The sequence below is a fragment of the Dryobates pubescens genome, chromosome 26 (assembly GCF_014839835.1).
Source record: "Dryobates pubescens isolate bDryPub1 chromosome 26, bDryPub1.pri, whole genome shotgun sequence".
Classification (NCBI taxonomy): domain Eukaryota; kingdom Metazoa; phylum Chordata; class Aves; order Piciformes; family Picidae; genus Dryobates; species Dryobates pubescens.
In genome coordinates, this window is record NC_071637.1 from 3515430 (window position 1) to 3576377 (window position 60948).

General features: G+C 52.1%; 2 protein-coding genes across 2 annotated transcripts; one reads left to right on the top strand and one right to left on the bottom strand.

Annotated features, from left to right (window-relative positions):
• Nucleotides 1-10374: 10374 nt before the first annotated feature.
• Nucleotides 10375-17290, top strand: ASIP (agouti signaling protein). Its single transcript, XM_009904545.2, has 3 exons — nucleotides 10375-10568; nucleotides 14808-14869; nucleotides 16989-17290. Exons 1-3 carry the CDS (start codon nucleotides 10388-10390, stop codon nucleotides 17163-17165), a joined length of 420 nt encoding a protein of 139 aa, XP_009902847.2. The 5' UTR covers nucleotides 10375-10387; the 3' UTR covers nucleotides 17166-17290.
• Nucleotides 17291-29630: 12340 nt separating this feature from the next.
• AHCY (adenosylhomocysteinase) lies at nucleotides 29631-53958 on the bottom strand. The gene is made up of 10 exons (XM_054173565.1): nucleotides 53835-53958; nucleotides 51875-52065; nucleotides 48415-48490; nucleotides 45201-45353; nucleotides 42813-42925; nucleotides 39370-39577; nucleotides 37096-37183; nucleotides 35534-35651; nucleotides 32638-32832; nucleotides 29631-30613 (listed from the first exon to the last, which is right to left on the bottom strand). Exons 1-10 carry the CDS (start codon nucleotides 53860-53862, stop codon nucleotides 30482-30484), a joined length of 1302 nt encoding a protein of 433 aa, XP_054029540.1. The 5' UTR covers nucleotides 53863-53958; the 3' UTR covers nucleotides 29631-30481.
• Nucleotides 53959-60948: the final 6990 nt, after the last annotated feature.

The window sequence follows — 60948 nt, forward strand, 5'->3', positions numbered from 1 at the left end:
TGACAACTAAACCAAGGCTCCAAGTGCCACATTCAAGCCTTTCTTGAACACCTCCAGGGATGGGGACTCCACCACCTCCCTGGGCAGCACATCCCAATGGCAAATAACTCTGGGAAGAACTTTCTCCTCACCTCCAGCCTATACCTCCCCTGGCACAGCTTGAGACTGTGTCCTCTTGTTCTGGTGCTGGCTGCCTGGGAGAAGAGACCAACCCCCACCTGGCTACAACTTCCCTTCAGGGAGTTGGAGAGAGCAAGAAGGTCTCCCCTGAGCCTCCTCTTCTCCAGGCTAGGCAACCCCAGCTCCCTCAGCCTCTCCTCCCAGGGTTGTGCTCCAGACTCCTCCCCAGCCTTGTTGCCCTTCTCTGGACACCTTCAAGTCTCTCAATGTCCTTCTTAAATTGAGGGGCCCAGAACTGGACACAGGACTCAAGGTGTGGCCTCAGCAGTGCTGAGCACAGGGCACAATGACTTCCCTGTTCCTGATGCAGGCCAGGATGCCATTGGCCTTCATGGCCACCTGGGCACTCTGCTGGCTCCTGTTCAGCTGCTGTTTGACCAGTACCCCCAGGTCCCTCTCTGCCTGGCTGCTCTCAGCCACTCTGACCCCAGCCTGTAGCTCTGCCTGGGGTTGCTGTGGCCAAAGTGCAGCACCTGGCACTCGGACTTGCTAAATGCCATCCTGTTGGACTCTGCCCAACCCTTGGGTTGGCTGGTTGGTTTTTGTTGTGTTTGTGGATTTGGTTTTTCCCTCTGGGTAGTTTATCAATTCCCAGGCTTCTACCTTGACTCTTATTTCCCACTTATGGGCCACACATGGGTTTCCCTTCTTCCATGAAGAAAGCTGTGCCTCGCAGCCAGCACTTTATAGAGATAGTCCAGACCCTGTCATTGATCTTGTGGAGATACCTAAACTGCTCCAACATCTTCCTTCCACATGAGTCACAATAGCTCAGTCAGTGAAGCCAAGTTTTTAAGCACAATGCAATCCATCTGGCTCTTGTTTTCTAGTTCCTCATTTCTAGCAGCCCGTGGAAAGTGCAACCAAAGTGAGCTGCATCAAGGAACTGCAAATTTGAATGGCTCCAGCTGTTATTACTTGTCCATGCCACAGATAAGGTAACATGACCTTGTCTGAGCATGAAAGGAAAGCCCAGAAACCTCTGTTTCTCCACAGTCATCAGCAACCACGGCAGAAAGGTCTCTCTCTCTTCCCCTCCATTCAGCACTTTCTTGGCTGTGGCAAGCCAACACATGGCACCAATGTGCATGAGGTGCCTTCCACCAGAAGTTATGTTTATTGCCAGACAAAGACTAACACAAGGCAAAACTCCCTAGTTCAGGGTGTGAAGGCTATGGACAAGCAGGAGAGCAGGCTGGATAGAAGTTTCATTACACCTGCAAAAGAGAGCTATGGATGTGTTCCTGTGTAACCTGCCCTTGGTGACCCTGCTTGGGCAGGGAGGTTGCTCTCAGTGATCTCCAGAGGTACCTTCCATCCTCACCATTCTTTGGTTCTGTAGGTTTTTTTTCTTCTTTAATTTAGCCCTTCACTCAGGGCCCCTTTGAGCTCCCTTTGACAGGTCCTTCTGCCATCAATGACGGTGGTAAAACACTGCAACAGGTTGCCCAGGGATGTGGTTGAGGCCCCGTCCCTGAAGACATTCAAGACCAGATTCAGTGCAGCCCTGGGCAGCCTGATCTAGCTGGAGATGTCACTGCTGATTGCAGGGCAGTTGGACCAGATGACCTTTGAAGGTCCCTTCCAACCCAATGCAATCTGTGAATCAGCCAAAAGTGAATTCTTCTTTTTCCATGGCACCCAAGCAAAGCAGGGAGCCCCTGAGGAGGCATCCCCCAACCGTTCCCCTGCAGGTTGATCCCAGGTTGCAGCTGCACCCTGTGAAAGCTGACCTCAAGCACAAGCAGACAAACTGACAGCAAGGGGGAAGAGGCTGCAGACCCGGCTTGAAGCCCTGGCAGCCTCTCAGCCATAACATCCTGGATTGATCACCAGGTCTGATAGCACAGCTGTGCCACATCCTCCAGGCTTGTACTGCACAGCAAGAGCCTCCGCCAGCACCACACCTCTCTTATTACTCACTTTGCTCTCCATCCACTGCAAATAGGTAGCAGGTGGCTTTACTTCCAGTCCTGTTACCTTCACTGTGCAAACTCTCCATCCTTTGATCTTCCACTAAATGGCTAAAATTAAGCAGCAGGAAAAGCCAGAGAGCTCTTTCATTTACCTTCTACCATCCAGTACCATTTGACCCCTGTTCTTATTTATCACTTTGCCATTGCCACCGGGAGGATGTTTTTTGTTTCTTGTTGCCTGGTGGATTTCTGAAGCTGCTGTCTCAGCCCCCACCAGCCACAGATCAAATCCCTTGCAACTCACATCCCATTAAAACCCAAAGCAACTTCGCCCCGCAGCTGTCTCCGTTGTAACATCAAAGCCAAACAGCTCCTGGATGCACAAGCAGAACAAAACCTAAGAGGACTGCTGCTCTCTTCACAGAATCATAGGATCAGAGAATCAATAAGGTTGGAAAAAACCCAGCGAGATCACAGTCTCACAGTCTCACCAAGGTTGGAAGAGACCCCAAGGATCATCAAGTCCAACCTGTCCCAACAGACCTCACGACTAGACCATGGCACCAAGTGCCACATCCAATCTCCTCTTGAACACCTCCAGGGATGGTGACTCCACCACCTCCCTGGGCAGCACATCCCAATGGCCAACCTCTCTTGCTGGGAAGAACTTTCTCCTCACCTCCAGCCTATACCTCCCCTGGCACAGCTTGAGACTGTGTCCTCTTGTTCTGGTGCTGGTTGCCTGAGAGAAGAGACCAACCCCCACCTGTCTACAACCTCCCTTCAGGGAGTTGGAGAGAACAAGAAGGTCTCCCCTGAGCCTCCTCTTCTCCAGGCTAAGCAACCCCAGCTCCCTCAGCCTCTCCTCACAGGGCTGTGCTCCAGACCCCTCCCCAGCCTTGTTGCCCTTCTCTGGACACCTTCAAGTCTCTCAATGTCCTTCTTAAATTGAGGAGCCCAGAACTGGACACAGGACTCAAGGTGTGGCCTCAGCAGTGCTGAGCACAGGGCACAATGACTTCCCTGCTCCTGCTGGCCACACTATTGCTGATGCAGGCCAGGATGCCCTTGGCCTTCTTGGCCCCCTGGGCACACTGCTGGCTCCTGTTCAGCCTGCTGTTTGGCCAAATCACTGACCAACCATGACTGGCCAAACCCAGGAGACCTGGACACAGCAGAGGCTGTCAGTGCCTCATCCCAAAGGCTATCAGCCTTACCTGCTGCAGCCCTGAGAAGCAGAGACCATCTCTGTGAACCCAAAGAGGCAAGCTCATGAAGCCATGTCTGTGAAGCTTGTTTCCAGCCATGCATAGGCAGAGAGCACAAGGACCTATCAAAAAAACCAAAGCAGCAGTGTCTCTTAATCAAAGCAGTGTGGAGGCTGTCACAAGCTGATGTGGTCATAAACATTTCATACAGTGATTTCCCTGGGAAGTGAACATGGAGCAAGAACAGATTCACACCTTCCTAGGCATCAAAGACAGACACTTTGCTGGCTTTCCAGCCTCTGAGAACGTGCAATGGTACTGAGAGAGCTGCTGGAAGTGCTCACCAAGCCACTTCCCATCCTTTACAGGCAGCCCTGGCTAACTGGGGAGGTCCCAGCTGACACCCAAGGGCTGGAAGGAGGACCCAGGGGACTACAGGGCTGTCAGTCTGAGCGCAGTGCCGGGGAAGGTGATGGAGCCGGTGCCGTTACACCACACATGCAGGACAAGCAGGGGATCAGGCCCAGCCAGCATGGGTTCATGAAGGGCAGGTCCTGATTGATGAACCTGATCTTCTACAACAAGGTGACCTGCTTGGTGCATGAGGGAGAGGCTGTGGATGTTGCCTGCCTGGACTTTAGTAAAGCCTTTGATCTCTTACCGCATCCTCTTGTGCTTGTCCCCCTGTACTCAGCTCTGGTGAGGCCACACCTTGGGCTCAGTTTTGTGTCCCTAACTCCAAGAAGGACACTGAGGGGCTGCAGCAGGTCCAGAGAGGGGCCTGGAGAACAGGGATGATGAGGAGCAGCTGAGGGAACCAGGATTGCTCAGTCTGGAGAAGAGGAGGCTGAGGGGAGACCTCATTGCTCTCTGCAGCTCCCTGAGAGGAGGTTGCAGTGAGGTGAGGGTTGGGCTCTGCTCCCTAGGATCAGGTGAGAGGAGGAGAGGAAATGGCCTGAAACTGTGCCAGGGGAGGGTTAGGTTGGAGATGAGGAAAAACTTCTTTGCTGCAAGAGTGGTCAGGAATTGGAAGAGGCTGCCCAGGGAGGTGGTGGAGTCCCCATCCCTGGAGGTGTTTAAGAAATGTGTGGCCATGGCCCTTGGGGACATGGTTTGATGGCCATGGTGGGCTTGGGTAGAAGGTTGGACTGGATGATCTCAGAGGGATTTCCAGCTCAAACAATTCTGTGGTTTTCTGGTTTCCAAAGAGAAGAGTAAGGCTTGGAAGGATCCAGTTCCTAGAACTTGAAGTAAGACAGATGTAGAGTAGCAAATTACCAGCCACTTTCTCATTTAGTTTAACTAAGAATGAAGCAGTGAAATCCAGGCAAGGTCTGCAGCCTGTTGCAGAAGTCACACTTTGGTCTCAATGGACATGTTTGCTTCTCTAAGCCTGTGGATGCATTACAACTTTGCTCTCTCCTAGACATGGAGCAGCACATTGTCTTTCCAGACCTGTCAGCTACCTTCTCAAGAGCTCTTCTAAATCACTTTAACAGCCACTTCCAAATGGAAGCACAGGGTAAGAAGCACAACAGCTCTGTAAACAGGCACCACCCATGAAACTATATGCAAAAAAGGCAAATCATTCCCCCTGGGCACAAAATGGGCACAATTCCCACAAGCAGGCACAAGGATGGCTGACTCTGTGCCTCTTCTGCTTGGGAACAGCTCCCAGCATTCAGAGCTGCTGCTTTTGGCATTAGTTGTGTCTAGGTACATCCATTATCAGAGTCTGTTCCATGTCACACCATCCTCAGTTATGGCATCTAGAATCATAGAACTGTCAGGGCTGGAAGGGACCTCAAGGATCATCCACTCCCAACCCCCTGCCATGGCCAGGGACACCTCACACTACAGCAGGTTGCTCACAGCCACCTCCAGCCTGGCTGCAAACACCTCCAGGCAGGAGGCTTCCACCACCTCCCTGGGCAACTTGTGCCAGGCTCTCACCACCCTCATGGGGAACAACTTCTTCCTAACATCCAATCTCAATCTCCCCACTTCTACTTTTGCTCCATCCCCCCCAGTCCTATCCCTCCCTGACACCCTCAAAAGTCCCTCCCCAGCTTTCTTGGAGCCCCCTGCAGATCCTGGAAGGCCACAATTAGGTCTCCTCAGAGCCTTCTCCTCTCCAGCCTGCACAACCCCAACTCCCTCAGTCTGTCCTCACAGCAGAGCAGCTCCAGCCCTCTGCTCATCCCCATGGCCCTTCTCTGGACACATTTGTCATCAGCAGGTAGGAGGCACTGCAGGCCTGCACCAGCCTCTGTGCTAAGTCACATCAGGTGGAGTACAAAGAAACAGGGTGTCCAGGGCAGCCTAATTGGAGCTACTCTGGCTGATGGTTGTCCTGGTTTAGAGTATCACAGTCTCACAGTATCACCAAGATTGGAAGAGACCTCAAAGATCACCAAGTACAACCTGTCACCAAGTTCACTCTTTGTGATACTGATGTAACTTCCAGGCACCCAGCACCAGAACAAGAGGACACAGTCTCAAGCTGTGCCAGGGGAAGTTTAGGCTGGAGGTGAGGAGAAAGTTCTTCACAGCAAAGTCATTAGCCATTGGGATGTGCTGCCCAGGGAGGTGGTGGAGTCCCCATCCCTGGAGGTGTTCAAGAGGGGATTGGATGTGGTACTTGGAGCCATGGTTTAGTAGTCATGAGGTCTTGGGTGACAGGTTGGACTTGATGACCTTTGAGGTTGAGGTCTCTTCCAACCTTATTGATTCTCTGATTCTAAGAAACAGCAAGAATCCAAATTCTCTTCCCTTTGGGCAAAATTTTCTGGCCTTTTCCTCTCCAGTTCTGCTTCTCCAAGTGAGACAAAGTCTTCCAATGTCTTCTGCTTTCCTGCAAGATCCCAGGGAAGCACTTGTCTTTCCAGCAGCATAGCCACATTCATGTCATGGAGTAGGTTTTTGTAACCACAGCTCTGCTTTTTTCCCCCTCTTATCCAGTTGAGCTGTTTGATGTTCAGCTCCAAAGCCTATTTCCACTTGGGATCTTGCTGATCAGCATTAGGAATCATCTCTCCCCAACACATCAGCCCTGCAGTTCAAAGCAGCTGAGCTCTGAATCCTGAGCACTGAGAGAGCAAAGCTCTTCAGCACAGGTCACTGCCCCACAAAAGCTTCTCTCTGGTGGTCCTGTAGTAAGCTGAGCTCTCTGGTTCACGTCTCCTCTCTTTTCTTTGGAAGTCTCAAGCTGTGCCAGGGGAAGTTTAGGCTGGTGGTGAGGAGAAAGTTCTTCCCAGAAAGAGGAATTGGCCCTTGGGATGTGCTGCCCAGGGAGGTGGTGGAGTCACCATCTCTGGACATGTTCACAAAAGGCTTGGATGTGGCACTTGGAGCCATGGGTTAGTTGTCAGGAGGTGCTGGGTGACAGGTTGGACTTGATGATCTCTGAGGTCATTTCCAACCTCACTGATTCTGTGATTCTCTCCCCAGCAGTGGCATTGTGTAAACATTTCATTCCATTTTGCTGGCATCCACTCCAGTTTCAATGCATTTTTGCTGCCCATGGGTGACCACAATTGGACAGAATGCTCTAAATGAAGAGCAGAGCCTGCCTGCAGTATGAAATGCTTTCATATTTTCTGTTACCAATATTTCTCTTGATACATCCTAGGCCTGAATTTTGCTTTCTTCACAGCTGCATCACATTGTCACTCTTGGTCATGCTGTCATCAATACAGCCAGGACTTCCCCTCCTATTATTTGAAATTCAGAAGCCATTAACTGCAGAATCTTATTTCTTCTTTTTTTTTGTTTCCTCTCAAGCTCAAGTGTTTGAACTTGGCCTCTCCCCTGCTGCCTCTCCTCCAGTTTCACTGCTTCATTCCTCAGGATTACCCATCTGGAAATGATGAGGACCAGGTAGGGTAGCAATGAAAGAGGGAAAAAGAACTTCCCATGAAAGGGAAGAGAAATGTGTCTGAGGAAGGCTTTGTGTCACAAGGAACAGGGCACAGTGGATCACTGAAACTAAACTAAAGGCAGAACACCTCTCTCTTAGGACCAAGAAAATCTTTGGGGGGTTGGAAGATTTCTATGAAGACAGGTGGAGAGAGTTGGGGGTGGTCAGCCTGGAGAAGAGAAGGCTTCAGGGAGACCTCAGAGCAGGTGGGTTGGACTTGATGATCTCTGGAGGTCCCCTCCAACCCCTAACATTCTGTGATTTTGTGATTCTAAGCCAGTCCCTCCCCAGCCTCCCTGTAGGATCCCTTCAGGTCTTGAAATGCTGCTCTAAGGTCTCCCTGGAGCCTTCTCTTCTCCAGGCTGGACAGACATAATTTTTTCAGCCTGGCTTCACAGCAGAGGTTCTCCAGCTCTCTGATCTTGGTGACCTCCACTACATCAGGTCCAAGTCTTTCTTGTGTTGGGGGTCCCACAGCTGGTCACAGCACTGCAGGTGAGGTCTCCCCAGAGCAGAGCAGAGGGGCAGGATCCCTCTCTCCATCTCTGGCCACACTGCCTTGATGCAGCCCAGGCTGCCCTTGGCCTTTTAGGCTGCCAGTGCCCATTGCTGGCTCATGTGCAGCTTCTCACCCACCAGCACCCCCAAGTCCTTCTCTGCAGGGCTGCTCTCAATCTCATCACCCCTAGCCTGAGTTGCTATTGAGGATTGTCCCAACCTAAATTCAGGACCTTGCACTTTTCCTTGTTGAACCTCATGAGACTCCCCTCAGCCACCTCTCCAGCTTGTCCAGGTCCCTCTGGATGCCAGCCTGTCCTACAGTCTTATCAGCTGCACCACTCAGCTTGGTGTCACCTGAAAACTTGCTGAGGGTGCCTCAGTCTGGCTGTCTATTTCATTGCTGAAGAGATTGAGCAGCGCTGGTCCCAGCAGACCCTTGAGGGACACCACTTGTCACCCATCTCCACCTGGGCATCAGGCCATTGACCCTTTGGATGAGATCATCCAACCAATTCCCTATCCACAGCACAGTCCACCCATCTAATCAGACTCCAAAGCAATCCCAGATGGAATGGTTCCAGGGATGAGGCATCTGCCACCTCTCTGGACAGCCTGGGCCAGTGTTTCAAGGTAAAGCCTCCAAAAATACTTCCCAAGAGGATCAATCCCCATGTGAAGTCCTCTCTTGAGCACAACAGTTCAATAAGACCTCAAAAAATCAGGAGTGCTGTAGAAACACAGAATATTACAGAGTACAGAATTAACCAGGTTGGAAGAGATCTTTGAGATCATCAAGTGCAACCTATCACCCAACACCATCTGATCAACTAAACCATGGCTCCAAGTGCCCTTTTTAAACACCTCCAGGGATGGTGACTCCACCACCTCCCTGGGCTGCACATCCCAATGGCCAATCTCTCTCTCTGGGAAGAACTTCCTCTTCACCTCCAGCCTAAACCTCCCTTGGTGCAGCTTGAGACTGTGTCCTCTTGTTCTGCTGCTGGGTGCTTGGGAGAAGAGACCAACCCCCACCTGGCTACAACCTCCCTGCAGGGAGCTGCAGAGAGCAAGAAAGTCTCCCCTGAGCCTCCTCTTCTGCAGGCTAAGCAACCCCAGCTCCCTCAGCCTCTCCTCCCAGGGCTGTGCTCCAGACCCCTCCCCAGCTTTGTTGCCCTTCTCTGGACACCTTCCAGCATCTCAACATCTTTCTTGAATTGAGGAGCTTAGACCTGGACACAGGACTCCAGGTGTGGCCTAAGCAGTGCTGAGCACAGGGGTGAAACGTCTTGGGTGCCTCCAAACCTTTAGTCAGCAAATGGTGACACCATCAACCACTTCAGATTTCAAAAGCCCAAACTGAAAAGGTTGTTTGCAGTTAAGCAGAAGATCTGAGCAGTACTTTTTGCAGCACTTGATCACCTATTTGCTCCTCATCATTGGCTGCAGTTCCTTTGTAGCTTTCTAACCACAAACTCATTTTCTGAATGCTGGATTGTTTGGGTGTTTTTACTATGGGTTTATTTCTTGTGGCACTTGGTGCCATGGTCTAGTCATGAGGTCTGTGGTGACAGGTTGGACTTGATGATCTTTGAGGTCTCTTCCAACCTTGGTGATTCTGTGACTCCATTGGTGATATTTAGCCTTGTAATGACTGAATGAGTCAATGATGCCTTTGAAACAATCCAGAAGGTTGGAGTGAGGCTGGGGTTGGGCTCTTCTCTCAAGTAACCAATGATAGGATGAAAGGATATGAGCTTAAACTGTGCCAGGGGAGGGTTAGGTTGGTGATTAGGAAAAATGACTTTGCTGCAAGAGTGGTCAGCAATGTGCCCAGGTAGCCAAGAAGGCCAACAGCAGCCTGGCCTGGATCAGCAATGGTGTGGCCAGCAGGAGCAGGGCAGGCATTGTTCTCCTGTGCTCAGCGCTGTGAGGCCACACCTCAAGTACGGGGTCCAGTTTTGGGCCCCCCACTCCAAGAAGGACATTGAGGGGCTGGAGCAGGGCCAGAGAAGGGCAGCCAAGCTGGGGAAGGGTCTGGAGAACAGGGCTGGGCAGGAACAGCTAAGGGAACTGGGGGGAGGTTAGTCTGGAGAAGAGGAGGCTGTGGGGAGCTCTCCACAGCTCCAGAGGTAACCAAGTCCAACCCTCCTGCCAAGCAGGTTCACCCAGGGCAGGTCACACAGCCCATCCAGGCAGGTTTTAAAGATCTCTGGAGAAGGAGACTCCACAACCTCTCTGGGCAGCCTGCTCCAGGGCTCCAGCAGCCTACAGTAAGTTCTTCCTCATGTTGAGATGGAATTTCCTGTGACTGAGCTTAGATTCACTGCCCCTCATCCTGTCACTGAGCATCACTGCAAAGAGCCTGGCTCCATCCTTCTGACAGCCACCCTTCAGATATTTGTAGGCATTGATAAGGTCCCTTCTCAGCCTTCTCCTCTCCAGGCTAAACAGTCCCAGGTCTCTCAGCCTTTCCTCAGAAGAGAGGTGCTCCAGTCCCTTCATCATCCTCATAGCTCTCCATTGAACTATCTCCAGCAGTTCCCTGAAACCCAGCCCTTGTCAGGAGAACCTTGCTGAAGCTGCACACCGTGACAGAAAAGCACTGCTGAGATGTGTAACCTTGCTTCTTCCCCACAAACAGGTTTTGACCAACTCTAGGTTTCATGCCAATGGAATTTTCCCTCCCCAGGATGGAAAGCAGGAACCTCTTCCTAAGCCTGTTGCTGTGCTACAGCGTGCTCAGAGCTGCTGACTCTCACATGGTGATCGAAGAGAAGACAGAATGCAACCCATCCAAGAGCAACAAAATGAACCTCTCAGATCTCCCTCCCATCTCCATTGTAGGTCAGTAAAGCCCTGCTGCTAGATCACAGGATCAGAGGATGTTAGGGGTTGGAAGGGACCTTCAAAGATCATGAAGTCCAAGCCCCCTGCCACAGCAGGAGCATAGGATCCAGCACAGGTCACACACAACACATCCAGACAGGGCTTGAAAAGCTCCAGAGAAGGAGACTCCACAACCTCTCTGGGCAGCCTGTTCCAGGGCTCTGTGAGCCTCACAGTGAAGAAGTTCCTCCTCATGGTGAGGTGGAACCTTCTGTGCTGGAGTTTCCATCCATTGCCCCTTGTCCTATCCCAGGTTGCAACTGAGCAGAGCCTGTCCCTGTCCCCTCCCTCTTGACCCCTAGCCCTCAGATATTGATAGACATTGATCAGATCCCTCTCAGCCTTCTCCTCTCCAGACTAAACAGCCCCAGGGCTCTCAGCCTCTCCTCCCCAGGCAGTACTGCAGTCCCTTCAGCATCCTTGCAGCCCTCCCTTGCACTCTCTCCAGCAGATCTCTGTGCCTCCTGCACTGGGGAGCCCAGAACTGGATGCAGAATTTCCCTCTCTGCATCATTTTCTTCTTTACCAGGTTGCCTGGGTTGATGACAGCACTCATACATCCCACCAGTGTCTGGATCTCTGCTTAAGGACATCATCAGAGATGGTCAGACTGCTGCAGAATCTCCCCTGTGGGGTCAGGCTGGGAGAGTTAGGGTTGTTTAACTGCAAGTTCATTAAAGCCTGTGCTGTTCTGCAGCCTCCCAAACTACAATCTTTCATGGTCCTTGTGACCCTAGATGCCTTCAGCCTCACACTTCCAATACCATTTATTTATTCCAACTAAAAGCAGAGATAGAAAATCCCTTCCCTTCAGCTGATTTCTCTACCTGTGTCCCTGCCTTAACCATGCCTCTATCTTGCCACATTGATCAGAGGGCTGGAGCACCTCTGCTACAAAGACAGGCTGGGAGAGCTAGGGGTGTTCAGCCTGGAGAAGAGAAGGCTCCAAGGAGACCTTAGAGCAGCCTTCCAGTACCCAAAGGGGGCTACAGGAGAGCTGGGGAAGGACTTCTGACAAGGGCTTGTAGCATTAGGACAAGGGGCAATGGTTTGGCACTGGAGCTGGGGAAGTTCAGGTTGGGCATTAGGAAGAAGTTCTTTACACGAGGGAGGTGAGATACTGGAACAGGTTGACCAGAGGTACAGTTGAGACCCCATCTCTGGAGACATTGAAGGTCAAACTTGCTGGGGTGCTGATCTAGTTGGAGATGTCCCTGGTGACTGGAGGGGGGTTGGACAAGATGGCCTTTGAGGGTCCCTTCCACCCCAAGGCGTTCTGTGATTCTGTGCTATCATTTGTCATAACAACAGTGCCACAGCCAAAGGCTGGCAGGCTGCCCTTTGCCATCACTGCCACAGAAACCACTCATTCAGAGCAGCTATTCAAGTGTGGTTAAATAACCACAGCCTCCTCCTCTCCTGATACTGCCAGTTTCACAGAATCACAGAATGTGAGGGGCTGGGAGGGACATCCAGAGCTCATCCAGTCCAACCCCCTGCCAGAGCAGGGGCAGGGTCGCCCAGAGCAGCTCACACAGGAACACAGCCAGGCAGGTCTTGAATATCACCAAAGAGGGGGACTGCACAACCCCCCTGGGCAGCCTGCTCCAGGGCTCTGTCACCCTCACAGGGAAAAAATTCTTCCTCCTGTTTGCATGGAACTGCCTCTGCCTCAGCTTCCCCCACTGCCCCTTGTGCTGGCCTTGGGCAGCACCCAGCAGAGCCTGGCTCCAGCCTCTGGGCACTCACCCTGCACAGCTTTATCCCCAGCCATGAGGTCACCCTCAGGCTCCTCCTCTGCAAGCTACAGAGGAAGATGTTCCATTGCATCATCTTTGAGGCTCTGCACTAGACTCTCTCTAGTAGCTTCCTGCCCTTCTTGAACTGAGGAGCCCAGACCTGGACACAATATTCCCGATGTGGTCTCACCAGGGCAGAGCAGAGGGGGAGGAAAACCTCTCTCAACCTACTAACCACAGCCCTTCTAATCCACCCCAGGATGCCATTGGCTTTCCTGGCCACCAGAGCACATTGCTGGCTCATGGTCAACCTCCCATCCACCAGGACCCCCAGGTCCTTTTCCCCTTCACTGCTCTCCAACAGCTCAGTCCCCAACCTGCACTGATGCTGCTATTCACGATTTATCAGTCACAATTTATCACACTGACCCACTGCATTTATTTTCCTACAAGCTAGCAGAAGCAGTTCTTGCCAGCTTGGTTTCAGTGTTTCAGAGAGAGCTTCCTTCCTATCCCAGTGACATTTTCTTCTACCAAGTCCTGTTCCTTCCGGTTGGCCACACAGGGCAGAGATGGAAGCACTCACTGGGGTTACAGCTCAGTGTTTCAACGTTGCTGTAGGCACCCTTCAGTAATAAAAGTCATTTGCAAATAGCTGTTTGCACAGCTGTCCATCAGCCACAGTGCTCCTGGCATCTGAAGGCGATCTGTCTGGCTCCAAATCACCTCTTCAAAGGCCAGCAGAGGGTTGGCTCTCAGCGGCTGGCAAAACAAGCAATGACCTAATTAACATCTGCTGCCCATAGCACTTGCAGGCACAGCTGGACCAGCAGCAGTTAGCTGCTGGCAGCATTTCTCACAAACCTCTGCATTTTCCCAAACTGCCACAGAGGAGAGCTGCAAGGAGCTGCTCGGCTGGGCAGCTGTTGGAAACACGGTGGGCAGAGCATGAGGAATGTGAGAGTAGAGAGCAGCTGGGGAAAACCCAAGTGTTTTACTGAGCCCAGAGCAGCTATGGGAGAGACGATGACAGCACTCTTCTGTCAAAACCCACAGCTCTCTATTTCACAGGCTCACAGGATGTTAGAGGTTGGAAGGGACCTTCAAAGATAATCAAGTCCAGCCCCCCTGCCAGAGCAGGACCATAGGATCCAGCACAGGTCACACAGAAACACATCCAGACAGGGCTACAAAGGCTCCAGAGAAGGAGACTCCACAACCTCTCTGGGCAGCCTGCTCCAGGGCTCTGGGACCCTTACAGTGAAGAAGTTACACCCCATGTTGAGGTGGAACCTCCTGTGCTGGAGTTTATATCCATGGCCCCTTGTCCTATCCCAGGGTGCAACTGAGCAGAGCCTGTCCCTGTCCCCTCCCTCTTGACCCCCAGCCCTCAGATATTGATAGACCTTGACCAGATGCCCTCTCAGCCCTCTCCTCTCCAGACTAACCACCCCCAGGGCTCTCAGCCTCTCCTCCCCAGGCAGTGCTGCAGTCCCTTCAGCATCTTTACAGCCCTCCCTTGGACTCTCTCCAGCAGATCCCTGTCCCTCTTGAACTGGGAAGCTCAAAATTGGACACAGAATTTCCCTCTCACCTGCTCACTTGTAGTGGTTTGAGCCTTAACTGGGAGTTAAGAGCTCAGATGGGGACAAGGCTGAGAATCTCTCCCCTGCTCCCTTCTCCCTCCCAACAGAGAGGGGGGGAAAAAAGGAAAGGGAAGGAGCAAATCCACCAAGCAATAACTTGGAGTCAGCTTGGAAGTAGAGAGGTAGTTTTCTTTAATCAATATATATATCTCTCACAATAACAGGTAAGGTTCACAAGGGCAAGGAACAAGGGTGGATGGGAAGGGGGGAAAAGAAAAAAGCAAGAATACAAACCCAGGCTCTCTCTGAAGAGGCACAGAGGCAGCAGGGAGAAGGATCAGCCGCAACCACGTGGCTGAGGAGCAGGGAGGCAGCTGCAGTAGCTCTCATCCAGGGGAGGCAGGAGCCAAAAGGAGCCTAATGACTGCAATGCCCTGCTTTTTATACCCTAGCTGGGCAGGGAGGGGGGAGTGGAACAGACTCAGTTTCCCAGGGGGAAATCGCCCTGCGGGGAGGGCAAAGCCCCCGCAAGGCCTCCCCCCTGCTTTCAGAACGGGCATCAACCCCCCACACCACTCTGCATCCTTTGCTTCTTTACCAGGTTCCCTGCATTAATTAAAGCACTCATGCATCCCACCAGTGTCTGGACCTCTGTTTAATGACATCATCAAAGATGATCAGAGGGATGGAGCACCTCCCCTGTGCAGACAGGCTGGGAGAGCTGGGGCTCTTCAGCCTGGAGAAGGCTCCGGGGAGACCTTAGAGCAGCCTTCCAGTACCTGAAGGGAGCTACAGGAGAGCTGGGGAGGGACTTCTGACAAGGGCTGGGAGTGAACTAGATCTAATGTTATGTTGTGCTGTTCTCTTTGAAGATTTAACCAAAAAATCCCAGAAAGTCAGCAGGAAAGAGGCAGAGGACAGGAAATCTTCCAAGGTAGGTGGCTGGTGGTGAATTCACATGGTTTATGACTTCAGTCCCTTCCCTCAGTGCCTTTACAGCCATTGCCTGATTTAAGTGACTTGCACACGGCTTGTGGCCCTAAATTCTATGCTATCAGCTGCAAAACAGCAATGGTGGAAAGAGCACTGTGATCTTTTATTGGTTGAAAGCTTTTGTTTGGGTTTAGGGGGTCTTGGTGGGTTTGATTTTGGTTTTTTTCCCAGTCCAGGCACTTTAACTTTGAGCTGGTGCAACCATGGCCAGGCTGGATGGGACCTTGAGCAACCTGGCCCAGTGGGAAGTGTCCCTGCCCATGGCAGAGAGGTTGGAACTGGATGACCTTGAAGGTCCCTTCCAACCCAACCCATTCTATGAATCTCTGAAACACTTCCTAAATGAATAAGACCCAGGCTGAAAGAGGCCTCTCAATGTCATTTAGTTCCCCCTTCAGCTCAAAGAAGGATGCTCTTGCAAACAAACTGCATCCAAGCCTTTTGGCTTCAAAACTCCCAAGGCTCTTAGGGACCACAAGATGTTTTACCTTTAAACTGAAACTCCCTCATTCAGAAAGTGCATGGAGTGTCTGTAGCTGGAGGGCTCCAGAGACCTCCCCCAGACCTCAGGCACATGCTGACCATCCCAAACTTTCTCACTTTTCCAAATCACAGAGAGAGAAGCAGCACCCTAGGCTGGGAGAGCTTTCTCAGCTCACTTACCTGTGTCTGCAGCAAAGGCTTCCCAAGCACAAATCTGATGTGCAAAGGATTACTGAGCTTCCATTCAGCTTGACAAGCAAACCACACAAAGCAGAGCACTGCCAAGCCACCTGCCCTCCCTCCCAGCCTTGGAGCTCAGGAGACAAAGTGGGTACCAGCCCCAGGGATTGGCAGGGGGATTTTGCTCTTCTTGAAAGGTTTGCTGCTCCAAGTGTGTGGTGGGTTGAAATTTCTCCCCCCAACAATAACTTCGCCAGAGCAGCTCAGCTGGAAGCAAATGAAAGCTGTGTTTACAGGCACAAGTGCACTCTGCAGTGGAATGCAAGGAATGTGCACAACATAGCCAGGATTTACAATATTTACAGGGATGTACAATTAACAAACAACACAACCACCACCCCTGGTCAAGAAGACCAGGGAAGCTGTCCCTCTGCCCCACTCCCCCCCCCATCCCAAAGGGAGAAAGGAGCAGAGGAAAACTTGCTGTTAGACTTACCCACAATAATCATAGAATCACAGAATCAATAAGGTGGGAAAAGACTTCAAAGATCATCAAGTCCAACCTGGCACCCAACACCTCCTGACAACCATGGCTCCATGGCTCCAAGTGCCACATCCAATCCCCTCTTGAGCACCTCCAGGGATGGTGACTCCACCACCTCCCTGGGCAGCACATCCCAATGGCTAACAACTCTCTCTGGGAAGCACTTTCTCCTCACCTCCAGCCTAAACTTCCCCTGGCACTGCTGGAGACTGTGTCCTCTTGTTTTGGTGCTGGCTGCCTGGGAGAAGAGACCAACCCCCACCTGGCTGCAACCTCCTTTCAGGTAGCTGTAGAGAGCAAGAAGGTCTCCCCTGAGCCTCCTCTTCTGCAGGCTAAGCAACCCCAGCTCCCTCAGCCTCTCCTCCCAGGGCTGTGCTCCAGACCCCTCCCCAGCCTTGTTGCCCTTCTCTGGACACCTTCCAGCAGCTCAACCTCTTTCCTAACCTGAGGAGCCCAGAACTGGACACAGGACTCAAGGTTTGGCCTCAGCAGTGCTGAGCACAGGGCACAATGACTTCCCTGCTCCTGCTGGCCACACTGTTGCTGCTGCAGGCCAGGATGCCCTTGGCCTTCTTGGCCCCCTGGGCACACTGCTGGCTCCTGTTCAGCTGCTGTCAGCCAGTAGTCCCAGGTTTGAGGTTTACCAGTCTGAGTGGCAGGCTGGTCCCAACCAAGGCAGCATTTCCCATGATCCAGTCCCACCACATATCTCCATTGCCCTTAATCTCAGGGTCCCACTGCTGGCATCATCCCGGGCCAAGCGCTCTGACAGTTCCCTTCCCTCTCACCTCTCCTTTACTCTGACCCAGCCTCCTTTCACACCTGGATGAATTTTCATGCTTTTCTCTCCTAGAGAAATGCTCAGCTGAGGACACCTCCAAAACCAAGGCCCACCCCAGCTGCTGACTGTGTGCCTAACTTCAAAACCTGCAAACCACACTTGAATTCATGTTGCAACTACTGTGCCTTGTGCAAGTGCCGGATTTTCCAGACCATCTGTCAGTGTCTGATGTTAAACCCAAAGTGCTAAGCCGAGCTGGGAGCACAATAAGGGCTTCTGTCTTTCATTAGCTTCTCAAGTGTCTATTTCAAACTGCTCCATGCATATTTGCAACCACTTTAGAGAGCTTTGAAGCTGGCAGCTTGGATTTTGCCCCTCTTCGGATTAAATGGAGGAGGCTTTCTTCTGGCAGGGTCAAGGCTATCCCAGAGGAGTTTTCCAGGGAGCACACAACCATGGAGACTGACATTGGACAAGGGTTCTTAATGACAGTGATCTGTGCTTTTAAGAGGAATTCTGGGGCCCTGTGGGTTTGGGGGTTTCTGGTTTGTCTGGGGGTTGAGTTTGGGTCTTTTTGAATGGTCCTATGGTTAATTAAGCACATTGGCCAGCACCACAAAGCCCTCGTGCATGGCACACAAACAGCCACACCAACCCAAGACTGGGTCATCCTGGGAAGGACCAAAGCCTGGGTCTGCCTACCAGGACAACACAGCAGCAGCCTCCAGCACAGCCAAAAGATGATGCTTTGAATGGTTCAGGGTGAAATCCCTTTTCACACAGCATTCCAAAAGCAGGATGAGAATTTACACAGGTTGTTCTGCCTGAAAAGACAGATCCATGTGGCCAAGAAGGCCATTTTGGAATCATCCCCAGCTGAACACCATCCAGCTCCAGGGCATTGAGTCATTCCTCCAGGAACCAGCATTTCCAAGATGGATGTTTGAGCCCTGGATGTGTCTGTGCCTCAGGACTTGAATAGCAGAATTTCCTTCCCCAGCTATATCCATAGGAACAGAGTCCTCTGTCCTTCTGCTGCTGTCAAAGGCACAGTGCATATGGAGCCCAAAAGCAGGAGCACACATCCAGGACTTTGAGGAGGAAAGGAAAGATCAGCAAAAAATGGAATGTGTATTCCAGATGCACATCTTGAAGGAAACCATTAGAAGCAATAAACCTCTTTCTTTGCCCCTTCTACTATGGACACCTTCCAGCACCTACCCCAAGGGTGAATTCTGGTGACCATCTCCAGCTGCTGCACACAACACTGACCACAGGACAAAAATTACAACACTGAGGGCTGTGTCAACCCTTAGAGGCTCAGAAACAGCTCTGAAGGTATGGCTGAAGCCTAAGGCAGCAGCAAACAGGTATCTAGAAGTCATCTTTGTCTTGTTCCTGAAGCTCTTTGCTGTGATCTTGCCGTAGCCAAGGTGGCACAGGAGGAAGCCTCTTCTTGGTTTAAGTACAGGAGAGAAGTGGTAGGTCCCAGGAGAGCAAGGAGGAAACAAACCCAGAAGCTGTCCCCAACACTGATGATTCTTCACTTGCCAGACTTCATCTGTTCTGTATCTACAATGGTCCTCTCCCCACCTCCTCTATGCTCTTTTTTGTTCACTGAGGCTTTGCTGGTGTGAGGATTTTCCCTGTGTCCCACTGCTATTGCCTGGCACCACAGGAGCCATTCCCACTCTCAGGGCTAAAACCCTCTTCCATGGTCACTCCAGCTGTCTGCCAGTGTCCCTGCCAAGGCTGTCACAATCAGATGCTGTTTTTCTAACCTTCAGTTCTCTGATGGCTCTGTCCAGGCCTAATGTGGAGGGTTGCATTTTAAAGGCATGGCCTAAAATTACCACACCTAATTGAGAGGAAATGTCTTTGCTGGTCTATTTCTAAGCACAGCTGAGGGCTACAAAACTGTTCAAGGCAGGCCAAGATGATGCAGCTGACACTCTAAAGGGGATAAAGGCTTTCTTCTTCTAATAAGCAGTCCACAGCCTCTCAAAAGAGAGGTCAAATGCTGACAGAAACATTTGTTCATCTTAAAGATGCATATCTGGACGACAGAGGGTGATCTCAGAGGAAGCCCAACTGATAACAGGAGGTCATTGTGCTGCTTATCTGTTATAAAATACACCAGCTGTCTCAGATGAAACCTTTTAAATGCACCTATGTCTGTCTTTGATACCCTGGCTCAGGAAGCTGAAAGCCATTCAGTTGTGATAAGAAGCGGATGAGAAGGAGGAATGAAAAATGACAATGGGCTTAGCAAACACAGTTTGGACCCAGCTGGTACCAGGGAAAAGGCAACATGGAGAGCCCTGCACTGGAAATAGTACTTTAAGTGTGGCTTTACCAGTGCTGAGCAGGGGGCAAGGATCACCTCCTTGACCTGCTGGCAGTATTCCTCCTAATGCAGCCCAGGACACCATTTGCCTTCTTTGCCACAAAGGCTGCTGACTCCTGTTCAACTTGGTCTTCACCAGGACTCCCAGGTCCTGTAGAATAGAATAGAATAGAATAGAATAGAATAGAATAGAATAGAATAGAATAGAATAGAATAGAATAGAATAGAATAGAATAGAATAGAATAGAATAGAATAGAATAGAATAGAATAGAAAAATTGAATTGAATTGGAATTGAATTGAATTGAATTGAATTGAATTGAATTGAATTGAATTGACCAGGTTGGAAAGGACATTTGAGATCATCAAGTCCAACCTAGCACCCAACACCATCTAATCAACTAAACCATGGATGGCACCAAGTGCCTCATCCAGGCTCTTCCTAAACACCTCCAGGGATGGGGACTCCACCACCTCCCTGGGCAGCACATCCCAATGGCCAATCTCTCTTTCTGGGAAGGATTTCTTCCTCACCTCCAGCCTAAACTTCCCCTGGTGCAGCTTGAGACTGTGTCCTCTTGTTCTGTTGGTGGTTGCCTGGGAGAAGAGACCAACCTCCTCCTGACTACAACCTCCCTTCAGGTAGTTGTAGAGAGCAAAGCTGCTTTCCAGCACACATTCACCTGTGGGGTTGCTCCTTCCAAGGTGCAGGACTCTCATGCTCCTCCTGCTTGAACTGCATCAGGTTTCTGTCAGACTGCCAAGGTCCCTCTGGATGCCAGCACGATCCTCTCCCTGGTGTGTCCTCCACTCCTTCCAGTTTTGTACCACCTGCAGATGTGCTGAGGGTACACTCTGCCCCATCATGCAGATCATGAATGAAGATGGTGAAGAGTTAGATGGTAGGCATGGGAACCAGGGTGAGGTGATAGGCATGGGAGCCAGGGTGAGATGATAGGCATGGGAGCCAGGGTGAGGTGATAGGCATGGGAGCCAGGGTGAGGTGATAGGCATGGGAGCCAGGGTGAGATGGTAGGTATGGGAGCCAGGGTGAGGTGATAGGCATGGGAGCCAGGGTGAGATGGTAGGCATGGGAGCCAGGGTGAGGTGGTAGGTATGGGAACCAGGGTGAGGTGATAGGCATGGGAGCCAGGGTGAGATGGTAGGCATGGGAACCAGGGTGAGGTGATAGGCATGGGAGCCAGGGTGAGATGGTAGGCATGGGAGCCAGGGTGAGATGATGGTAGGCATGGGAGCCAGGGTGAGATGGTAGGCATGGGAGCCAGGGTGAGATGATGGTAGGCATGGGAGCCAGGGTGAGGTGGTAGACATGGGAACCAGGGTGAGATGGCAGCCCTGGGAGCCAACCAGCAAAGCAAATCCTGGGGCCATGTATGCACTGAAGGAAAAGGAAAGCTCCTGGCCTGTGGGAAGGAGGGGGTTTGGTTTTCTACACCTGTGCACAGATTTTTGAAGCAAGCTTTTCTCTGTAGTGCAGGCTGACAAATGTGACTCATTAAGGAGCTCCTCTGGTTTGGTTTGGTTTGGTTTGGTTCTTGGCAACTGCAATTGATAAGAGAGAGTATCTCTGAAAAGAATACACCCCAAGGGCTCTGTCACCAGCTGGAGTGACCTCTCTGGGCAAGGATCACGAGCGTGAGGCACGGTAGGCTACACAAATCAGCAAAACATTTGCACCTAGCATTGGCTTCCTGCGTTTAGTCGGAGCAGATAGTTACACCGAGGAGCTGCTTGTGTGAGAGCTCCCCCAGGGACCTCTCTGAGAGGGCAGCAGCAGAGGGCGGGTGAAACAAACACACGGCAAGGACAGAGTCGCTTCAGTTCCACTCATCGCCTACCAAAGTGTCTCCACCGACAGCCTACTGCAGTTCAAGCGTAGAGACAGAGCCAGCAATGCTCCATGACAGAACCAGTTTGCTCCTAGAGACTGATGGCAATTTTATCCTAACTGCAAGCTTGGTAGGATTAAGCACAAATAAATCACTATGAGCTTTTCCAAATACTGCCTGGCTAGTGTGAATTGAAAAGAAAACCCTGTGCTTCCCTCATCCAAAGTCATGACTATAATGCTTATTGTCACACCCAAAGCCTGTAACATCCAGGTTTACCCCGATGGAGAAAACAAAGGGCAGAATAAACATCGTAATGGCTGTCCCAAACCAGCTCCAAACACCTCACAGCTTTCCAGGCTACTTACTGAAACCGTCTGGGAAAGCCCAGAAGGAAAACAAACCTCATTGTTCTTACAGCAAAGATGCTTCTCAGAGTGCTGTGGGATGTGCTCTTGGTGAGCCTCCATCCCTGAGATCACTCAGGATGAGTGCAGACATTCACTGCCATGCAGAGTGCTGGGGATGTGCTCTTGGTGAGCCTCCATCCCTGAGATCACTCAGGATGAGTGCAGACATTCACTGCCATGCAGAGTGCTGGGGATGTGTTCTTGGTCAGTCTGCAGCCCTGAGATCACTCAGGATGAGTGCAGACATTCACTGCCATGCAGAGTGCTGGGGATGTGCTGTTGGTGAGCCTCCATCCCTGAGATCACTCAGGATGAGTGCAGACATTCACTGCCATGCAGAGTGCTGGGGATGTGCTGTTGGTGAGCCTGCAGCCCTGAGATCACTCAGGATGAGTGCAGACATTCACTGCCATGCAGAGTGCTGGGGATGTGTTCTTGGTCAGTCTGCAGCCCTGAGATCACTCAGGATGAGTGCAGACATTCACTGCCATGCAGAGTGCTGGGGATGTGTTCTTGGTCAGTCTGCAGCCCTGAGATCACTCAGGATGAGTGCAGACATTCACTGCCATGCAGAGTGCTGGGGATGTGCTGTTGGTGAGCCTGCAGCCCTGAGATCACTCAGGATGAGTGCAGACATTCACTGCCATGCAGAGTGCTGGGGATGTGCTGTTGGTGAGCCTCCATCCCTGAGATCACTCAGGATGAGTGCAGACATTCACTGCCATGCAGAGTGCTGTGGGATGTGCTCTTGGTGAGTCTGCAGCCCTGAGATCACTCAGGATGAGTGCAGACATTCACTGCCATGCAGAGTGCTGTGGGATGTGCTCTTGGTGAGCCTCCAGCCCTGAGATCACTCAGGATGAGTGCAGACATTCACTGCCATACAGAGTGCTGGGGATGTGCTCTTGGTGAGCCTCCATCCCTGAGATCACTCAGGATGAGTGCAGACATTCACTGCCATGTAGAGTGCTGGGGATGTGCTGTTGGTGAGCCTGCAGCCCTGAGATCACTCAGGATGAGTGCAGACATTCACTGCCATGCAGAGTGCTGTGGGATGTGCTGTTGGTGAGCCTCCATCCCTGAGATCACTCAGGATGAGTGCAGACATTCACTGTCATGCAGAGTGCTGGGGATGTGCTGTTGGTGAGCCTCCATCCCTGAGATCACTCAGGATGAGTGCAGACATTCACTGCCATGCAGAGTGCTGTGGGATGTGCTGTTGGTGAGCCTGCAGCCCTGAGATCACTCAGGATGAGTGCAGACATTCACTGCCATGTAGAGTGCTGGGGATGTGCTGTTGGTGAGCCTGCAGCCCTGAGATCACTCAGGATGAGTGCAGACATTCACTGCCATGCAGAGTGCTGTGGGATGTGCTGTTGGTGAGCCTGCAGCCCTGAGATCACTCAGGATGAGTGCAGACATTCACTGCCATACAGAGTGCTGTGGGATGTGCTCTTGGTGAGCCTGCAGCCCTGAGATCACTCAGGATGAGTGCAGACATTCACTGCCATGCAGAGTGCTGGGGATGTGCTGTTGGTGAGCCTGCAGCCCTGAGATCACTCAGGATGAGTGCAGACATTCACTGCCATGCAGAGTGCTGGGGATGTGCTGTTGGTGAGCCTGCAGCCCTGAGATCACTCAGGATGAGTGCAGACATTCACTGCCATGCAGAGTGCTGTGGGATGTGCTGTTGGTGAGTCTGCAGCCCTGAGATCACTCAGGATGAGTGCAGACATTCACTGCCATGCAGAGTGCTGTGGGATGTGCTGTTGGTGAGCCTGCAGCCCTGAGATCACTCAGGATGAGTGCAGACATTCACTGCCATGCAAAGCCAATGCAGAAAAGCATTGAGTCACAACACTCTTCATCAAAGCAGTTTGAATTGAATAGAGACCATTCCAAGGGCAGCAGTGACTCCACAAACACTCTAAGCAGACCAGTTTCTCCTGTGCTCACACCCAGCACTCTGCTTAACTCCAAGGCAGGTCTCTGAGTCACAGAATCAGGGCTGAACAAGAGAACAATTAAAAAGTGGCTCCCCTAACAAAAGCATCAGAACTTCACCTTTGGGTTTTTCCTTTCTACTTCTGAGCTCAGAAACCATTGCCCCTCTGGGCAGCCTTCTCCACACAGCCATCTCCAGCACACAGAAGGCAATGCATGTCCTGGCCTCCTACATTTACCTCACTGCAAGGTCCCAATTGCCACCAGAGTGCCTGGAACAGATTGGTCACAGACACTTCATCTTCAGGCCTGAAAGTGCACAGCCACCAGCCGCTCATTCCCAAACACAATCCCACGCTGGCTGAAGAGTCAAAGAGCAATGATTCCTTCCTGTGTCAAATCACACAGCCACAGAAACATTCAGGCTGGAAAAGAGCCTCAGGATCACCAAGTCCAAGCACTGAGCCTACTCTACAAGGGTCACCCCTAAACCATAGCCCCAAGCACCACATCCAAACCACCTTTAAACACCTCCAGGGTTGGGGACTCCACCACCTCCCTGGGCAGCCTGTGCCAGTGCCTGACCACTCCTGATGGGAAATATTTTTTCCTAATGTCCCCAGTCACAGCTTGAGGCCATTCCCTCTTGTTCCATCCCTAATTACCTGTGAGAAGAGCCCAGCACCAGCTTCTCCACAACCTCCTTTCAGGCAGCTGCAGACAGCAATGAGGTCTCCCCTCAGCCTCCTCTGTTTCACACTAACCATCCCCAGCTCCTTCAGTTGCTCTTCACCAGATTTCTTCTCCAGGCCCTTCACAGCTTCCTTGCCCTCCCCTGCCCTGGCTCCAGCACCTCCACATCTCTCTTGGATTGAGGTGCCCAAGACTGAACTCAGCACTCAAGGTGTGGCCTCCCCAGAGCTGAGTACAAGTGCAAACCATCTCAACCTTGCCCAGCTGTAGGGCTGAGACAAAGTCTTAAGGCACTTGTGGTGGGCACCCAAACAAAAGCAGAGTGAGGTCTCCCAGTCTGCTAAAGGCTACAGTTAGCAGGTCACAATGTGGTTGTCTGTAGGCATCTGGAGGGCATCACAGGTGGGCTCAGACATGAGCAGTGCTGAATCTTGGCCCCTCCATGAGTGACTTCTTCCTCTCTGTACCATGCCCACTAGGAGCTGTTTCAGCTCTCGTTCTGCCAGGGCCCACACTCCACCAGGGATTACTCAATGCATCATCAAGCTCCCATCAGTGCAGGTACAGCACTGAGGCTGAGGGAGCTGGGGGTGTTCAGCCTGGAGGAGGCTCTGGGGAGACCTAATAGCAGCCTGCCAGTGCCTGAAGGGAGCTACAAGAAGGCTGCAGAAAGACTGTTTGCAACGGCCTGCAGGGACAGGACCAGGGGCAATGGCTTCAAACTAGAGCAGAGCAGATTGAGATTGGCTGTGAGGAACAAGTTCTGCACCATGAGGGTGGTGGAACACTGGAACAGGTTGCCCAGGGAGGTGGTTGTGGGATTCTATCCCTGGAGATATTCAAGGTGAGGTTCAACAAGGCCCTGGGCAGCCTGATCTAGCTGAGGTTGTCCCTGGTGACTGCAGGGGGCTTGGACTGGATGAGCTTTGGAGATGCCTTCCAGCCTGGACCATTCTATGAGTCTGTGAGAGCAGGGGAATGCACATGAGGGACTGGCCATGCATCTCACCACTCTCAGTGGAGGTCCTGAGATGTTCTGCTCATCTCTTACATCCTTTAACCATGCTCCTCGTTTCTTCAGATCCAACAACAGGATCCTGAAGTTGGCAGAAGCTTGCAGCCCTGTTGTTGATTAGCTATCTCCAGTGCATCAAAACACAGTGAGAGAAGTTTTATACCTAGGGAGGATCTGGTGGAATATTCTTTCCCTTCCTCAGCAAATTAGCCTGACCTAGAGACAAAGACACCCAAATGTCATCCTGGCATGCTGGGCTGGTTTAGGTTTTCCTGGTCAACCCAGGTGTTTTCTGCTTCTGACACAGTTACCCTTCAAGGAGCTAAGAAGAGTCCAGCACAAAGCTACTGCAGGCAGTAGAACATCTCCCTGTGAGGACAGGCTGAGGGAGCTGAGGGCTCTTTAGCCTGGAGCAGAGGAGCCTGAGGGGTGCCCTCATTCCTGGTGATAAAGATGTGCAGGGCAGCGTGGGAAGGACTGAGCCAGGTTCTAGCCAAAGATGTCCAACGATAGGACAAGGGGCAGTGGGTGCAAGATGCAGCAGAGGAGGTTCCATGGGAACAGAAGGAGAAACTTTTTCACTCTGAGGGTTACAGAGCCCTGGAGCAGGCTGCCCAGAGAGGTTGTGGAGTCTCCTCTGGAGACATTCAAAACCCACCTGCATGTGTTCCTGTGTGACCAGCTCTGGCAGGGGGGTTGGACTCAATAATCTCCAGGGGTCACTTCCAACCCCTAACATCCTGTGAGATGAAAATTTGCTGTGTCCCTGCCCCCCCCCCCCAGAAACTGCCTTTCACCAAACAAGCAGCTCAGCAGCACTGCTGCAAGTGCCCAGTGCCAACCTTACAGACATCAGGAACGCCTATGCCAGGCTGGCAGATGTGATGTGTGACCTAGAGGAGACTGTCCCCATCTGGAGCAGCAGCACCAGGCCAGGCACACACTAGGCTGTCTGAGAGAGCAATGCCTCACTCTCCCAAGTGTCCTCCTTAGATATATGAGGGAGGCAATAAAATTAGTTCATTGGCAGAGTCCTCAGATGATTTGCAGATGGCCAACATATGGCTGAGTCCCTCTCCCAGAAAGAGAAGGAGGCTCTAAGCATCTCTGCAAGAGTTCTCACATGCAGACTTCTCTCTGTCCAGGAAATCTTTGGGGATGAAATCCTGCCCTGAAATATGGGAGCCCTAAAATGGCTGTGACAGTGTCACAGCACAACTCACATCTGGCATCCATTTAATACATATAAAGGCAGGAAAAGGCAAAAATACACCCTCCCCCAGTGACCTGCCTCAGGCCCCTTTGAATCACTGCAAGTCTTCTGGGGATTTTAATGAACACCTTCATCTCTCTCTGGAGAGTTTAGCCAATAATGGTGTTCTTGGGGTACCTTGGCTATTTTGGGCAGACTCTTTAGCTGGAATTGTCATTTGTGGCCTTCCCTTCCCTGTGCACAGCTGCCCCAGATGTAGGCATGGCAAAAACTGTAACAGTGAGAAGCAGGAATCAGACCAGGAGAGCAGCCAGGCTCCCTCTGCTTTCTGTTCCAGAATAAACAAGCCTGGTTTGTGTTCTGTCACAGAGTTGAATAATTGAAGGCAGCACAGAATTGAAAGGCAGCAATTCCCAGGAACTTCCCAGAGAACAGAGTTAGGCAGGAGTGGCCAGGTTGGGTCAATGGGGTGAGGCCAACCGTGTGACATTCAACAAGGCCAAGTGCTGAGTTCTGCATTCAGCTCACAGCACCCCCAGGAAGGCTCCAGGCTTGGGGCAGAGGGGCTGGAAACTGCCCAGCAGGAAAGGACCTGGGGGTGCTGGGTGACAGCAGCTGAACAGGAGCCAGGGGGTGCCCAGGTGGCCAAGAAGGCCACCAGCAGCCTGGCCTGGATCAGCAGTGGTGTGGCCAGCAGGAGCAGGGCTGGGATTGCTTGTACTCCAGCTCTGGTGAGGCTGTGCCATGAATCCTGGGCTCAGATTTGGGCCTCTCACTCCAAGGACATTGAAGTGCTGGGGGGGGGGTGTGGGTGTGGCCAGAGAAGGGCAACCAAGCTGGGGAAGGGGCTGGAGAACAGGGCTGGTGAGGAGCAGCTGAGACAGCTGGGGTGGTCCAGTCTGGGTAAGAGGAGACTCAGGGGAGACCTCACTGCTATCTACAGCTCCCTGAAAGGAGATTGTAGAAACACAGGAGTCAGCCTCTTCTCCTGAGGAGCAAGAGAGAGAACAAGACAAAACAACCTCAAGTTGTGCCAGGGGGTGTTGGGTTGGATGGCAGGAAAAATGTCTTCAGGAAAAGGGCCACCCAGGGCAGTGGTGGTGTCCTCATGCCTGGAAAGGTTTCAGAGCTGTGTAGATGTGGTGCTGAGGGCCATGGTTTAGTAGTGACCTGCCACTGCTGGGTTAATGGCTGGACTAGATCTGAAAGGTCTCTTCCAAACAAGATGATTCTAGGATTATAAGGCTTGTGGAATGACTATGGAAGTAGACAAAGGTTAAGTCATTTCAACAGCCAAGGGTCCCTCCTGCACTAAATGAACACAGCAGATGGGTAATGGCCCCTCATCTCTTCCACTTGGTCAACAAGTACTGGAGCACTGGGTTCAGTTTTGGGCCACTCACACCAAGGACAGTGAGAGGCTGGAGCAGGTCCAGAGAAGGGCAAAGCTGGGCAAGGGTCTGGAGAAGAGGGCTGGGGAGGAGCAGCTGAAGGACCTGGGAGTGTTCAGCCTGGAGGAGACCGAGGGGAGACCTCATTGCTGTCTACAGCTCCCTGAAAGGAGGCTGCAGTGAGGTGGGGGGTTGGCCTTTTCCAACTGAAATGATTCTATGGTTCCATGACACCCCTCCATCCCCACAGCTTGCTTCTAAGTGCCAGGCTTTGGTCAGAGATGTTGATCTTTGTTTACAAAATGGCATCTTGGGGGCGAGTCAGACACCCCCCCAGGCAAAGGCTCTCACTGCCAAAGGAGGAGTTTGGACCAGGCTGTTAATGAAATGCACAGAGGAAGCAAGTTTTGGACAGGAGGCAAACCAGCAGCATCAAATGTTTGTTGTGAGTGGCAATCAAGTTAATGCAAAGCAGATACCTGCAACAACTGCTGGCTCAAAACCCACTCTGGCTTTCAGCCTGATTGCTCCCAACATCTGCACTACTGCAATTAAGCTGCTGTTCAGTTTGCTTCTGAATGCTGCTGTTCAGTCAGGCCCATGCCTATGGCCCATTCAACATACCCTGATGGAAATGATTTCCCCAACTGCTGCAATCAACCCCAGAGTGATACAGAAAAGTAAGAGGTTGGCAGAAAAAAATGTCTCTGTGCTCTACAGGTGAAACAAGAAGCAAAAACTTGCTAACAGCCTCACCCAACATCCTAACCAGCTTGACCCCTCTGGTGTGGGATGTCAGGGAACTGGACAAGCAGAAAGGGCTGGCAGTCCCCATCCAGTGCCAAAGGATGATGTAAACCCTTAAACCCTTTAATTCATCCTGGAAGTACTTTTTTTCCCCACAGAACTTTTGGTGGTGGTGTTCTGCTCTCAGCCTTTTGGCTGTTGTTTGGCTTTTTCCTCAGCTGGCTGGCAGGTCACAAGCTTTCATGAAGGGTGAGGCTGCACTTGCAGCCCTGGCAGCCACCCATGTGCTGGGCTGCATCCAAAGCAGTGTGACCAGCAGGACAGGGAGAAGATTCTGCCCCTCTGGCTCTGCTCTTGGTCAGACCACACCTGCAGCACTACCTCCAGTCCTGGAAGGAGCTGGAGCTGCTGGAGACAGGCCATGAAGATGATCAGAGGGCTGGAGAACCTCTCCTGTGGGGAGAGTGAGAGCTGTTCAGCCTGGAGAAGAGAAAGCTCCATGGAGACCTTAGAGCAGCCTTCCAGTGCCTGAAGGGAGCTACCAGAGAGCAGGGGAGGGACTTTTTACAAGAGCTGGGAGTGACAGGAGATTAAGACTGGAAATGAGGAAGAAATTCTTTGCAGGGAGGGTGATGAGACACTGGAACAGGTTGCCCTGCCTCCTCCCTGGAGGGGTTCACAGCCAGGTTGGATGAGACCTTAAGCAACCTGGGCTGGTGGGAGGTGTCCCTGCCCACAGCAGGGGAGATGGAACTGGGTGATCTTGAAGGTCCCTTCCAAGCCAAACCATTCTATGTTTCTATGAACATCTTTCATCTTCCATCCAGAAACAGAGGTGCTTTGCTGCATAATGTTGACTGAAGAGGACAGTGGCAAGAGAGTACTTCCATGGCATACAGGGCCAAGTCTGTGTGGGCAGAGGAGTGCTTTTAAGGCAAGATTCAGCCCTTCAAACACTGCACCTGGGACAAGCTGCTCCTCAGCTCAAGGGTATGATGCAGCACTGCCTTTTGTCTTGAGGAAACTCCATGTGGGTACATTGAACATCTTCAGCAGGTTCAGGTTCACACAGAAGTGAACACATCCACAGCAAAATGAGCCAGGCCACAGTCAGATCTTTAATAAAAGCACTTTGAGTCAGTGACAGACAAGGTACAGCAGGTATGACAACTCTGAGGAATCAAGTTGGGGTAGAAGTGTGCTGCTGGTGTTTTCCAGAGGACTGAACAAGCTCCCTAAACCTAAGTATTCCTCTCAGTGGCTTCCCAGCCCTTTACAACACACTAGAAGACTACCAAAAAGTCTCTCTTGCCTCACACCTCCTCAAGTTGGTATGGAAGCAGCATTGGTCTTTGTTCTGACCAAACCCAGTGGAGTAAATTAAACCAGAAGAACTCTCCAGCTCTCGTCTCCAAGCAGGAGGTCAAGCTGGTTTTCACAGGAGGGAGCCCAGCCAAGCTGTACTCTTCCCTACTGCCTCCACTTTCACAATGTGCACTTGAGCCAGGGCACTTCTGTGGACAGAAGCCTGACACTGGCAGCCTCCTACCAGGAGTCATCTAACTTGAGCAAGGCATGGCAGAAAGCATCTCCCTGTAGTTTCTGCTCCCCATCTTGCTGCCCAGACTCTTCAAAGAGGTTGTTAGCCACTTCAGCCAAGACTAGACAGTTTCATTTAGCAATCTTTTGTGCTGCTCCCTTTATTGGGACATTAGGAGCCCACAAATGTTGCATAAGATCCTTTTCACCATGACATTAGCCAAGTAACCAATTCTAATGCCAAGGGCCAGAGTGATCCTCTTTCACTAAGGAGGCCCTGAAGCTCCCTTGGTATGGGGAGGGGGTCTGCAGCACTGAGAGGGGTATGGCAAAGGACTTGCTCTCAGAAGCCCAGCACACACAAGGGCTTTGGAAGGTTGCATCCCTGCACTTTGGTCTTTGGGTAGTGCCACCTGCTCAGTATCTGTAGTGGTCTGGCTTGAAGGGCCCATCTCTTGGCAAGCCTAAGTATTTGGCCTGCTTATCACTCAGCTTGGTCAGCTTCACACACAGTTTATCCAGATGAGCAGCAGCCACAGCTTCATCCAGCTGGAACACAAAACATGGAGACAAGAGGGTTAGAAGAGTCTTATGAGTGCAGGAAGGTAGGTGGCCCTGCCCACAGCAGGAGGCTTGGAACCAGATTCTCTTTAAAGTCCCTTCCCACTCAAACCATTTTATGATTCTATGACCAGACTGTTGGCTCTGCTCAAGTGCCAAAATGACTGAGGTTCTTGCCACCCACTGCAAAAATCAACTCCTAGTTTCACTCCAGCTTCAACTCTTCCCCACTAGACTCTGCTGCTGGACAGGCATGTGAAAGCTTGCTGTCAATGCTGACACTCAGAAGGAACAAGATGCTTGGGAGAAGCTCCCTGGCTAGCCTGAGGCAGCACAGGGTTTCCCAGCACCTCAGGAGAGGGCCCTAGGTGAGGCCAAAAAGTGACTGGATGTTCCTCCCCTGAGACAGACAAGAGCAGTGCAAGTTCAGCACAACAGGTTAGCCACAGTACCCAGCTCACCTCAGACTCAGCATGACCAAAGCCAAGCATTCCTGGAGAGCCAGAAGCTCCTTGCAACAACATTCAGCAGGAAAATCAACTTGGGCACAAACCACCCAAACCTACATGACCACACCTGGAGTTGGCTTCCTTAGAAGCCTGCATCTTTGTGGTGGGTTGAAATTCTTCCCCCTCCCTCCCAGCATTAACTTTGCCAACCCAGCTCAGGTGGCAGCAAATGAAAGCTGTGTTTACAGGCAAAAACTACAATCCACAGTGGGATGCAATGAATGTGTACAAAATACCCAGGGCTTACAATATTTACAGGGATTTACAATCAATAAACAGCACAAGGACCCCCCCCCCCTCCCCTGCCTGGTCAAGGACCAGGGGAAGCTACTGGCTTCTCCCTCTCTGCCTCTCCCTTACCCCCCTGTACAAAAAGGACAAGAGAAAGGAGCAGACAAGTTAGACTTAGCCAAAACAATGTAGCCAAGGCCAAGCAGGAGAGAGTTAGCATCTCTCCAGTGCAAAGAAGCAAGAAGAGAAACTGTTCTAGGGAACTAAATCTTCTGGTAGGTCTCTCTCCAATGGGATGGTTTAGAATTCTCTTCATTTCCCTTTTTACACCCAATAGTGATTCACTCACAGCTTTACTACTTTCTGTTCAAGATCATAGTATCATAGCATCAGTCAGGGTTGGAAGGGACCACAAGGATCAGCTAGTTCCACCCCACCTGCCATGGGCAGGGACACTCCACTAGATCAGGCTGCCCGGAGCCTCATCCAGCCTGGGCTTAAACACCTCCAGGGACAGTGCCCCAACCACCTCCCTGGACAACCCATCCCAGGGCTTCACCACTCTCATGGGGAAGAACTTCCTCCTCACCTCCAGCCTGAATCTCCCCACCTCCAGCTTCATTCCATTCCCTCCAGTCCTATCACTGCCTGAGATCCTGAGCAGTCCCTCCCCAGCCTTCTTGTAGCCCCCTTCAGGTACTGGAAGGCCACAATGAGGTCACCTCAGAGTCTTCTCTTCTCCAGACTGAACAGCCCCAACTCCTTCAGTCTGTCCTCACAGCAGAGCAGCTCCAGCCCTCTGCTCCTCCTCGTGGCCCTTCTCTGGACACCTTCCAGCACCTCCAGATCCCTCTTGCAATAGGGGCTCCAGAACTGGAGGCAGTACTCCAGGTGGGGTCTCAGTAGAGCTGAGCAGAGGGGGAGAATCCCCTCCCTTGCCCTGCTGGCCACACTTCTCTTGCTGCAGCCCAGGCTCTGCTTGGCTCTCTGGGCTGCAAGTGCACACTGAGAGCTCCTGTTGAGCTTCTCCTCCCCCAGCACCCCCAAGTCTCTCTCCTCAGGGCTGCTTTCCAGCCAGTCCCTGCCCAGCCTGCATTTGTGCCTGGGATTGCCTCGACCCCGCTGCAGGACCCTGCACTTGGTCCTGTTGAAGCTCATGAGGCTGGCTTGTGCCCACCTCTCCAGCCTGTCCAGGTCCTTCTGGATCCACAAAAGCAAAGTGTGAAGGGCACAGCCTGAAAGCATCAGAACCTTCCTGCCGCTGGGACTCACCTTCTTTGGCAGGAAATGGACTCCAACAGCGTACTTGTCGCTGTGTGTCCACAGCTCGATCTGGGCCAGCACCTGGTTGGTGAAGGAGTTGCTCATGACGAAGCTGGGGTGGCCCATGGCACAGCCCAGGTTGACCAGGCGCCCCTCGGCCAGCAGGATGACGTGCCGGCCGCTGCGCAGCGTGTAGCGATCCACCTGCCGGGGCAAGGGCACAGCAAGCTCAGGGGAAGGACAGCATCTCACACCACACAACCACTGAGGCTGGAACAGACCTCTCAGCTCATCAAGCACAACCCCACAACCTGACAGAATCCCAGAATGAACCGGGCTGGAAAAGACCTCAGAGATCATCCAGTCCGACCTAGCTCCCAGCACCATCTGATCAACTCAACCACGGCACCCAGTGCCTCTTCCAGTCCCCTCTTGAACACCTCCAGGGACAGTGACTCCACCACCTCCCTGGGCAGCACATCCCAATGGCAAACAACTCTCAGTGAAGAGCTTTCTCTTCACCTCCAGCCTAAACTTCCCCTGGTGCAGCTTGAGACTGTGTCCTCTTGCTCTGGTGCTGGGTGCCTGGGAGAAGAGACCAACCCCCACCTGGCTACAACCTCCCTTCAGGGAGTTGGAGAGAGCAAGAAGGTCTCCCCTGAGCCTCCTCTTCTCCAGGCTAAGCAACCCCAGCTCCCTCAGCCTCTCCTCACAGGGCTGTGCTCCAGACCCCTCCCCAGCTTTGTTGCCCTTCTCTGGACACCCTCCAGCATCTCAACATCTTTCCTAAACTGAGGGGCCCAGAACTGGACACAGGACTCCAGGTGTGTCCTAACCAGTGCTGAATACAGGGGCAATACCATCCTGACATCCAGCTTAGCCTTTTTGAGCACTCCCAGTTTTAGCTTTAAACCCTGAGCTTCTAGCAAGCAAGCAGCTAGCTCCAGCCTCCTCTAAGACAAAAGCTGTTGAGTGAAGCCAGCTCTGCTCTAAGATCATGGGCAAGAGCAGACTTGCTAGTGAGTACCTGAGGGTTTAACTTCAGACCTAGTTGAGCCTATGTAATGTGTCCCAACAACAAACAGTATACTGGAAAGACTCAGCTGCTTACTAAGAGTTTGATGTGGGTGGTCAGTAAGCCACAGGGGGGTTATGAAGAGTGGAAGGGCAGATTGAGATCTAAGACGTGTTCTGGGGTGTGGCACTCTCACAGGAGAAAGCCTGTCCCAGATGCCTGCTCTCAGCAAGGACACTCCCTCTTTGAAAGCTGGAAGAGCAAAGCCAGACCAGGCTTCACAGTGCACTAGAGGTCAGAAGGGACCTACAGAGCTTGAGTCCAACCCCCCTGCCAAAGCAGGATCACCCAGGGCAGATCACACAGGAACACATCCAGGTGGTTCTTGAAAGCCTCCAGAGGAGACTCCACAACCTCTCTGGGCAACCTGCTCCAGGGCTCCAGCACCCTCACACCAAAGAAGTTTCTCCTCATGTTGAGATGAAACCTTCTGTGTTCAAGTTTGTATCCACTGTTCCTTGCCTTATTCCTGTGCACCACTGAAAAGAGCTTGGCCCCCTCCACCTGACTCCCACCCTTCAGATATTGATAGACATTGATCAGATCCCCTCTCAGCCTTCTCTTCTCCAGACTAAACAGCCCCAGGGCTCTCAGTCTCTCTCCACAGGGGAGATGCTCAGGTTCCCCTAATCCTCATGGCTCTCCCTTGGACTCTCTCCATCAGGTCTCTGCCTCTCTTGAACTGGGGAGCCCAAAACTGGACACAGTATTCCAGGTGTGGTCTCACCAGGGCAGAGTAGAGGGGGAGAAGAACCTCCCAAGACCTCCTGGACACACTTTTCTTGATGCTTGGCTTACTTTGTGATATTTTCCCTTAATTTGGCCTGCAGAAAAACCTAGTGTTACAAAACACTTAGTTTTGTTTCTCTGCTTCAGAACCCAGCTGAAAAGCTGAAGAGTTTGGATCCCTATCTTCTCATGTAGCTACAGCCACAGCTTGACATGAACACAGTGAGAATGCAAGGTGAGCAAGGATACATCTCACCTTGTCTGCCCACAGACAGACTCCTGGTCTACACAGGCCTCTGAAATGAAGCCACTAAGTCTGGAAGAGAAGACTGAGTTTGGCAGAGCTCCAGAGAGCCTTTCCTGAGGCTTCAATCTCCACATCAAAAAAAGCTTTGCAAACAGGCATGGAGTTATTCAAACCTCAAAAGAATGCCTAAAACATCCCTGGGAGTTTCACTCTAACCCTGGCAGCCTGCTCCAGGACCAAGAATGTTCTGGTGCAGAGCAGTACATGAACAAGCAGCTTCCCAAGAGGCACTTCAGATCAGCCCCCAGACAACCTATGGGCTCTGCTCCTCAGTTTTCCAGCTCTATATGGTACCTACTGGCCTGTTCTGTATTCAGCAGCTACCTTGCTTTATGAAACTGAGCTGTGACATTGCTCTCAGCTGGGGGCTCTCAAAGCAAGCACACTTCCATACCTCCCCACCACAGCCCTAACATCAAAGCAGATGTCCTGTAAGGAGTGAACTTGATGCAATTCAAGTCTACCCTAAGGGGTAGACTCCTGTTTGAGAAGGAAGTAGGAACACATGGAGAAAGATGCATCCACACCAGGTGCCTCTCACCACAGACCATGCTGCACACCTGGGCACTGCCTGGAACCAACTGCCTCAATACCAAGACAAGAATACAATGTGCAGCTGGCTCCAAGTTAATCAGGGAACAGCAGAATCTGCATTCTGATCAGCCCAGAGCAGCACTGGCTGCCCAAAAAAAGCTACAAACAGGACACCTGAAGACAATTTCCCCTCTCTGGAAACAGACACTGCACAGCTTTGCTTCTCCCCAGCAGGAGAGCATGTGCAAGGGCTGGCTCACCTGAGGTTTAACGTTCACTGCCTCTACTGCATTTTCATTCAGCCACTTTGCATCAACTTCAACATCAAAATGGCCAATATTACACACTATGGCATCATCCTTCATCTGCTCAAAGTGCCTGCAAAAAAAGAAGTTGGAGCAAAAGTCAATAAACACACAAAACATTTCTTCAGCACAAGATGCTCTGGTCCTTAGCTCTGCTCCAGGAGAAAGCAAGCCTGGGCTCACTGACTGCATTTCACTCTCTAGATGTGTGGGTCTGAATCTTCCAGGCATGAGCCTACTGCAAAAAGCTCTCAAGCTTGCAGGGAAGGACACTGGACACTTCCCAAGAATCTAAGAGGTTCAAAGGATGTCAGAGGTTGGAAGGGACCTCTGGAGATCTTCCAATCCAACCCCCCTGCCAGGGCAGGAGCATAGAATCCAGCGCAGCTCACACAGGAACACAACCAGACAGGGCAGGAAGGGCTCCAGAGAAGGAGACTCCACAACCTCTCTGGGCAGCCTGCTCCAGGGCTCTGTGACAGTGAAGTTCTTCCTCGTGTTAAGGTGGAACCTCCTGTGCTGTAGTTTCCATCCATTGCCCCTTGTCCTATGCCAGGGCACAAGTAAGCAGAGCCTGTCCCTGTCCCTTCCTTCCTGACCCCCAGCCCTCAGCTATTGATAGACATTGATCAGATCCCTCTCAGCCTTCTCCCCTCCAGACTGAAGAGCCCCAGGGCTCTCAGCATTTGCTCAGATTTTCCCAGTATGGAAAACAAAACTATTTTCCTTCACCACCATTGAAATGCCTACAATGATTCTTTCTGACACAAAAGAAAGTTTGCTTTGTGACTTCAGTTTCCAGCAGTTTGATGTCTCCAGAGCCCAACAGCCTTGCCTCCTCCCACTTACTCTGACCTTTCACTACAACTTCAACACTTCCAGGGAGGGTGATTTTTCTAAGGCCAGGCTGGAGGGGGCCATGAGCATCCTGGGCTAGTGGAAGGTGTCTCTGCCCACAGCAGGGAGGTTGGAACTAGGTGATCTTGAAGGTCCCTTCCAACCCAAACCACGCTGTGATAATGGCAAAGATAGGAATGAGTTTGTGTACAGGGGAGGGGCTCTCAGTTGAGGTCTAAGAAGCAGTAACAAAACCTGCAGGGTCATTTGAGAGCAGGCTAGTGTCAAGCCTGCTGTGTGTACTGATGGAATCACTTTCAGCCTTTACTTTTGACTTTGATTTGCCTCCTCTTCTGCTCACATTTACCTGTCCTAACACAGAATTCAGCACTGGTGCTCTCATTCCACAGCAGTCAGGCTATCCTTCTACACCTTTTCTTTCTCCAGCATGAGATGGACAGGTGCAACTGCAGCATGACAACATCCAAACTCAAAGACCAAAGCCTCAGTTTCTCATTTAAATGATACTAAATGCTGATGTCCAGAAATGAGATACTGTGTGACCACCCCTGTGTGAGGTCCAGGACACTCTGACCACACTGCTGACTATTTTTTTTACCTTGAACCATAGCTTATCTAACTGTACTTTCTGTCACTAAAGCAAAGCAGCCAGACCATACCTGCCCTGAACAATGTCAGTGCAGCCAGTGGTGGTAACAAAGATATTGCCTTCCTTGCAGGCCTCCTCCATGGTTGTAACTTCATAACCTGAAAAGAGAAAGAAAAGTTGCTCTACCCAACTACCAGCACTTACTAAAAACTGGGATGCAAGAGCAGAAGTAGAGAAGCAGAGAGGAAGAAGGAAGATGAAGTCTGTGCCTTCCTAGGGAGGGTGGGGCCAGACTTTCTTCAGTGGTGCCCAGGGACAGGAAGAGATGATAACCATCACAAATTTGAACATAGGAAGTTCCATCTAAACATGAGGAGGAACTTCTGTAATTTAAGGGTCATGGACCATTGGAACAGGTTGTCCAGAGAGGTAGTGCAGTCTTTGGAGTCATTTCAAGCCTGCCTGGATTCAGTCCTGTGCAACCTGCTCTTAGTGAAGCTGCTCTAGCAGGGAAGTTGGACTTGACCCCCAGAGGCCCCTTCCACCTCCAGCCATTCTGTGATTCTGCAGTGTGCATTCTTCTCTTCCTAAACATGCACAGAGATGAGGGACAGAGATTTCTGTGCTCTTTCCAACCTGCAGATCTGTACATTCAGGCCATTCTGTCCAGAGCTATAGCATCTAGCACAGGGCTCAGACTGTATTCTAGGGGGGCAAGTTTGCCAGGGCAAGTGCACCTACAATGCCTGCAGGTTCCAGACAGGTATGAACAGACATGGGATAAACTGGTACCAGGAAACAGTTAGATGAGACACCCACAGAAGAGAAAGAACACAGCTTCCAGAGCATGCTGTGAGCACAGCTGGCATTGCTCTCCAAAAGCAAGGTAAAGCCTGCTTTACTGTGGGGATATTCCAGTGAGGTCTTAACCCACAGTGGATGTCAGAGTTCCAAAACCTGAAGATAATGAACTTATCCCAAGTTAGGCATACAGCATTATGCCATGGAGGCCTCACCAATATTCTTAACTCTAAAGACATCTTCATGGCCTATACTGAGAAACTCTAAGGAAAGAATTCTTGCAGCTAAGCTAGACTCATTGCTGCCTCAGCAGGCACAGGGCTGAAACTCAGCTGGCCAGCTCTCAAAATTAATCACAGAATGCATTGGGTTGGAAGGGATCTTCAAAAGTCATCTTTGACCAATCTCCTGAAGTCAGCAGGGACACCTCCAACTAGATCAGGCTGCACAGGGCCACAGCAAGACTGTGCTTCCAGGGACAGGGCCTCAACCATATCCCGGGGCAACCTCTTCCAGTATTTCACTCAGAGTAAAGAGCTTCTTCCTTATGTCCAACCTAAATCTCCTCTCATTGCCCCTCATCCCATCACTCCAAGCCCTTCTGAACAGTCCTCCCCCAGCCTTCCTGCAGAGCCCCTTCAGATATTGAAAAGCAGCTCTAAGGTCTTTCTGGAGCCTTCTCTTCTCCAGGCTGAACAGCCCCCATCATTGATTGCTCTACACTGACAGGCAGAGACCCCATCAGATGTGTGAGTTTCTGCATGCATCACAGTATCACCAAGGTTGGAAGAGACCTCAAAGATCATCAAGTCCAACCTGTCACCACAGACCTCATGATTAGACCATGGCACCAACTTTCTCCTCACTTCCAGCCTAAACCTCCCCTGGCACAGCTTGAGACTGTGTCCTCCTGTTCTGGTACTGATTGCCTGGGAGAAAAGACCAACCCCTTCCTGGCTACAACCTCCTTTCAGGGAGTTGGAGAGAGCAAGAAGGTCTCCCCTGAGCCTCCTCTTCTCCAGGCTAAGCAACCCCAGCTCCCTTAGCCTCTCCTCACAGGGCTGTGCTCAAAGCCTCTCCCCAGCCTTGTTGCCCTTCTCTGGACACCTTCAAGTCTCTCAATGTCCTTCTTAAACTGAGGGGCCCAGAACTGGACACAGGACTCAAGGTGTGGCCTAACCACTGCAGAGGACAGGGGCACAATGACTTCCCTGCTCCTGCTGGCCACACTATTCCTGATGTAGGCCAGGATGCCATTGGCCTTCTTGGCCACCTGGGCACACTGCTGGCTCATGTTTAGGCAGCTGTCAATCAGCACCCCCAGGTCCCCCTCTGTTTGGCAGCTCTCAGCCACTCTGACCCCAGCCTGTAGCTCTGCCTGGGGTTGCTGTGGCCAAAGTGCAGCCCCTGGCACTTGGACTTGTTGAATGCCATCCTGTTGGCCTCTGTCCATCTGTTCCGTCGGTCGAGGTCCCTCTGCAGAGCCCTTCTTGCCCTCTAACTGACCAACATCTGCTCCCAACACCATGTCCCCAGTTCTCACCCTCCATGGCTGCCTGCAGGGCGTTGATAGGATCAATCTCTGTGATGATGACTCTGGCTCCAAAGCTGCGCAGGGCCTGAGCGCAGCCCTTGCCCACGTCCCCGTAACCTGCCACCACCGCCACCTTGCCGGCGATCATCACGTCTGTGGCACGCTTGATGCCATCAATCAGGGACTCTCTGCAGCCATACAGGTTATCAAACTTGCTCTGAGGAAGAAAAAGGAAGCGAGTTTCACCACAGATCAAAGTCACTCCAGCAAAAAAATCCCTTAGAGAAACAAGATGGACTTCTGTGGCAGTGCTGCAGGCCAGGAGGCTGCCAGCCGGCTGCACGCTGTACCCACAATGAGGGGTGGGAGGATCACCTGCTTTGATGTTCATCCAGTTTCAGTCTGTAGAGTTACACCAGATACAGGCTTCAGCACACCCCTGATAAGAGGCAGCTCAAGGGAGGTGATTCTCCCTCTTGACTCCACTCTGGTGAGGTCTCACCAGAGCCAAGTGGCAGAATCACCTCTCTGGCTCTGCTGGCAATGCTGCTTCAGATGCAGCCCAGGCTGCTGTGATTTGCCTCCTGTGCTGCAAGCTCACACTGCCTGCTCCTGGCCAGCTTCTCATCCATCAGCACCCCCAAGCCCTTTTCCTCAGGGCTGCTTTCTATCATCTCCTCCCCCAGGCTGTATTGGTAGTGAGGATTGCTCCAGCCCAGGTGCAGAGCCTTGCACTTGCTCCTGTTAAACTTCATGAGGTTCACCTGGGTCACCTCTCCAGCTTGTCCAGGATTCTCAAAGGCCATCTTGCCCAACCCCCCTGCAGTGAGCAGGGACACCTCCAATAATCAGATCTCAATGTCCCATCACACAGCATCCTCCTGCTGTAACATTAACACGAGCTGAACAGCCAGACCTCCAAATCAGAATTCCCCTGCTAGGTCAGATATCAGAGTTCTCCACTTGAATATCTTCCTGAGCTCTGAAACATTTCTGCACAGATTTTTGTGATGCTCCTTTTCCTCCTTAGACCTTCTGTTTTGATCAGGAGGATGGACTGCACAAACATCTTTGGTTACTGGAAGAGTCACAGCAGTAAGGAATTTCAAGAGGTCTGGCTACCACCATTTGCTGTGCTTCCCAAGGCAGTGGGGTAAAAAACTCATCACCACTCACAGCAAAATTCTGCTCTCAATGCCTGTTCAAGCTTTTGGGGTTTCCCACAGAATGTTAGGGGCTGGAAAGGACTTCTGGGGATCAAGCCCAACCCTTCTGCCAAAGGAGGATCACCCAGGGCAGGTCACACAGGAACACATCCAGGTGGGTTTTGAATGCCTCCAGAGAAGGAGACTCCACAACCTCTTTGGGCAGCCTGCTTCAGGGTTCCAGCACCCTCACAGCAGAAGTTCCTCCTCATGTTGAAGTGGGGTCTAGTTTGTGTTCATTGCCCCTTGTCTTACCACAGGGCACCACTGCAAAGAGCCTGGCCTCTTCTTGACACCACCCTTCTGGTATTTGTAAATATTGCTAAGATCTCCTCCCAGGGCTTTCTACAGACTTAGGGCATCAATCACTCTTGTCTTTGCTTATCATAAGCAGCTTTAAGCCTGGGCACCTAGGTGTGAGTAGGAGCACTGGGTTTTCAAACAGGACCTGCCTTGCAGCTCTGCTTGGTGCCATCTAGCACATGTGAGGTGATGTTATACTTTGGTGCTCAGGCTGCAGCTTGCAACTGTAACTAAAACCAAAAAGGCAAAGCCCATGTATAGAAGTGTTGCAGCTCTGCCTCCAATGCACTACCTGAGCAAGTCAGGAGGTGGAGTGGCATAATGCTTCCAGCCTCAGAAAGGGGCCAAGGACTAAGGCATGAGGAAGTTCCTGACTCATTGCCTCTAAACCTCACGACAGGCACGTCTGCCATTAATAGTGCAGGAAGTTTGTTAGCAACCCTTCAAATTGCCAAGGTAGCATCAGTCAGTAATCCTCTTATCTAGCCCTCCAGCAGATTTCCCTTGCAGTCTAAGCCTTCCTCTGGAAGAAAACAGCACAGTCAGCTTTGATTCCTCCTCATCAAACCTCCCAGTTGCCAGCAAAGCCTTAGAGATGCCTGTGCATTCCCCTGTGAGCAAGGTAGCAGAGTGTTGGATGCACACATCCATCCCACCCCAAACCACAGCTGAGTGGCAGGAGGGAAGAACAGAACTGGATGCTGCCTGCCTTCTGTCTTCAAACACTAACCCCAGAGCAACTGAATCTGCCAGCTCAGCTGCATGTCTTCCTGAAGATCTTCTGCTACACAAATACCAAGCAGTACTTGCAGATAAGCACTTGTTTGGCACTGGAATGAAGTGAATGAGATTAGCACAACCCAAATTCACTCAAGAGGCCTTTTTTCCAAACATCTGAACTTCTAAGTTTCCTAACAGTATTAAGTCATCCTGCAGGAGGCACAAATCTGGGTGAAAAGGCTGCAAAGAAAGAAGCCTGTTCCCAGAAAAGCTGGATGCCTGCCTACTAGCTATGAAGTAAAGGTGGCAGGTGGATCTTTGAGGTGAGACTAAACACTCTTCAGATAGCAGACTGCAGAGAAATCAGGCCAGTCAGTGAGAGCTGCCATGCCCAAGGGTTAGGATAGGAATTTGAACTAGATTTACCAACTAGGCTTAAAACTAGGCTGCTGGAGGGTAGAGAGGCTCTGCAGAGGGACCTGGACAGGCTGGACAGATGGGTAGAGTCCAAGGGCAGGAGACTGAACACATCCAAGTGCCAGGTTCTGCACATTGGCCACAGCAACCCCAGGCAGTGCTACAGGCTGGGGTCAGAGTGGCTGAGAGCAGCCAGGCAGAGAGGGACCTAGAGGTACTGGTCGATGGTAGGCTGAACATGAGCCTGCAGTGTGCCCAGGCAGCCAAGAGGGCCAATGGCATCCTGGCCTGCATCAGGAACAGTGTGGCCAGCAGGAGCAGGGAGGTCATTCTGCCCCTGTACACTGTTGGGCCCCAGAGCTGGACACAGCACTGCAGGTGAGGTCCCATCAGAGCAGAGGGGCAGAATCACCTCTCTCAGGCTGCTGGCCACACTTCTGCTGCAGCCCAGGATACCACCTTTCTAGATAGTACCTGCCACCTACCTCTGGAATTTAACCTCCTCAGAGTGAGGGCATGCCCCTTGGCACAGCAACTGAGTGCACCTCAGGAGCCACGATTCCCAAAGGTGTTTTCACATCATTAAAAGGCAAAAGAATGGATGTCCTTACACACAAAAATACCCCTTGCACTTCTGAAAGCAGACTACATACAATGGCTTTTCCCATCCTGGGCCCATTTCAAGGCCATTGTGGATAACTGATCAGTCCCAGGTCAAGAGAAAGAACATTTGAATGGGAATGCCAACATCCCAACCCCAAACTGGTCAGACAGCAGAACGTAACAGAAGGGCTCCACTTGCATTACCTTGGTGACAGAGTCATTAACATTGATGGCTGGCACTTTCAGAGTCCCATTGGCCTTCATCTTGTACAGGTTGTGAACTCCAGTGGTTGTTTCTTCTGAAATACCTCTAATTCCTGTGGAGACAGTCAAAGGATTCACCTCAGTTGGTGAATCATCCTTAGCTGCTGCAAACCAACACACCAAGCTGCTGGAAGAAGAACCTAACAGAGGCCCAAGTTAAAGAAACCCTGTGCAGGAAACAGGGATGAGAAGAGAGCCCTCACTTGGGTCCCCAAGGCAGTAGTTTGAAACTTCAAACCAGCTTCTTCCCCTACAAGACAATTAAAAGAGGATGCTCCTGTGGCCAAGAGGGCAAATGGCATCCTGGGGTGCACCAAGAAAAGTATCTAGGAGGCCTCTGGAGGTTCTCCTCCCCCTCTACTCTGCCCTAGGAGACCCCACCTGGAACACTGTGTCCAGTTCTGGGCTCCCCAGTTCAAGAGACAGGGATCTGCTGGAGAGGGTACAGCAGAGAGCTACAAGGATGACTGAGGGACTGGAACATTTCTCCTCTGAGGAAAGGCTGAGAGAGCTGAGGCTGTTTAGTCTGGCACAGAGAAGGCTGAGAGGGGATCTCACTAATGTCCACAAATATCTGAAGGGTGACTGTCAGGAGAACAGAGCCAGGCTCTTTGCAATGATGCCCTGTGATAGGACAGGGGACAATGGACACAAACTGGAACCCATGAGGTTCCACCTCAACATGAGGAGAAACATCTTTGCTGTGAGGGTGCTGGAGCCCTGCAGCAGGCTGTCCAGAGAGGTTGAGTCTCCTTCTCTGGAGGCTTTCAAAAACCACCTGGATGCATCCTTGTGTGGCCTGCCCTTAGGTGATCCTGCTTTGGTAGGGGGTTGGATTTGATCTCTAGAGGTCCTTTCCAACCCCTACCATTCTGTGATTCAGTGATCTATGATAAGATATTCTTTAGAAAAATGGAAGAGAGCAGCTTTAGACTAGGAGAGACCTCACTCTAATCTAACCTTCACTTTTGGGCCCCTCACTACAAGGACACTGAGGGGCTGGAATATCTCCAGAGATGGACAAGAAAGCTGGGGAGGGGTCTGGTGAACAGGGCTGGTGAGGAGCAGCTGAGGGAGCTGGGGTTGTTTAGTCTGGAGAAGAGGCTGAGGGGAGACCTCATTGCTCTCTACAGCTTCCTGAAAGGAAGTTGGAGTGAGGCTGGCTGGTATTGCTCTCTTCTCCCTAGGACCAGGTGAGGAAACAGCCTGAAATTGTGCCAGGGAGGTTTGGGTTGGAGATGAGGAAAAACCTTTGCTGCAAGAGTGGTCAGGGTTTGGCACAGGCTGCGCAGGGAGGCGGAGTCCCTAGCCCTGGAGGTGTTCCAGAAACGTGTGGCACCTGGGGCCATGGTTTAATGGCCACGGTGGGGCTGGGTTGAAGGTTGGACTGAATGACCTCAGAGGGCTTTTCCAAACAACCCTGTGATTCTCTTTGTCATTAGCCCAGAAAGCTTGCCCAGCAGCACATACAATGGACACTGGCAGAGCTACAGAGGCCCTGTCATACTTGCACACAGATCTGCCTGCTGCTGAAGGTCATGTCAAATCCCCTCCAGATCAATCCTTACCAGCACTTTACATGTGCTAGCAACACAACACTGACCTGTTTTCACTTTTACTAACTTACACTGAAAATAATGAATCAGAGCAAGAGTCTCAGCCCTGACTATCAGCAGCTTCCCTGACAAACTGAATGACTGAATGCCTTGTAGTTGATGTAGGGCAGAAAACAGCTCCCTTACCAAGAAGGGCTGCAGGGTGTCATGACTTCATCTAGAGGTGCATTAAAAAGATGGGGAAGGAAAAGCATAATATTAAACTAGCAATGGCAAGCAGACATTGCCCAGGAAGGTTGTGGTTGCCCCCTTCCTGGAGGTGTTCAAGGCTGGGTTGGAGGGAGCCTTGAGGAACCTGGGCTACTGGGAAGTATCCCTGTCCATGGCAGGGGCTTGGAACCAGGTGATCTTTACAGCCTGTTCCAACCTACACCATTCTGTGAGCCCATGAAACATTAAGCAGTTGTAAAATCCAGCCCATTCCCTGGAAGCTTTTGCAAGTCAGCAGTGCCAGTGGCCCCTCCCAGGCACTGTGAGAGACAGCCAGGGCAGGTGACTGTAGCTTATGTACCACACAGAACAGAGATGGCAGCAGATCCCACAGGGAAGAGATCCTGGTTTTAGGCTACAAACAATTTTCACAGCTTGTTTGCAAATGCCTGTGCCTCTTCCCCCACCCCTTCCACACAAGCAGGGAATTCCCACAGGAGCAGACTGCCTAAGCAGCCTCCCAGGTAGAGCTGTGCCTGACCAAACAGAAAATGCAAGTCACCTTTCAAGAGCTGTGGGTATTTGGTATGAACTAGGTTGGTAAGGTCTCCACCATCATCCAAGATCATGTTGAGAGGCTGCCCATCCTTGAAGTACAGGGTCTGCTCAATGCACCACAAATACTCCTCATCTGTCTCCCCTTTCCAGGCAAACACTACACAGGAACAAACAGACATAATCAGTTTTACTCAGCATGTAGCAAAGCAGCCAAAGGCAGATTTCAGCAGCAGCTCTCAGCAGCAGCAGAGCTGACACAGGTGATTTCCTGTGCCTGCAGGCCAGGGAGGACATTTGCACTGGGGAAAAAAAAAAAGATCAAAATGAGAAGTGAAACCACTTTACCTCCTGTACCAGGCTACAAATCTGGTTAGCATTTGAGACTTCACTACTCTCATCATCTTGCAATGTTAAGAGGGAGAAAAGGTTAAAATCTGAGACTACACTGCTCTTATTTTCCAATATTGAGAGAGAGAAAGCAAAGCTACCTAAAGCAGACTTCACAACACCCAGTTGTCCCCTAACACACCCTACAGCACCAGCAATTAGCCACTGGATAGACTGATACAATCACAGCTTTTCCTGGCACAGCAGAAAAGAACTAAACTTTAGCATGAGCTAAGCACCAGCTGACAAACTCTTCAGCAAGTTTGAGTTTAAATTCTAGTCTCTGGCCCAGCACTAAAATCCAACCTGCCAGGCCCTGCCTGCTCTCATCAGGACATGTTCCTCTACCATTTCATCTGCCATCAGCAGCAACATGCTGCAGACACTACCATCTACCAAGCAGCATTTCTGCCTTTCCAGGCTTCATCCTGCACTGGAGCCTCAGCTGCACTCAGCCATTTAAACAAATATCTGCTGGATACAACAGTGGCTGGGTGAAAGGGACCAAAAAGTGGTGGTCAATGGAGTTAAACCCAGCTGGCAGCCAGTCACAAGTGGCAATGTGCATTTGCAGCCCAGAAAGCCAGCTGCACCCTGGGCTGCATCAAAAGAAGTGTGGCCAGCAGGTCAAGGGGAAGTCATTCTGCCACTCTGGTCAGACCCCATCTGGTGTCCTGCATCCAGCTCTGAAGTCAGCACAGGAAAGATGGGAACTTAACTGGAGCAGGTCCAGAGGAGGACCACAAAAGTGATCAGAGGGCTGGAACACCTTTGATAATCTTGACAAAGACACAGAGAGTGTCAGCAGTGAGTTTGGAAATGTCACCAAGCTGGGTGGCAGTGTTGATCTGCACCAGGGTAGGGAGGCTTTACAGAGGAGCTTGGATAGATTGGATCCATGGCCAACATTGCCAGGAGGAGCTTCAACAAAGCCATGTGCCAGGTCCTGCACTTGGGGCACAACAACCTCAAGCAATGCTCCAGGCTTGAGGAAGTGTGGCTGGAAACTGCCTGGCAGAGAGGGACCTGGGGGTGCTGATGGCCAAGCAGCTGAAGAGGAGCCAGCAGTGCCCAGGTGGCCAAGGAAGCCAAAGGCCTCCTAGCTGGGATCAGCAATGCTGTGTCCAGCAGGAGCAGGGAGGGGATTGTCCCCTGGGACTCAGCTCTGGGGAGGCCGCAGCTTGAGTGTTGTGTCCAGTTTTGGGCACCTCAATCCAAGAGAGATGTGGAGGTGCTGGAGCCAGGGCAGGGAAGGGCAAGGAAGCTGTGAAGGGCCTGGAGAAGGAATCTGGTGAAGAGCAACTGAAGGAGCTGGGGATGGTTAGTGTGAAACAGAGGAGGCTGAGGGGAGACCTCATTGCTGTCTACAACTACCTGAAAGGAGGTTGTGGAGGGGTTGGTGCTGGTCTCTTCTCACAGGTAATTAGTGATAGAACAAGAGGGAATGGCCTCAAGCTGTGACTGGGGAGGGCTAGGCTGGACAGCAGGAAGAATTTTTTCATGGCAAGAGTGGTCAGGCACTGATACAGGCTGCTCAGGGAGGTGGTGAAGTCACCACCCCTGACATGGTTTGGATGTGGTGCTTGGGGCTATGGTTTAGGGGTGACCCTTGCAGAGCAGGCTTATGGGTTGGACTCGGTGATCCTGAAGGTCTTTTCCAGCCTGAGTGTTTCTGTGATTCTGTGGTCAGGCACAGTGCTCTCACACCCCAGCATCTGGCTAAATGGTGACCTTTTCATTGTTTGCACAGAAAACTAACCTTGAGCCACCAGGAGGCAGTGATGCAATTGCCCTGGCTGAAGAAATGTTCTTTACTACCTCATTGTATCCAGAAAATAGTAATTAAAAAAACCAGTCAGCATTCCTCCAGGGTCTTGTAAACACAGAAGGTGTAACATTACCAAAAGGAGCCTGCCAAGAGCAGAGGTCAAACACTTCATCTGCAAACTGCTCCTCACTTGACTTCAGGGTGTTGAGAGCAGCAAGGAAGGCAATATCCTAAGATCAGATCTACAGTGCTACCAGGTCCTTTGACATCACATGGCAGAGATGAGGAGAGGCAGAGATGCCTGCAGCCAGGAACACCAAAGGAGCTGATAAAGGGACCACTTTTCTTCTGTTACCTTAGAATGGACCACAGCTAGGGAAAGACTTTTGGCCATAGCCCATTGTAACAAAATGGCATCCCAAAGGTGTCAGAAACCAGATTTAGCCTCTGCCGACATCCAGGCTTAGGCCACAGTTCCCAGCCCAGAGCCATGAGGACTCTGTCCTTAAGCTGAGAACACAGCAACTGCTTAATGTATTCATAGTGAGCCATGAGGAATTGCTCTTTAGTCCAAGGTGACAATAACAAACCAGCAGCATCCTGATAAACCACTCCAGGAATATTAAACACCACAGCTGGCCTAGCTCTAGCCTAAAAACAGCTTGACTGTTGACCCTGTCAGTGTAACAGAGCCCAGTGGAACTGACATCCTTTCCCTGACCCCTATTTAGTACCAGGCTTGCTGAAAAACACCAAACACCTCCACACCAAGCTATTTAATCACTCAGCCAATTCAATCCTCTCAATGCCCAGGCACAAAGCTGGTGACATCCAGGCAGGCTCTTTCACAGCCTCACATCAGCCATTGTCAGGAGTGCTGTGCCCAGGCTGATGCAATGCAGCTTGAACCAAATGCCCTCTTTGTAACAATCACTGCTTTTGACAGGCTATTCCTATCCTGCAGCTCGTTCAGAAGAGCTTGGTTTGGACACAGTTTGCTTTAGCTGGAGCAGGCAGCACCCCCCCAACAACTCGGAGCCAAAGCAGAACAGGAGAAACTTACCAGGGATGCCAGCTTTTGCAATAGCAGCTGCAGCGTGGTCCTGGGTGGAGAAAATGTTGCAGCTTGACCATTGCACCTGGAAAATAACCCAAGCTTTTGTTTGCTGAACAAAGTTCTGAGAGATCAGACACACTCTCTCTCAGACACAGGAGTTACAAAGGCAGTAAGAGCAGAAAGGCCTTTTAGTGCAGCCTCCTGCTTTTCCCTGCAGCTCTGCAAAGTTAAGGGGAGACCCAAGTGTGTGACTAGGGCAGCAAAAATTATGTCACCTTGGGAGGGAACACAAAGGAGCTTCAGGTGTACCACATCTCCTGCCAGCTCCTTACTCACAAGAGCTTCTGCCAGCCAGGACAGGGCACACACACACCTGCAGCTCTCCAGGAAGGGCACAGCAGGCTGAGTTTAGAAAGTTTTGGTCAATGAAGTTCAGGTTTTTCAGCAGAGCCACATAGCCAGTGTGGGATGTGGACATGCAGCAACACACCTGCTGCACTCAGAGTCAGAAATGCAGCTGAAACACTACCCTGGATCAAGAGGCCTTTTCCAAGTTTATGCTCACCCAACTCTCCCTCTGTGATCCAGTCATGGAAGCTCCTCCAGCTGAGCATAGTGGGTTTCACAGATTTCATAACTAGGCTCAAGCACCCCAAAAAGCAACAGCAAGCTACTGAGTTGCCCTGAGAAGTATCTGCAGACCAGTTGTAGCTCCCCAAGCAAGCACAGAAACCATAGGATGGCTTAGGTTGGAAGGGACCTCAGAGATCATCCACCCCTGCCATGGGAAGGGATGCCTCTCAACTAGACTTGGTTGCTCAATCTGGTCTTAAGTATCTCCAGGGAGAGGGCATCCACAACCCCCCTGGGCAACCTATTCCAGAGTCTCACCATCCTCATACTGAAGAACCTCTTCCTAAACTCCAGTCTAACCCTACCCTCCTGCAGCTTCAAACCATTCCCTCTTGTCCTGTCACTGGACACCCTTATGAAAAGTGCCTCTGCAGAGGGAGCAGAGCCACAGACCCCAGAGCCACACAGCTCTCTGCTCCCTACAGGGGTTTGCATGCTTCTCTGTAACAGACCTTGAGGAGAGTCCTCATGGGCAGAGTCCAACAGGATGGCATTCAACAAATCCAGGTGCCAGGGGCTGCACTTTGGCCACAGCAACCCCAGGCAGAGCTACAGGCTGGGGACAGAGTGGCTGAGAGCTGCTGAACAGAAAGGGACCTCGGGGTGCTGATTGACAGCAGCTGAACATGAGCCAGCAGTGTGCCCAGGTGGCCAAGAAGGCCAATGGCATCCTGGCCTGCATCAGGAACAGTGTGGCCAGCAGGAGCAGGGAAGTCATTGTACCCCTGTACTCTGCACTGGTTAGGCTGGGGCCTCCACCACACACCTGGGCAACCTCTTCCAGTATTTTGCTACTCACTCTGAAGAGGCTGTAGCCAGGTGGGGGTTGGTCTCTTCTCCCAGGCAACCAGCACCACAACAAGAGGACACAGTCTCAAGCTGCTAAGTAAGCACACAGCCACGCTGCGATGCAGCAACCAAGAGGAGCAGCAAGGAGCCTCCCAAATTGCAGTGGCTACTAGTTTTAAATCTTGGAGGGAGAATAACATCAGGAGCAAAGCCAGGACTGTACCTCCACAAGGCTCTCCATCAGCACTGCACTGTTTGCAACTGTGGAACAGCTCTGAACAGACCACCTGGATGAGTGCATGTGACCTGCCAGGCTCATCCCCTCCACTTCCTAAGGAAATGCCTTAGCAGCTGCAGAGAGCTCACCCTTCTGTCAGAGCCTCTCACCTGCAGGACACAGTCCAAAATGTTTAACCATTTCCAGGTAGGGATCAGCAGGTCATGAGAGGTGATCCTGCCACTCTGCTCTGGTGAGACCTCACCTGCAGTACTGTGGCCAGCTCTGGGATTCCCAACACAAGGACATGAACCTGCTGGAGCACCTGGCAGGGGGCCCATGAAGATGCTCAGAGGGCTGCAGCACCTGTCCCATGGAGACAAGCTGAAAGAATTGGGACTACTCAGCCTGGAGAAGAGGAGGCTCCATGGAAACCTTAGAGCTGCATTTCAATATCTGAAGGGGACTTACAGGAAGGCTGGGGAGGGACTGTTCAGAAGGGCCTGTAGTGACAATGAAATCAGAGCAGAGGGGATCTAGTTTGGACATCAGGAGGAAGTTATTTGCAGTGAGAATTGTGAAACACCAGAACAGGCTGCCCAGGTATATGGTTGAGGTCCCATCCCTGGAGACCTTCAAGATCAGGCTTCATATGGCCCTGGGCAGCCTGATCTAGTTGGAGGTGTCCCTGCTGGCTGCAGGGGTGTTAGACAAGATGACCTTTGAGGGTCCCTTCCATCCTAATGCAATCTGTAAATCCCATACAGGGTGCCTCTGAGCAGCCTGAGCTCAAGAAGGAATTTCAGATCACATATGTACTTAGCATAATCCATCCTCAAACTCCAGCCAGCTCCTTGCTCAGCACACCAGCTATGTGGATTGTGCTCAGATGCTTGGCTCTCCCCGTGCCCTGTGCAGTGAGCACTCGGCTGTGATGTTTGGACTTCACTCACCAAGCAAGGCAGAGGACACAGTGCAGTAAATGGCATACAGGTATCTCACTCTTAAACATGGACCAGAGTAACTGGCTCACAGTCACAACAAATCAGGGGAGCTGCCAGCCCTCAGATGACTCTGTGTCCCTGTTGTTTTCCTGCACAGCTCGAGGGCTAGCATGAGCTTTCAGAAAGCTTCATTAGTTTTTGCTGACTTCACCAGGGCACAGTGTGGCTCTTAAAACAGACTAATCTGTGCTGGAGGCACTCACCAGAGCTGCACAGCACATCCCAGCACAACAGTGTGGGAGCACCTTCCAGCACTGCTGCCCAGGCTGTTGTACACACAGCTGATAGAGCTGCTGAAGCCAGCAACCCAGGCCAAAACAGGCATTCAGGAAGATGCCTGAAGAGGGCATACAAGAAAGCTGGGGAGGGACTTTTTGACAAGTAATGAGGGGGAATGGCTTTAACATGGAAGAAGATAGATTGAGACTGGAGAGTAGGAAGAAATTCTTGAGAGTGAGGGTGGGGAGGCACTGTAACAGGTTGCCCAGAGAAGCTGTGGACACCCCCTCCCTGGAGGTGTTCACAGCCAGACTGAACGAGGCCCTGAGCAACCTGGGCTGGTGGAAGGTGTCCCTGCCCATGGCAGGAGGGATTGGATGCTCTTTAAGGTCCCTTCTAACCCAAACCATTCTATGCAGCTTGCCCAGAGGGGAGACATCTTGCATCCCAGAGGTGCATGCAGTATGCTTTTCACTTGAGGAGAGAAGATCCTAATTCATCCACCTGGAGACTGCAGCACAGTTTCTTCCAAAAAATACAGCCATGGGCCAGGATCCCCTGAGGCAGCTCCACAGGCAGAATGAGAAGCTCAGAGACACTTTACCTCAGCTCCCAGCACGATCAGGGTCTCTATGAGAACTGCTGTCTGCACGGTCATGTGAAGGCAGCCAGCGATACGTGCCCCTTTCAGAGGCTTTGATGCAGCATACATCTCCCTCATCTTCATCAGCCCTGGCATCTCATTCTCTGCAATCTCAATGGCCTTGCGACCCCAGTCTGCAAGGCTGATGTCAGCTGCAAGAGAATGAGGACAGGTGTCAGAGTTTACACAGCAGAGACCTGGGTGTCTATTCACACACTCGAGGACAGGCATTGGCTGCAGCAGCTGAAGCCAGCACCCAGGAACAGCTGGGAGACAGAGCTGGGGGGAAAATGGACTCTATCCCACTTACTCTCTTCTTTCTTTACTACAGTACACAGGCTTTCAAACAAGTTTAGACCAAACCTAAGAGCCCTTCTGAAAACAACTGTGCCCCTGCATGAGCATATTAATCAGCTGTTACCTATCATGCAGACATCTGGGGGCTGTTAACTGAGTCAGCCCCAGCCTCAAGCTCTCTCCCTTGTAAGTGCTGCCCAAGGGTCAAACACTTCATATAGAGTTTTACTTCCAGAGTATTAAGACTTTCAGGGAGGGGAAGTTGCCTGTCTGGCAAGAGGTTCCCCACATAAGAACACACACAGCATGTACCAGGAGCTGAACCCAGCCAGCTCCTCCTGAGAGCTAAGCTTGCAAGGTTCCTACCCTTTTGTTATCCACAAAGGCTATTTTCAAGGCACCATAACTACCTCAGGTACAAGTCTGCTTCTGCCTCTGTGAAAGGGATCTGCAAAAAAGGTCTGCAAAACGTGAACAAAAGAGACTTCCAACAGGCCAGTTCATAGCAGAAAAATAACACAGTCTCCATGGATGCTGACTCTTGAAAAGGCAAGAGTCAAACAGCTAATATCTAGATGCACCACTTGGCAGCATCAGCAACACCAAGTGCCCCTCTCACTCCGTTTGCTCTTTCAGCAGCTTGCCACTTCTCTTAACATCACACTTCTCTTTCACCTACCTAGTCAACTCACACACGGTAAGACCTTAGACTCGCTCCACCTCATTTAATACAGACAAGCTAATTGCTTCTTCCTGCAGAATGAAACCTTGGGGCACTGGAGCTATTGCCTACATGTTAGCTAACTGCTGCACAGCCTTCACATCAACAGGAGACTGAATGCCCCAGGCAACGGAAGGACTACATCAAGAGGGTCTTGAACTCTACCCTTCTAAAGAGCTTAATACTTTTACCAAAGCTGCTTTAAAAAAACCACCAAAAACATAAACATATGCTGCAGTACTTCGGGTTCATAGCCTCCATGTCGATTCATTTACAAATCTAAGCCTTCTAGACTAAATTTATTCTCTGTTAATTTAACCTTCAAAAGCACGCAGCTCTTGATAAAAATCTGGCAGGGGGATTGTGGCTCAAGATCTATGAAGTCTTTAGGGAAACGTTTAACGGAGGTACCCCTAAGCTTTCCCATTCGGGGCGAGAGCCTGCCCGCAGCTCCCGCCCGCGGGGCTCCTGCCGGGCAGGCAGCGCGGCAGGCGGGCTGGGGGGTGAGGGGTGGGCGGCCGAGCTTAGCCGCACGGGGGGCTCCGGAGCGGCGAACCCGCGAGTAGAAATCCCACTGGTGCCGCGCTGCGGAACGAGGCAGCAGCTGCAGAGAGCCGGGGCAGCCCCTCCGGGAGCCGCCTCGCTGCTCGCAGGGTCTATCGGCAGCGCGCCGCAAACACAGCCCGGCCCACAGCGCAGCGCGGGTTTCAGGCTTGGACTCTCTGCCTGCCATGCCGCCCGCGCTCCCCGCTCCGCATGGGCCACAGGCCCCCTTCCCCCCGCGGCCGCGGCCCAGCCCCGCACCCCGCCGCGCCAGGCCCGGCCGGGCCCGGAGCACTGCGCTAGCCGCGGGGGAGCCGCCGGAGCCCCGCGGAGCAAGCGGAGCCCAGGACGCACACTCACCCACTTTGTAAGGCAGCCTGTCCGACATGCTGGCGGGCGGAGGAGCCGGCGGAGGAGAAGGTGGGGGCGGGCCCGGGCGCGCTTTAAGTAGAGGAGGCGCCAGGGCCTGCGCGGGGCGGGGCCGCGCCTGGGCCACGCCTGGGCCACGCCGGCCTGCGCGCGCCGCGACGTGCCCGCCGGGGCCGCGCCGGGCTCTGCCCGGCTGTGCCCGTTGGGTCGTGTGTGCCGGGGCCGCGCCGGGCTCTGCCCGGCTGTGCCCGTTGGGTCGTGTGTGCCGGGGCCGCGCCGGGCTGTGCCCGTTGGGTCGTGTGTGCCGGGGCCGCGCCGGGCTCTGCCCGGCTGTGCCCGTTGGGTCGTGTGTGCCGGGGCCGCGCCGGGCTCTGCCCGGCTGTGCCCGTTGGGTCGTGTGTGCCGGGGCCGCGCCGGGCTCTGCCCGGCTGTGCCCGTTGGGTCGTGTGTGCCGGGGCCGCGCCGGGCTCTGCCCGGCTGTGCCCGTTGGGTCGTGTGTGCCGGGGCCGCGCCGGGCTGTGCCCGTTGGGTCGTGTGTGCCGGGGCCGCGCCGGGCTCTGCCCGGCTGTGCCCGTTGGGTCGTGTGTGCCGGGGCCGCGCCGGGCTCTGCCCGGCTGTGCCCGTTGGGTCGTGTGTGCCGGGGCCGCGCCGGGCTCTGCCCGGCTGTGCCCGTTGGGTCGTGTGTGCCGGGGCCGCGCCGGGCTCTGCCCGGCTGTGCCCGTTGGGTTGTGTGTGCCGGGGCCGCGCCGGGCTGTGCCCGTTGGGTCGTGTGTGCCGGGGCCGCGCCGGGCTGTGCCCGTTGGGTCGTGTGTGCCGGGGCCGCGCCGGGCTGTGCCCGGCTGTGCCCGTTGGGTTGTGTGTGCCGGGGCCGCGCCGGGCTGTGCCCTTTGGGTCGTGTGTGCCGGGGCCGCGCCGGGCTGTGCCCGTTGGGTCGTGTGTGCCGGGGCCGCGCCGGGCTGTGCCCGGCTGTGCCCGGCTGTGCCCGTTGGGTTGTGTGTGCCGGGGCCGCGCCGGGCTGTGCCCGTTCGGGAGGTGCCCGCTGGGTTGTGTGCGCCGAGCCCGGGCAGCTGTGGCTGCCCCCGTGCCTGCCGGGCTTGCGGGGGCGGCCTGGTCTCTGATCCGCCTTCCCCGTGGCCAGAGAGGGACCCAGAGTTCCTCGGTGCTTGGGCTGTCCCCAGAAGCAGCTCCGCCAGTACCATCGTGAGCTCCAGAGGTCTCCACTGCTCCAGGGACGTGAGTGAGACCCACGCCAGCCAGTGGCACCCAGAGCAGCCCTGCGACCCACTGCTCCCGGCGCCAGGACAAAGCTTAGAGCCACACAGGACCAAAGGGGGTCTGAGGGCAGTGCCAGGACAGGCCCTGTTCGCCAGTGCCAAGTGTGCCCATGGAGCCACTGTGGGCACTGATGGGGCAGCACACCCTGTCCTGCTCCCCCAGAGTTCCTCGGGCCATGCTATGAGCTGGTCCATGTGAGCAGTCACTCTGTGACTTGCAGCCCCCTTGCTGCAGTGGGCCGAGAACACAACCAGGCCTGCGAGCCCGGGCAGCACCTGGTGAGGTGCCACGTTGCATTGCTGAGGCACAGCACATGGGGCACTGTATCTGCCTGGACCTTGGACTTGGCTGTGACCTGCTCCTCCTAGCCTGCAGCCAGTCTGCCAGGTGCAGGGCAGGGACAGCACGGCCAGTTCTGCCAGCCCCTGCCCCCCGGCCACAGCCAATGCCTGCTGCACATGCAGGAGGCAGAGCCCTGCTTCAGCCTTGCCTGGGGGTCACGTACGCGTTTGTTGCTGTTCTAACGTCTGAAATGGGTTTTTCATAAACCTTGGTCATAATCTGGGGCAAACTTTGCAACCAGGGTGCTAGACACCTCTTCTGTTGTCTGTGAAATATTCACACTTACCCAGAAATTCTCAGGAAATTATTTTGCAAAGTTTGAAACCATTCTCAGTGCAGAGTTCACCCTGAGACCCCAACTCACGGTGCTCCCCATAAACATGGTTCAATATTTGTTACCTGAGCAGCAGCTGATCTTTAGTGATCTGTAGAATCACTGAATGATAAGAATTTGAAAGGGACCTCTAGAAATCAAGTCCAACCACCCCTTGCCAAATCAGGGTCACCTAGGGCAGGTCACACAGGAACTCATCCAGATGGGGCTTGAAAGTCTCCAGAGGAGACTCCACAACCTCTCTGGGCAGCCTGCTCCAGGGTTCCAGCACCCTCCCAGCAAAGAGGTTTTTCCTCATGTTAAAGTGGAGCTTCCTTCCAGTTTGTGTCCATTGCCCCTTGTCCTACCACAGGACACCACTGCAAAGAGCCTGGCCCCTTCTAGACATCCACCCTTCAGAGGTTTGTAAACATTAAGATTTCCTCTCAGTCTTTTCTCCAGGCTAAACAGCCCCAGGTCTCTCAGCCTTTCCTCATCAGATGTTCCAGTCCCTTCATCATCCTCACAGTCTCCTTTGGACACTGTCCAGTATATCTCTGTCTGTCCCTCTTGAACTGGGAAGCCCAGAACTGGTCACAGCCATGCTCTCACCAGAGCAGAGTAGGGCACTATTTATCCTACAGTGAACAGTGTAGGCAGAAAGACAAAGTAAGAAATCTGTACCCCTACAGCAAGTCCATGTGCATGTGGCAGTGATTGATACTCAGAGTGCTGCAGGCTCGCTGGCACACCTGATAGCATACCAAGCAGTTGTGTAAATCAAAAGGTGCTTAAAGGAGTAGCATGGGTGTTAAGAACAAGTTCTGCACCATGAGGGCAGTGAAACACTGGAACAGGTTGCCCAGGGAGGTGGTTGGAGACCCATCCCTGGAGATATTTAAGGTGAGGCTCAGTAGGGCTCTGGGCAGCCTGATCTAGTGGAGGATGTCCCTGCTTGCTGCACAGGGGGCTGGACTGGATGACCTTTTGAAGTCCCTTCCAATCCAGACCATTCTGTGATTCTGTGATATCTGTTGCCCTGAGGTTCTGTTCACCTCAGTCTTGCTTTCACTGGTGTACATCACCAACAACCTATTGGTCACTGTTCTGCAGCACTGGCTTGCAGCAGACAGCTGACAGTTTCCCAAGCACTTGTCAGAGACACCAAAGTTGTATCCCTGGCAGACTGCACTTTCTGCACACCTGCCTCTGCCAACAGGCAAATGGGAGGCTTCCCAGCAGCTCCACGTCACACAGTGTGAGCTAAGGGCAAGAAAATGCTCCAAACGTGCCTTGCCTTAGGTGTCAGCCCACAGCCTCCCCAGCAAACCCCTCATCAGTTTGTCAATGTTTTCATGCACTAAGCCCCAGCAACCCATAAGATGTCCTGCCTAAATGAACGAGCAAGGCCAGAACAAAGACACCAGTTCACAGAATTCCCACTAACTTCGTCTCGGGGCATGCTTCCCTGTGCAGGCTGAAAGGGAGCAGCAGCAGACCACAGCTCAGCCGAGGAGAGGGTGGCTGGAGCTGACTGTTGAATGAGGACCGACCAGCTCCACCTAGTGTGAAGGTGCTCCACCAGTTGGCAAAATATTCTGCCCCGGTTTTAAGTGCATAAGGAGCGTTTAAAGATGAGTCGTACTAGCAGCATGGGGTTTCCTGAGCCTCTGCTCTAAGTTAATACCTCTAGCACTGTGCACTACAACAGTCCAGCCTGGAGAAGGAGCTAATCTGCAGCTCTCCCTGTATGCCTCTGCAGAACTGTTCTGTGGTTCTGGAGCACCATTCCTATATGGGGACAGGCTGGGAGAGTTGGGTCTTTTCAGTCTGGAGAAAAGAAGGCTCTGGGGAGACCTTATAGTGGCCTTCTAGTACTTGAAGGGGGCTGCAAGAAAGCTGGGGAGGGACTTTTGACAAGGGCTTGTAGTGACAGAACGAAGGACAATGACTCTGAGGTGGAAGAGGGGAGTTTGAGACTGCAGATGAGAAAGAAATTCTTTAGCATGGGGGTGGTGAGGCACTGGAACAGGCTGCCCTGGGAGGTTGTGGATGTCCCCTCCCTGAAGGTGTTCAAGGTTGGATGGGGCCTTGGGCAACCTGGGCTAGTAGAAGTGTCCCTGCCCACAGCAAGGGATTTGGAACTAGATGCTCTTTAATGTCTCTTCTAATCCAAACCATTCTATGACCTAATGCATAAGTAGTCAGTGCCTTGACTCCTCATGTACACCTTGGTCCTTTCACTGTTGCTGTCATGAGTGGGTTTGGGACACCAGATGGCACAAGACAGGCTCAAAATGGAGGGAACAGGATGTAGAGAAGAAGGAGGAACAGGAAAATGAACAGAAAAGCACAAACCTCCACTACCTAACAGAGCAGATGAAACAACAACAGGATGTTTTGCATGTTATATAGCCTGTCACAGTTTCATGTACCGCAGTGGTTCTAGTAGGGAAGTTCTGGGCTGTAAATGTAAATGACTCAGAGTCACTGACAAGCTGTGAGACTCAGGAAGGGGGAAAAACCACTTAAAAATGAGAATATGACATTTCTTTAGAACTATATTTTCTGCTGGCATGGCTAGGAATATTTCATAGAGCCATAGAGTCATGGAATGGTTTGGGTTGGAATCCACTGCTTCCCTTGGGAGATGATTTCAATCTCTGGCAGTGCTCATGGGGAAACATTTTCTTCTGGAGTGCAATGGGAATGTCCCCAGCAGTAACTTGTCCCCATCACCTCTTGTCTATGCCATGGGACTCCTTATCAAAAGGGAGTCTCCATCTTCTTGATAGCCACCCTTTAGGTACTGGCCCACAGAATCACAGAATTGTAAGAGCTGGAAAGGACCTCACGGACCTCATCCAGTTCCAACCCCACTGCCATGGCCAGGGACACCTCACACTACAGCAGGTTGCTCACAGCCACATCCAGCCTGGCTGCAAAAACCTCCAGGCAGGAGGCTTCCACCACCTCCCTGGGCAACCTGTGCCAGTCTTTCACCACCCTCATGGGGAACAACTTCTTCCTAACATCCAAGCTCAATCTCCCCACTTCTAGTTGTTGTTGTTTTTTTCTCATTCCCCTCAGTCCTATCACTCCCTGACACCCTCAAAAGTCCCTCCCCAGCTTTCTTGTAGCCCCCTTCAGATACTGGAAGTCCACAAGAAGGTCTTCTCAGAGCCTCCTCTTCTCCAGACTGAATAGTCCCAAGTCCCTCAGTCTGTCCTCATAGCAGAGCAGTTGCAGCCCTCTGCTCATCCTCGTGGCCCTTCTCTGGACACCTTCCAGCACCTCCAGATCCTTCCTGTGGTAATAAAGTCTCCATGGTAATAAGGTCTCCCCTAAGCCTTCTTTTCTCAAGACTGAATAAACCCCATACCTATAAAAAGCAGACAGTGATTTCACTTTCCCACAAACTTACACACACACTGCCAAACCAAATCCATGTCTGCCTGTGGTGCACTATGGTATAGTGGTGGCAGCACTCAGAAGCCCTCTAAACCAGAGAACTAATGTTCTTTTTACCCTGCAGAGAGGTTTGATGAGGGGTGAGGAAGTATCCCCATTGCACCCTCAGCAAGTTTGCAGATGATGCCAAGCTGAGTGGTGTGGTTCATAAAACTGAAGGACTGGATGGATGCCATCCAGAGGAACCTGGACAGGCTGGAGAGGTGGCTGAGGAGAATCTCATGAAGTTCAATAAGGCAAAGTGCAGGGTCCTGAAGGTGATCAATATCAGTGCAGGCTGGGGGTGATGAGACTGAGAGCAGCCCTGCAGATAAGGGCTTGGAGGTGCTGGTGGGTGAGAAGCTGGAGAGGAGCCAGCAATGGGCACTGGCAGCACAGAAGGCTAATGGCAGCCTGGGCTGCATCAAAAGCAGTGTGGCAGGAGATGGAGAGAAGGGATCCTGCCCCTCTGCTGTGCTCTGGGGAGACCTCACCTGGAGCACTGTGTCCAGCTCTGTGGCCTTCAACACAAGAAGGATATAAACCTGCTGGAGCAAGCCCAGAGGGGGACTGCAGCACTTCTATGAAGACACAGAGAGAGATTCGGGGCTGTTCAGTCTTGTGAAGGCTTCAGGGGGACCTTACAGCTATATTTCAGTATCTGAAAAGGGCCTACAGAAAGGCTGGGGAGGGACTGTTTAAGAGGACTTGGAGTGACAGGCTGAGGGGCAGTGGTTTGGAACTGGGGCAGGGGAGTTTTGTGCTGGACATCAGGAGGAAGTTCTTTACAATGAGAGTGGTGAAATACTGGAAAAGAAATGTGGTGAAAGCCCCATCCTTAGAGATACTCAAGGTCAAACTTTGCAAGGGCTCTGAGCAACCTGATCTCTTTGGAGATGTCCCTGATGACTGCAGGAGTGTTGGACAGGATGACCTTTGAGGGTCCCTTCCACCCCAATGCATTCCTGTGATTCTGTGAATGATGCAGATGAAAGAGGTGTTGCATAACTGCTGCCCCAGCCAGCTCCAGCCACTCTGTGCAGTGGGGCAGGGACGGTGATTGATGATCCAGTTAGATCATTTCATGGTAAATAAATGCCACAAGGTGCCTCATGAAGGTTGTAGCAGTGATGCTCATCACAGACATCTTCTAAGTGCTTTGCTCTGTAGCTTTACAGCTTATGAGGGCCCCAGCCAGCAGCTGAGGGTTGCAGCAGCCTTATAGCATGGATGCTGGATGACTCATGCTGCTAATTTAGCTTATCAGGGCTCCCATGTGAGCCAGAGCCCTTGCTGGTTGTGCCTTAAATTGGCTTTTAATAGAGGGCTGCTACGGGTAGCATAGACATACACTTAGAGTACTCTCAAAGATGTTACAGCTCACCATTAAGGTTGGAAAAGACATCTAAGGTCATCAAGTCCAACCATAACCCAGCTACCATGACCACTAAACTATATCCTGAAGTGTCACATCTACAGCTTCTTGAACACCTCCAGGTGTTCCACTACCTCCCTGGGCAGCCTGTTTCAATCCCTGACCACTCTTGCAGCAAAGAAATCTTTCCTACTGTCCATCCTAAACCTCCCCTGGCACAGTTTCAAGCTATTTTCCTCTTATCCTATCCCTGGGAGAAGAGACCAACTCCAACCTGCTTTCAGGGAGTTGTAGAGAGCCATAAGATCTTCTCTCAGCCTTCTCTTCTCCAGACTAAGCACCACCAGTTC

Coding starts and splice junctions, on each gene's coding strand:
- ASIP (XM_009904545.2), top strand. CDS start 10,388: ATGCCAATGGAATTTTCCCTCCCCAGGATGGAAAGCAGGAACCTCTTC. Junction 10,569..14,807: donor CCCTCCCATCTCCATTGTAG/GTCAGTAAAGCC, acceptor TTCTCTTTGAAG/ATTTAACCAAAAAATCCCAG. Junction 14,870..16,988: donor AGGACAGGAAATCTTCCAAG/GTAGGTGGCTGG, acceptor TTTCTCTCCTAG/AGAAATGCTCAGCTGAGGAC.
- AHCY (XM_054173565.1), bottom strand. CDS start 53,862: ATGTCGGACAGGCTGCCTTACAAAGTGG. Junction 45,354..48,414: donor TGCAAAAGCTGGCATCCCTG/GTAAGTTTCTCC, acceptor GTTCCTGTGTAG/TGTTTGCCTGGAAAGGGGAG. Junction 35,652..37,095: donor ACTGACATTGTTCAGGGCAG/GTATGGTCTGGC, acceptor CTTTTTTTGCAG/GCACTTTGAGCAGATGAAGG.